Below are 69,445 nucleotides of genomic sequence, written 5' to 3'. Positions count from 1 at the left end.
GAGAGAAGATGTTAGTTGGAAGCGGATGTCATTTTTTTGTTTGCTGTCGGCCTTTATTTTGTCACGTTTCAATATTTTTTTCATTAGCATTATTTGACGTTCTAAGTGGCTTGCTCCCGGCAAGTTATCCTCAAAAAAAGAAACTAGATTTTTATTGTTCGTTTGTTCTTTCTTGCATGCAAATTAGGGCATCAAAGGTTAATCTATTTGCTAAATGTTGGACCATGGTATAAATTATCTGCTGTCCATCCGGTAATCTGATGGCTGGAGATCACAAATTTGATTTTAATCTATTATTCTTTTTTTTGGTTTTTAATATGTTACTTTATTTTTTATTTTAAAAAATTGATGGTTGATACTTTAACAATGTGGTTTACTCATATCTTGCTTCTCATGTATTCTGTGCAATTGTGAAGGTATCCGCCGGGTCATGGAGATGTGTTCCCATCCTTGATGAATAGCGGCAAGCTTGATGCATTACTTTCTCGGGTTTGCATCAACAAGCTCATGTTTATAACATGCTCTTGGTTTCCAGTGTTCACTAGTTCTATGTTTATAATAACATTCATCAGTTTCATGTTTAACTGAACAAATTTTCTGTTTATAACAATTATTCTTTAATCATTCCCTCTCTAACTTCTTACAGGGCAAGGAGTATGTTTTCATTGCAAACTCGGACAACTTGGGTGCTGTTGTTGACTTAAGTATCCTTTTGTAGCCTCCGTAGTTTAGCCCTTCTGTCCTCTTCTGCTTTAAATTTGTTTTCAACAAACTTGTTAGAGACAAGTTATATAACCTTGACCAACAAAAATAGAGATACTAAACCATCTAATCAACCACCAAAATGAATACTGTATGGAGGTATTGCACATACTTTATTTATTTTTCTTAGAAAAGAAAATGATCGCTTGAATCACCTAATGCTCATAGATATTCTGCTCAGGTGACCCCAAAAACTTTGGCTGATGTTAAAGGTGGTACACTGATCTCATATGAAGGAAGAGTTCAGGTACATGGTATTAAATATTTTTCAATAAATATGACTTCTTTATACCGCTTTCCGCATTGATTTCATGATGATGTCATGTTTCATGTAAGTGAACGATAAGAAGCACATTTACAACTGTTAAAGTTTATAATAGTATTTGGTAGCCATTTCTTGTTATCCATGTGTATGATTCTCTTGATAGCATCAATTAATTGCTGTTTTTTTCTGTGAGAGAGAGAGAGAGAGAGAGAGAGCCAGTATTATATTGACCCTGGTTTAGGTACTTGAGAATGCATCACTTAGGAATTTTACCTGGGACCTCTGGTTGTTAGATGGAGGGGTGTGACTGCTGGGGCAACACACAGTTCACTGTTGGTTAATGCACTCTTATTATTTGCATGAGCCATTCAACCCTGATTGTTTATTTAAAATAAAATAATGAAGTGATTCATGTTCTATGTCCTGTTGAAATAAGCTGCGGTAGCTACGAATAGTGAATAACTAATAATTAAACTTCATGTTTATATATTAGCTTCAATAGTGTCAAATGAATATATGACTTAACTATGGTGCAAATGAATATATAACTTAACTATGGTGCATGCTTAATTACATGTTGATTTATACTATAAAATATATGTCCATAGAAATTAAAACCTTGTTTTCTTCTATGTTTTCTTCCTGGTGCTTTTACTCCTTTATCTCCAAATATTCTTATCTTGGCAAAGCTCATATGTGAACCATGCCTAGTTTATTTAGCCATTCCATTCCCACATCGTCTTATTTCATGGATCTCCTCAGATACAGAAAATTATGGTTTTAAGCTGACTCAAGTCTCTATAAGAATAGTTTGACTTCACTACTTATGGTCTCTTAATAATTTTTATTTTTCTTTTGTTGGCTTATCTTCTTCCATCCGATTTTGTGGGCATTCTTTTTTTTTTTTCCACGTCAGTAAATATAACTTATTTGCACTTTGTTCATCAATTGAATGACTAAGAATTTTGCATTGTTGATCGACCTCAATGCTAAATGTCATGAGTTTTTGAAACTCTTCCTGATCTTTGCAATCTTTGTTCAATTACTCTATCTATAGCTACATAATATAAGCTAGGGTTTGGAACTCTGCATGAATAGCTGCATTTTTTACAAATCCTTTGTTGTTACAAATGTTTGCATTTATTTTATCTGTTCATTTGTTATTCTCCTGATTTCTGAAGTTTTTCCACTAGCTTCATAACATGTCCAATGTTAGATAACTTACAAGATATTGTTGTTTCATTTTCATGCATATTCTTAAAGTAGTCAATGTCATAAAAGTATTGTGTATGCAATGAAATATCTTTAAATCAATTCAAAATAAACAATATTAATCTCCTGCTCTTTGTATGTTGCTGAGTAATATGGTTGTCTTGGTGCCTTTTAGGACCTTCTATATGGATCTAACATACTCCTTGTGCCATTTTTCTCTTGCTCAGTGTTTTTAATCTTTTTCAATCCATCATGATTTGCAGCTTCTGGAGATTGCACAAGTTCCTGATGCGCATGTAAGCTTTAATATGAGATGCTACCATTCAACTATGTCAATTTTAATATAAGGCCAAAAGATTACTTCCCCTCCATCAAATGCATCAATTGCCTTGAAGTCTAATAGGGATCGTGTATGAGAGATTATTCTTTCTTTCTTCTTTGATCTAGGTGAACGAATTCAAATCAATTGAAAAATTCAAGATTTTCAATACAAATAACCTGTAAGTGAAAATTGTGTATATTATATTAAAATGAATGGTGAACTTTATTTCTAATAGCGCTACATGTCAGATGGGTGAACTTGAAGGCCATTAAGCGGCTTGTTGAAGATGATGCACTTAAAATGGAGATAATTCCAAACCCTAAGGTAACCACCCTTCTTAATTTAACCTATGATTCCCATGCCGCCTCTATATAATTTTTCTGGAACATTATATACATGGTATAATGATGCTAATGAAGTTATTATTTTCAGGAAGTGGATGGTGTGAAAGTTCTGCAACTGGAAACAGCTGCTGGAGCGGCAATTCGAGTAACAATCATGCACCAATATATTTAACATTTTTTTCTCTGTTATGATATCCTTACGTTTTGAACACCTTGCCTCTTTTTCTTAACCAGTTCTTTGATAATGCCATTGGAATTAATGTTCCCCGGTCACGGTTTCTTCCAGTGAAGGCAACATCAGATTTGCTGCTAGTGCAGGTTTATATGAAGTCCTCTATGATCATGATGAATATTTCGATGTTAACAATTCGTTAAGCTTACCTTATGTGGCTATTGTTTTGCAGTCTGATCTTTATACCTTGGTTGATGGCTTTGTCATTCGTAACAAGGCTAGAACAAACCCAGCAAATCCCTCGATCGAACTAGGGCCTGAATTTAAAAAGGTGAATTCATATGTGAGAATGGCCTCGAGTGATAACTAAACAGTGAATAACAATTGTTTCAATACCTGCAGGTGGGCAATTTCCTTAGCCGCTTCAAGTCTATTCCTAGCATAGTTGAGCTTGACAGCTTGAAGGTTTCTGGTGATGTATGGTTTGGTTCAGGCATAGTTCTCAAGGTATTTTTTTTGAGCCATCGCACATCATCTAATGTTATTCGATATCTTTATATATATATATATATATGGTTTATTGCACTTTGAGTTTCATGCTAATGGTGACCCCCTTTTGATTGCAAAGAGAATTTCCTAGCAATTTTACATTTGATGTGTCATTTAATGTTACTATTTGTTGTTACCCAGTTGCATATATGTTATTGTAAGCACATGCACATACTTATGTGTATTTAGGTGATGTGGTATAGTTGATACTTTATGAACAGATGTCAGATGCATAGAAACTTTAGTATGATACTATTTTAGTTCTATTGAATGATGTGGATACGAGGTGAATGATATTACCATGTTAGTTGAGTACCAGACCTGTCAGTATTTCATCTGTGTTGTTTTGGCTTTGTTTCTTTTTGTATTGCCTATGCTCTCTCTCTCTCTGTCTCTCTCTCTCTCTCTCTCACTCTCACACATGCACGCATGCATGCATGCTCAAACTCATGCTTGTATGCATTTGGCTTGCAATAGTTGGAAATTCTGGCATTTCCTTTCACATTTTTTTTTTTTCAAAAAAAAGGTTAAGATGTATGAGGAGTATGAAACATAAAGTGGTAGCCAAGTATAATATAATTTGGAAATTTAGAAAGCCATATCCTATTTTGCTTGGAGTTGGGACTATTGGGAGTGGGTGCATGTACGCATGTTTAAGAATTTCTTTAGGTAGACCAATGCTGAAGTTGCATACCCATACCCTTGTCCAAGTGTTGCATGTGCATTCTCTGCTGGCAAATCAAAGGTCAGGTAACAAAGTTTCTACATGTCTTCTTACATTCTTAATATCTTAAGGAGACAAGGAATGGATATATTTCTAAAAGTCCTTTTCTTTTGTATTCATTATGCAAGCTTAATTCTTTGAAAGCTGACAAACTGTTTAAGAAGTTAATTTGCTATATTGAGGCTCGTCTTTAAATTTACCAATTTGCAGAAGTTCTTACAAATTTAATTGGATTTTTAATTTTAAATTGTTTGGATTATATTATCTTCTTCTTGAAAAAGATGTTTCAAGCGGACCAGGAATAGTAGAATACTATAGATTTCCAATTTTTAAATGTTCACTTAAGCCCCCTTTGGGCTTGAAGCTTCCTTAATTTGGATTGGGGAATTCATATTGTTACGGGACCATTGATGTTATGCTCGTTCTTGGTAGAAATCTTTAACCCTCAGCATGTAGTTTCTTTCTCTAATATTCTTGTACTTCTCTGTAGTAGACTTTGATTAAGGTCTATTAGGGAAATTTGCATTAGACAAAATGGAATTAGAGGCTTGCCGCTCTTTATTTGAATAAAAGACTGAAGTAGAGATAGCTTCTTAAAGGATACAGAAGTCTAAGGCATTAGAGCCAGATATTGTAATAATTTAACCACAGTAGATATTGGATCAACTTATGGGTTTTCTTTGGATTTTGGAACTAAAAAATTATAGATGATTGAAAGAGATACTTTGATGACCATTTTCAAGAATAAAGATGCACAAAATTTGTGCTAATTATGGAGCAAAGCTCATGAGCATTCTATTTGTTTGTTCTTATCGTGGAACAAAGTTACGTGAAAGAATGATAGAACAAATATTAAAAAAATGACAACAATCTCAGTGAACCAAATTTATTTGGTTTTATGTTAGAAGGATCAAAACGGAATCTGTCTTTTAAGCCAATTGATAGAAAATTACACAAGTTTTATCAATATGGAAAAAGCTTATGAAAGGATACCAAGAGAAAATTGATGGGATTTAAGAAGGAAAGGTGCACAAAGAAAGTGGTATATTGAATTTGTCAAGGACTTGTATGCTAGAATAGTGACAGGCATTAGGAATAGTTGTGGCAGTAAATTGTTTTTTCAGTTGAAATGGGCATACATCAGGGTTGACCGTAAGTCCATATTTTTTAAATGCTAATCACAGATCACCATAGTGCATATATTCATGAGGGTATACAATAATGTATGTTATATGCATATATGATTTAATGTTGATTGATTAGAAGAGATGAACAAATGCTCAATTGGATTTGACAAAGAAGTAGAACCAAAACAGAGTATGTGGAATATAATTTCTTTTTTTTTTTTTTTGGCAATAGTGGAATATAATTTCAACAACAATAAAGATGAAGATCAGGCAACTGTCAAGATTGATGGAGAATATTGTTTGAGATATCATGGAGTGATTGATCTTGTTAGCTTAAGCTTATAACCCGAAGGAATGGAAGAGTCCCTATATTTAGTGTTTGGCACATGTGAGGTACACGTGATGCACATGCAAGGAAGTACAAATGTCTGATTTCTCCAGCAGGCCACATGAAGCGGGGCGCAAAGCTTTGATGTGGGGTCTGCAAGTCCATAAAAAAGTGCCTGTTTATTTTATTTTATTTTTTTTAAAAATCGAAACACCTTATATATTATGTTAAGCAATAACTCTTAGTTTGGCACTTTAGTTGTGGGGGGCCCATAAGAGTCTTATTATCTCATATCCTTACACATAAGGTCACAGAATCCAACCTAGGATGCTATGCTTGGGGCCTTTCTTATGGCATATGATAGGTCTGAAAATGGATTGGATATTGGTCTTTCCATATATTGGTATTTTTTCAGTGAATAAAAATGGGGATACAGATATTAAATAGACATCTAGTTTTCAGTCCTAAGATATTGTCAATGCATATGTGGCCGGCTTACAGGAGAAAAGATGTCAGGAAATAAAGAAGGTCCAAGAAAATAAATTATATATAATAGAAATAAAAATCTTAAGGTGGATGTAGCTGACTCTAGGAAAGATATAAATTTATCTTTTGATAAATGTAATTGTTTGGGTTGCTAACTTGCTTATTTCAAAAAAGAAAAAAAGAAAAAAATTGGTGTACGCTGAAGCACTAGACTTACTGCCTCTGCTTTCTCACCTCTTTTCAATTCTGAAGGGCAATTTGAGTATCACGGCTAAACCTGGGATCACGCTGGAAATTCCTGATGGGGCTGTGCTCGGAAACAAGGTAAAGAGACCTGTACTACCGGTTATTTTTCCTCTGTTCACGTCCGGTCAGCTTTTATTGTCGCAATAATGGTCCGGCTTTTGCTTTGTTTTTCAGGTTATCAATGGTCCTGAGGGCATCTGAGTTACTTCTTTCCATCCTGAAGTTTTGGCTGTGTTGTTTAATAAGTTACAGGTCCTTTTTTTGTCAGTCACATGCAGCAACTTGGATCCATGCGCATACTTTATTTTTAAAAAAAATGTAAATGTGCTACCTTGCAGTCGTTTTTGATTCTCGTTTTGGTACTCCAAGGCGGGCACAAAATATTTTCGTGTAAGTGAAACCTGGTGCGGTACTGGGATTGCAACTATCGTGTGCACGTTTATTGCTCTCGTTGTCCTTGTGAACAATGAATAAAATGACAGACGATCTTTTCACCTCGCTGTGATTCTCCTAGTGAAACAACTTGTTCTCTTCCAAATATTGTACGTCTGTAGGGTTTGCCGGTCGTTGGTTTGATCAAGGGTAGTGCATGTCTGGCCCATTAAATTTGAAATTTAGTGAAATTTTTATTGCACCGCATCCGGTGCAGAATTAGCTGCACTGCACATGGTGATTGGCGCGCACGAAGTTCCCCCTTTCCTTTCGGTACGTGATTCAATCACCACACGTGGTGTATAAAAAATTATTTTTGAAATTTAACATGCTGCCTTGGAGAACTTATGGTGGAGGGGAGTGCATCTTTTAAGTGATTTATTTAAAAAAAAATGTATACATATTTTTTTAATTTTAATCTAGTTTTATTAAAATTTTTTATATTTTTAAAAATATTAAATTAATTTTTTAATCATCAATATATTTTAATATTATTGTTTATTTATTTATTAATAAATAATATATTTTTTTTAATGGATAGAAATGTCTTTCGCTCATGGGTAGTTTTGGAAGAGGAGATTGTTGTATAGAAAGATGGTTTATAGATGATTTAAAAGAGAAGGATGATAAGGAAAGAGAGGTAGTAGAGAAATGAATGGAGGTGGAGAGAGCAATTATGGAGGAGAACTGATGAGGAAAGAGAGGAGGAAGAGGAAAAAAGGAGGAGAATGGATAAAGAGGAAAAAAAAGGGATACTGACGATGGAGGATAAGGAGATCAATCGAAGAGGAGGGAGTGAGGAGGAATAAAGAGAGAGGAAGAAAGAGGAGAGAAAAAGAGATGTCGATGACTGAAGGGGAGATCAATTAAAAAGGAGGAAGAGGAGATGGTAGAAAAATGGGTGAAGGTGGAGTCGTCGTTGAGGAGAGAGGATAGAAGGGAGGAGAGAGAAGAAGGAATGCCAACACGAAAGAGAGGATCAATCAAAGAGGAGAAAAGAGAGAGAGAGATGGAATAAAAATATTTTTATTATTTTTATAAAATAATAATATCATGGGATAGTTACATAACTTGTTAACAAAAATAGACGATTGGACTATATTAAAATATATCAATAATTAAAAAGATTAGTTTGATATTTTAAAATATAAAAGACGTAAGTAAAATTAGATTAAAATTATAAAGATATTTTTATAATTTTTTAATATAAATTAAAATAAATCTATCGGAAGAAGAAGTACGTGGCTGAGCTCAAAATTTACCCTACTCAAGGACTTGGCAGGAGCTGGGAACGATGGATTGGTAACAATAGGTGCAGCATATTTTTTTTAAAAAAAAAAAATGGGAAACAGAAAAATTGAGGAAATAACAAAATGGGTCGCAGCAACATGACCAGCCTATAGGGCAGGCGGTAAGAGCAAGTAATGGATGCGGTTCATGCACCAAGCTTTTCTCAACGTGGGTCGGCAAGAACCGGATCGGCAAGAACCCAAGCATCTCGCCAGCAAATAGGTATAATTCTTAGATGGATCGGTCAAATGGTCACTCGTCATACTACCCTCCTTCCATCTAAACAATTCAACATCAAATAAAGGGTGCTTGTTATCCCCCATATGCTCCGTGATTTAGATTGGTCCACTGGACCTGGTCCGTATAATAATTTCTCAGCAAATAGAGGCTTGCATGGCTGATAATCCTCTAGACACAGTTTGGACACGGCCACTGGCCAGAATCACTGCTTTCTTCGGATGGTACGTACAGTGCCATCTTTTTCTAATAAAGATTCTTTTGCCTGAGGTTCTGCCCAAAGTTAACATTCATCAGACCATTAATAGGTGAAAAAGAGAAACATCGAACACTTGGGCCTTCAAGGAAAAGTTTTATCATTGTTACAATTTGGTTAACAGAATGAGATTATTGGAAAATGTCTATACTACTTGCAGCTAATCATCGCCTTCATTGTATTTTGACTGTATTGAAATAAATAATAGAATTCAATCTTGTCATATTAGTTGCTAACAGTTGATGAGTTAAAATAGACTAAAAAGGGGATGTAAAAAATATTTTCCTGTTGTATCGTCAAAACTGGAAACACTACGAAATACTCAATTTGAGAGTTCAAGCCTTACGTATACTCCATCTGAACTGTCAAGTCCTGTACGCCCAAGTCATGATACAATCCATGCACGTAGTGAAGAATCGGGCCGTCATTTGCTCCCCTCTTTACCTGTTCAGAGCATGGAAAGCATAAAAATTATGAATTGTTACGACTTAAAAAAGTGTTCACAGTGCATATCACATCTAATTAAGATAAGGAATGCCAACATTATGGATGGCCCTAACAGAAAAGTCTATGTAGGCAGCTGATGTAGTGATGTGCCCAGACCTAAATAACTATCTTGTGTAGGTAAGAATAAAGATTGAAACATAAGAAAAAGAAGAAAAAAAAAAAACCTTTAAAATCTGATTGATAAAAAAATCGCCACAATCAGATCACAAAGAGATAGAACGCCACACTCAAGAAAAGAAGAATGTGAGTGATAAGTTCTAGGGTTTATAACTCGCCAGTAACATACAGGGGTTAGATAAGAGAAATCAGTAACACTCATTTTCATTCATTGAAATCTGAATTGAATACATAGGTCGCCTCCCTTTATATAGATAAGAGAGGGAACATAAGACATTCAGTAAATGAAAGGAAATAACAGAATTTGACTATCATAGAAATGATGATGGCTATATCTTGCTACAAAGAAAATAATAGTGGCCGTATCTTGCTACTATGGAAATGATGGTGGCTGGAGATCATAGTGAATTAGGAAGAACAAAATAACTTTGGCTGCATCTTGCTACTATGGAAATGATGGTGGCTGGAGATCATGGTGAATTAGGAAGAATAAAACAACCTTGATTGCGTCTTGCTATTATGGAAATGATGGTGGCTGGAGATCATGATGAATTAGGAAGAACAAAATAAGCTTCTAAACTCGGCTCTTTTTTCAAGCAATAATTTTTTTCAAATTCCTGTCAAATCTGATTCGCACCATATCATGCTTCTACGCACGTGAGCAAAATCATCAATTTGGCTCTTGGATCCATATATGGCATGTGATCATCTCTTTCTTCATGATGGTGCACATCATTTCTCCCTTGTTGAGTAGGATTTGCCCTCAAATCCAAGTCTTCCTCGTCATCCAAACTATCCTCAAGTAAGGAGAAAGATCTCGAACATTGAATGTAGCGGACACATTGTAGTCACCAGGCAATTCAATCTTGTAAGCATTGTCATTCACTTTCTCAACAACTCGGAATGGACCATCAGCACGCGGCATGAGCTTAGATTTTCTTTGGTTTGGAAATCGTTCTTTGCGAAGATGTATCCAAACAATATCACCTGGAGCCAAGCGAACTTGTTTTCTTCCTCTGTTGGCTGCCTTCTCACAAGCCGCATTCTTCCTCTCAATCTGCTCCTTGATGCTCTTATGCATGGACTTAACCAACTCAGCTTTCTTCTTCCCATCCATACAAACTCTTTCGCTGATTGGAAGTGTGCCAAATCAAGTGGGGTGATAGGATTAAATCCATAAACCACTTCAAAAGGAGAATGCTTAGTAGTGCTATGAATACTATGATTGTAAGCAAACTCAACATAAGCCAAACACTCATCCCAATTCTTCATATTCTTGTTAACAACAGTGCGAAGCAAAGAAGAGAGGGTACGATTTACCACTTCGATCTGACCATCGGTTTGTGGGTGACAAGTCGTGCTGAAGAGCAATCTAGTACCAAATTTCTTCCACAAGGTCTTCCAAAAGTAACTCAAGAACTTGACATCTCGATCAGACACAATGCTCTTTGGTACACCATGCAGACGTACTATCTCTTTGAAAAATAATTCTGCAACATGTGAAGCATCATCGGTTCTGTGGCATGGCACGAAATGAGACATTTTTGAGAATCGATCCACAACCACCAAAATCGAATCCTTCCCCCTTTGTGTTCTTGGCAGCCCAAGCACAAAATCCATACTCAAATCTACCCATGGTTGATCTGGTACAGGTAGCGGCATATACAATCCTTGTGAAGTCTCTTTGCTCTTCGCCTTTTTACAGGTAACGCACCTCTCAATGACGTGATGCACATCACGAATCATAGCTGGCCAATAAAAGTGCTCTTTCACCATCTCTAATGTTTTCTTCTCTCCAAAATGACTCGCCAATCCGCCACCATGAGCTTCTCTCACCAAAAGCTCTCGAATAGAACTGTTAGGAATGCACAGCCGACCTGACTTAAACAAGTATCCGTCATGCCTGTAATAGCCATTTACAGCTCCTTTCTCGCACTCTTCATAAATATTTGCAAATTTTGGATCGTCCTTGTATCGATCTATAATCAACTCAAATCCCATTAGTTAGCATTAAGCAATGAAATCAAAGCATACCTCCTGGAAAGTGCATCAGCCACGATATTGACATTTCCTTTTTTGTATTCGATCACATAAGGAAAGGTTTCCAAGAATTCCATCCACTTGGCATGTCTATGATTCAGCTTGCTTTGTCCTTTCAAGTGCTTCAAAGACTCATGATCAGTATGGATGACGAACTCCTTTGGCAATAAATAATGTTGCCAAGTCTCCAAAGTCCGAATCAGAGCGTAGAACTCCTTGTCATAGACAGAGTAGCTCAAGCTTGCACCATTCAACTTCTCACTGAAATATGCTATGGGACGCCCTTCTTGCATCAGAACAGCTCCAATGCCCACACCGAAGGCATCACATTCTACCTCAAAAGTCTTGAAAAAATCGGGTAGAGCTAGAATGGATGCTGAACTCAACTTCTCCTTGATCAACTCGAAGCTCCTTTGGGCTGCTTCAGTCCATTTGAATTCTCCTCCTTTCTTGATGCATTCAGTGATAGGAGCAAGAATAGTGCTGAAGTTCCTCACAAACCTCCGATAAAAGGATGCTAGACCATGAAAACTCCTCACTTCAGATACATTAGTAGGAACAGGCCACTCCTTGATCGCTTTCACCTTTTCCTCATCAACTTCCACTCCATATTGTGACACAGCATAGCCAAGAAAGACTATGCGATCCTGACAAAAATGACACTTTTTGAGGTTGCCATATAACTTCTCTTGTCGCAGAACCTCAAAAACACCCCTGAGGTGCTCCATATGCTCTTCCTGATTTCTGCTAAAAATTAGAATATCATCAAAATATACATCACAAAATCACCAATAAACTTACGCAGCACATGATTCATTAATCTCATGAATGTGCTAGGTACGTTGGACAAGCCAAATAGCATGACCGTCCACTCATACAATCCAAACTTGGTCTTGAATGCGGTCTTCCATTCATCACCTTCCTTCATGCGAATCTGATGGTATCCGCTCCTAAGGTCTATTTTTGAGAAGACCTTAGCTCCATGCAACTCATCAAGCATATCATCCAGTCGCGGGATTGGATAGCGATATTTTATTGTGATCTTGTTTATCGCCCTACTATCCACGCACATCCGCATAGATCCATCCTTCTTTGGTACCAACAGAGCTGGTACTGAACATGGGCTCATAGACTCCCTCACATAACCCTTCTCCAAAAGATCTGCAACTTGCCGCTGCAACTCCTTGGCCTCCTCGGGATTGCATCTATAGGCTAGTCTATTTGGTAGGGCAAACCCTGGAATGAGATCAATCTGATGTTCGATCCCTCTGATTGGTGGCAATCCTTTTGGTAATTCTTCCGGGAACACATCTATAAATTCCTCCAAGATCTCCTTCATTTGCGGTAGAAGGGAGACTTCTTCACTTGGAACCTGCTTAGCTACAAGAATAAAAATAATTTCATGGTTAGTCAAAACTCGCTTCACTTCCCCCTTGTTGGCAAATAGATTCTCTTTCTTGTCCTTTTCAATCACAAGCTGATCCTTCTGGACCTGTTGCGGGCTAAGTGGTGCCAACACTATGTTCTTCCCATTCTTGGCAAATGAATAGGTATTTTTGAAGCCGTCATGAATAGCCCTCCGATCGTATTGCCAAGGTCTTCCCAAAAGAAGATGGCTGGCTTTCATAGAAACCACATCACAAACAACCTCATCTTTGTAGGACTTGCCAATAGAGAAAGGTACTACAACCTGCTTTGTAACCTTCACATCACCATCGTCAGTAAGCCATTGCAATCTATAGGGACGGGGATGCTTCATAGTCACCAAATTAAGTTTTTCTACCAAAATAGTAGAAGCCACATTGGTACAGCTACCTCCATCAATGATAACACCACATACCTTATCATGGATGGTGCACCTGGTATGGAAGATATTTTCGCGCTGCTCATCATCCACTTTGGCTTGTAGGTTCAAGTTGCGACGAATAACCAACAGCTCTCCTTCATCTGCAAACTCCACATAATCTTCTTTTACTTCTTCCAAAATAGCCTCATCTTCACTTTCAATTTCTTCTTGTGACTCTCGAATGAACATCACCCTCTTGTTTGGACATTCAGAGGCTATATGACCGTAACCAAGACACTTGAAACACTTGATATCTCGACTTCGTCTGGGAGGTTGTGAATTTCCCACCTCTTTTTCTTTGGCCGTATCTGTGACTCGCTTGCTAGAATCACCTTTTTCTACTTATTTTGGCACCGTCTTAGGGACGGACCATGGTGATAAGGAAGATGAGTTGGTAGTCTTACTTGGCTTACTTGCACCACGCTTGCGCTGTCTCTCCACCTTAACAGCAAGTTTGATCACATCGTCAAGGAACACATAAGATTGCAACTCCACCGTATCAGCAATCTCCTTATTCAAGCCTCCTAAAAACCTTGCAATGGTCTGTTCTTGAGGTTCTCGCAAATCGCATCTCATCATCAGCATCTCAAATTCTTTGACATAATCCTCAACACACATCCCCCCTTGTCTCAAGCTTTGTAACTTGATGTACAGCTCCTGCTTATAATATTGAGGGACAAATCGCTTCTCCATGATCCGCTTCATAAGCCTCCAGTTCCGGATCTCCTCTTCTCCATCCCTCCTACGCTGAGCTTTCACATTCTCCCACCAAAGATTAGCATAATCAGTGAATTCAAGGGCAGCAAGTTTATATTTTTTTACCTCAGAATAGTCTTGACATTCAAAGACCTTCTCCACACGTTGCACCCATTCCAAATATTCTTCGGGTGAGCTGGTTCCTTTAAAGGATGGGATCCTCATCTTAATATTGTCTCCCAAACTCCTTTGCTGCCGCCTTTGCCATGGGTGTTCCTCCACACCATCATCATCTCCGGATTCGTCATACTCCTCTTCATCATTGCGATCAACTCGTCGTGGTGCTGGATGGCCATGCCGCTGTGGTGGTGGGGGAAGTGTTGCAAACCGCTCAAACGCTTGTGTTAGGCGATTGAGTTGCTCCATCATCTCTTCTTGACGCCGCTGGAGCTCCATAATCTGAGCTTGTTCCAGACTCATGCCTCTAAGAATGACAGGGGCCTCGTCTCCTCCAGACATGATTTGGATGTCAAACACTCCCTCAGGCTCTGATACCAAACCGATGTGCCCAGACCTAAATAACTATCTTGTGTAGGTAAGAATAAAGATTGGAGCATAAGAAAAAGAGAAAAAAAAAAGAAACCTTTGAAATCTGATAGATAAAAAAATCGCCACAATCAGATCACAAATGGGTAGAACGCCACACTCAAGAAAAGAAGAATGTGAGTGATAAGTTCTAGGATTTATAACTCGCCACTAACACACAGGGGTTAGATAAGAGAAATCAGCAACACTCATTTTCATTCATTGAAATCTGAATTGAATACATAGATCGCCTCCTTTTATATAGATAAGAGAGAGAATATAAGACATTCAGTAAATGGAAGGAAATAACAGAATTTGACTATTATAGAAATGATGATGGCTATATCTTGCTACAAAGAAAATAATAGTGACCGTATCTTGCTACTATGAAAATGATGGTGGCTGGAGATCATAGTGAATTAGGAAGAACAAAATAACTTTGGCTGCATCTTGCTACTATGGAAATGATGGTAGCTGGAGATCATGGTGAATTAGAAAGAATAAAACAACCTTGATTGCGTCTTGCTATTATGAAAATGATGGTGGCTGGAGATCATGGTGAATTAGGAAGAACAAAATAAGCTTCTAAACTCGGCTCTTTTTCCAAGCAATAATTTTTTTCAAATTCCTATCAAATCTGATTCGCACCATATCATGCTTCTACGCACGTGAGCAAAATCATCAATTTGGCTCTTGGATCCATGTATAGCATGTGATCATCTCTTTCTTCATGATGGTGCACATCACGTAGTTTTCACATTGCCCACGAAAAACCATCGTATCCAACTGCATATTGGTGTCACAGCCACATTTACTACAACAGGTGAATATCCAACGCGATAGCAGATCATACAGAAATTTCTACTAGGCCATGTGACCTGAACTCTTTATCTGTATGATCATGTCTGCATGTTCTCATGCAGGGTTGCTCACACGGTAGCTCTGGTATGTAAAAATGACATCATGGAACGAATTTAGAATAGGAAAAACCAGTTAAGATTCCCCTGTATCAAGTCTCTTGGTTAAGCAATTGGGAATGCGATTAAACCTAGTAGGCTTCAATATTGTGACATATGTATTTTTTGTAGCTTTTTTAAATAGTATACCTGTATTAACAAAGACCCAATGGCATGACCAGGCACCAGTTCCCAAAACCGAGCTTGAGAAACTTCAGAAACATCCTCAAGAGCAGTTACCTAATGGATTGAAATCATTAGAAAATATTATATACAGTCGAGCACAAAAAAAGCGGCAGCACATGCAGGTATACCTGTCTCCAGCATTTGCTGAAGGCAGAAGGGGAAACATTGGCAGGAGCCATTTGGAGCAAGATGCCGCCAGTTGCTTTGAACAGTGGCAGGACAACCATGAACACCGCAACTGAAACTAGTCCCAAGCATAGAACTTCTGCATTCTCAACCCTGGATGTGGTAATAGGGGAATTAATTTAACTATCATGCAAGAGGAATATCATTGAAAGAACTAACCCATAAAAAAGGAAAGAAAGAACAAAGACAATTATGTAAGGAATGATTTTTACCCCAAAGTCAGAAACCATGATGCCAGGATCAAACCTGCACTGGTAGAAATTACAAAAACTTGCTTAGAACAGGTCTTCTTTTACAGAGGGGGAAAAAACTAAAAAATAAAGAAAAGGAAATGAAAATTGAAGTATAATTAAGGGAAGACGAGCTTTGGAATAACTAGTATATCCTTGATAGCGAAAGTCTGTACCTCCGGATTGAATCTGAAAGAACATGAAGGCAGACGGAGTGGTAGTTCATATCCTCAGCTTTCCTGTAAACTGCTAATATATGATGAATCAGTGACATATCCATAAATATTTATTTGTTATCATTATTATAATGATTGGAGTAGGTTCTGAATGACAAGGTATCATAGCAAAGAAATGACAAGGATCAAGTGATGGAACCATACCAATATTAACACGAGCATAGGCCCGAAAGAACCAAACACCAAGTAGATTCACCAAAAGATTGGTCACTGCTGAAACGATTAGGTAGTGCCTATGGGGAAAATTGATTAGCTAGAATGTTAGATATCCAAATGAAACAAAAATAGGAAAAGATTCCACATAGAACTTTTTAACAGCAATGACAATTACGATTCACTCAGAGAATAGAAACTTGTTGGGCTCTGAATGATGCAGCACATGGTTTAAATGAGTAAACTTTAAGGCAATTTAGGTTGTTAGACAAGGCATGAGGTTGAATGCCTAAAATGTTGAGACTTGGTTGGTTTCTTTCAGAATGCATGGGGAAAAGATTTTGGATGTACTGCAAGCTACTTTTTTTTTTTTTTTTGATTTTGCAAATTTTTGAAACATGGGAAAAAGTTTAGTTGCAGTGAAATCAAAAAAAGAAAAGAAAAAAAAAAAGAATGCAGACATCTTTGCATCAGGTAGTATCTTCCAAGTTCGTTAGCATTTCATATCACCTTATTGCCATCTATTTAAGAGGAGTCCGAGGTGGACTTACATATGGAGGCAAAAGCATCTTCGTGGTGGAGGTCGCAACACTTACCACTCATGAAAGGGCATACTTAATGATTTCGGTACTGCTGTTAAACTGGGGCAACAAGGATGAGAATGCATTGAAGCAGGTACGTCTTTTCATATTGACTTCTAATTCATATAAAAAAACACAACCCTAATAAAGGTACTCATTTAGAGTTACGTGTGACTTTCTTTTATTATATAATTATTTCTTTGATTATTTAAACTCCACACACTGACAGTACATTTTTCTCCGCAGCAAGGTTTCTATAACACCTTCTAATGAGCATCCAGTGTGTTATTTTTAGCTCCTTGTCAAGATTTTTAGCTCCTTGTCAAGATACAAAATAACAACTTATATAACAGCTTTGGAAGGGACCTATTACATTATCCATGTTTGCATCAGTCTTGATTTTGATCAACAAGTTATGTGGCTAGTTTAAAAGGAAGGAGTGTTTAGTGAATGGCTGAGATCCCATCAACTTGTGATATGTTAGGATTAGATTTTTGACCAGAACTTTCTTTCCATTTATGTGAATAGGTGAATACACTCCAATTTTTCTTGTTTTTCTCTCTTTAGAACATTTTCTGGTCCAGAGATAAGCCAAATGGGTGGCTTAACCAAACATGGGAGCATGGTTTTACAGGCTTCATGAGCAATGATCAGCTATGCCCAATGCTCTCACCAAGGATTGCCATACCGGGTTGAACCACCCGGTCTGGAGCGTGCCGAACCATCCCGGCAGAGAACCGAGACGGTTCCGGCATGCAAAACGGCACATACTGGTGCCGGAGAAGAAAAAGAGAGAGAGAGAGAGAGAGGGAGAGAGGAAGAAAAAGAGGGAGGGGAATCCGTCGGAGGGCAGCAGTGGCCGTCGGGCGGCGAAAAGCGTTCCCGTGGCTCCGCGCGGGGAACAGGGACGATCCGCCCCTGTTTCTCGGGGCTTTTTTTTAAAAAAGCCTTTTCAAAGTGAAGTCGGCATGGGTTTTGCCGGCTTCACTTAAGTGAAGCCGGCATGGATTTTGCCGACTTCACTTTGAAAAGGATTTTTTAAAAAAAAGCCCCGAGAAACAGGGGCGGATCGCCCCTGTTCCCTACGCGGAGCCGCAGGAGCGCTTTCCGCCGCCCGACGGCCACGGCTGCCCTCCGGCGGATTTTCCTCCCTCTTTTTCTTCCTCCCTCCCTCTCTCTCTTTATTTCTCTCTTTTTCTTCCCCGATTCGTCCGTATTTTCCTTCGTCGGTTCGCCTCGGTTCGGAACGGAACAGAGACATGCCGTACCGTACCGTCGGCCGATCCGGCCACCGGTACCGATTCCGCCAACCTTGGCTCTCACATTATATTCAATGGATCACCTTGATATGTTGTACAAAACATTTAGAAGAGAAGCAGAATAGTTTGAGGCATCATGAATGTAAAAAGGGAAGTTTCAAACCCACAGAAGGTGGGTTTGGTTCTGTACTATTTTTCGGTTGTCTAACAACTATGGAACAAAAATTGCTATACATTATACCAATCTAACATCCTAGTACCAATATTGCTTATACTACTTAGGACCTGTTTGGGAAAATCCTGCATAATTTCATGAGGACTGGGCACCATGACCGCCCTGCATATACATTATACCAATCTAACATCCTAGCACCAATATTGCTTATACTACTTAGGACCTGTTTGGGAAAATCCTGCATAATTTCATGAGGACTGGGCACCATGACCGCCCTGCACAATCCCTCCCCCTCTCCTCTCCTCTCCCTCCCTTCTCTCTCTGGCCTATCCTGCTGGATCCTGCCTGATCTGGCAAGATTTTCCCAAACAGGTCCTTAATAGGATGCAAGTCGACTCAACCTCCAAGAGAAAAAAAGGAAGACAGTATATATTTGCAAAATTAACATGATATCGAACATGAGCATTAAGTTGCAGCTTAATGATACAATGCAGGGCAGATAACCAAAATGTTTTCTCCATTATTTAAAAACTTACCATCATAGACCAGATACAATGGTTAGTTAACTTAGTTCTTATGTTTTACTGTGCGGGTATATTAAAAAATTCTAATGTACGTAAGACATTTAGTATGCAATAAGCATCAATAGAAAGTCCACAATTATTAGGGACAGAAACTGATATTAACCATCAAAGCAAAAACAAAGTAGATAATGCTTATCTCAAATACAATCTTACTTGTGCTCAGATTCATCTTGGATGAATGCATGTAGTGCTTCCACTGCTAATGAAAATGACATAAAAAGAAGAAACAGCTGTCTACAAAGACAATCACAGCAGCATCGTCATGTGTTAGCCCTGATGGAGCAGATGCATATAAAAAGAAGTATCTAAGAGCATATGCCATAACAGCAAAGGTATGAGAAAAAAAACTAGTTTCCACTAATAACAAATGGAAGTTATAAGTTTTTCATGTTTTGACCAGTTCTGCACAAAATGAATTGGTTGAACATAAAGAGGGATTTTACACACTTCAGACTTTAACATTCAAAAAAAAAAAGCAAAATTGTATGAGATTTGACACTAAATCAAAATCATAATAACACTGATGACAGATCTGCAGAGTAAGAGAAGAAAATGAGGAAAAATGCAAAAAGTTCAAAAGCAGATACATAAAAAGTTATCAAAATGATGACATGCAATTAAACTTCAAGAGAAATGCAACTTCATCTAAAGAATTAAGAGGCACCTAACTGTGTTCCGATGTTTTCCTATATGAATTTTTCCTCCCCTCTTGGAAGCTGAAGTAGAGGAAAAATATAGAAAGCAAGCCGGGGGGTGGGGGGTAAGGGGAGGTGGCTGTTGTGTGTTGTGGAGGGTTGGATGGGATCAACTAACAAAGTCCTCATGGACATCACCAGCAAATTATTATTTCTTCTTAACCAAAATATTTTTTCTTTGCACAAGGAAAAGAACATGCTTGAACACTTCTTTCTTTAGTGGGATGGATCCCAGTGAACTAAAAATAAATTATAGATGAATGTCGACAAAAAGTACTAAGAACATGTAGATCTTTCAATCAATTGTTATTGTGAAAATAATGCTTCAAAAAATTTCGAGCACTATGCTTATTAACTCATACCACTAGATCTTTTTTGGTGTTGATCCTTCTTAGATGTTCATTTCCTTTTTACACTTCACATTTATTTAATCTTGCATATAATATGTGTAGTGTAAACCTTTTTAGGGGGTGAAAATTATGGGATCTCATTCTCTCTTACCTCACTGTATTTAAGTTGTTTTGTGAGCCAAGCTGATGATGGTATAATTTTAGCCACATCAGCTGTCCCATAGCTTTCCCATACCTTGATTCATCTAAGCAGAACTTGTGTCTAATAACAACCACATATAACAAGATGTTTCACTTTTTTTATCAGATGAAATCCCTGATAGGCATAGTGCGATCTGACTGTTGGGCAACAAAAATTTAACTACAGCCAAAGATACCTTTTCATCATAATTAAAAGCGCTAAGCCAAGCCTAAGAATCTGCCCTAAATAAATTAGCAAGCATAGCAGGATTTGCAAGTTCAAAGAATAAAACAGCAATTATATTTAGATATCCACTGTTGAAGTGATCTTGAGATCTATGATTGCAAAATAGAAAAGCCAATGCATTAAATAACATGCTGTTGCATGATCAGTTATATAATCCAAATGTTAGCTATCACCATACAGCAAAGTAGAGGATACTTACAGCATTTGTAAAAGCGGACAATACTTCTAACCTTTTGTACCTGAAAACATAAGAGGAAAAAATCATGAACATCAGATTGTTGGATTCTACAAAATATGACAATGAATGAAGTTATATTTTTTAGGAAGGAAAAAACAATTATGGGCACAACTGGACTCGAAGGGGAAGTAAGTTGTATGCTAGCACAGGAAAGACCAGCTTCAGTTACAGAAAGCAATATTGCTATCAAGGTCTCCTACATTCTTGCCAAAAGTTTTAGGGCAGAAGGTCGATATGCTGGAGATAAATCCAAGCATTTGCCAGAGCCCAAATTGCCAAAATCTACTAATCCAAGGATGGCCAAGTTATCATCTATGACAAGCTGGATGTATCATTGCCAAGTACAAATTTACTCAAGGGCATGGTCTGAGCAAAAATGGAACTCAATTGTCTTTTACTAACTTGGCTATTACCATGAGCCATAGAACAAACAAGTTAGTCGTCAGATAGTGGGCCAGTTGGCACGTCAGAGGTGCAGAAGGGGACTATTAGCAGGAGGCATTATGATAACACTAGCATCAAGAGACAAGAGCTAAAGATTATACACCATAAGCAGTGGGGGCAAAATCTCCACTTCCAACATATAGGCAACCATCTAGAAGATGGAAGCTTTAGTTTGGCACATTAGCAAAAATCAAATCATTTCACAATGGAATCAAATAGTGCCAGATTTTCCATAAAAAGAGTCATCACTTATCAGATTCTAATGCATTGCAGAAGATGGACGATATCGAGCATATATTTAATAAAATATTATAATTTCCTAAATTTTCACTTTTATTTCTCTTTTATTTTTTATTTTTTGATGGGTCTTAATGAGCCTGTCTAAGATTGAAACATCTTTGGGCTGTTTTGATTGTTAGACGGGCTTAACTTACATTATTAAGCAGTATCAGCCCCTTTATTGTGTTGTTGCATGAATTAGCATAGGCATCGCTATTCAGCGTTCATAGTTACTATATCAAAAAGGTAATATGAGCAGTAACCAGGGCTAATGGCAGTTTTATGAAAGTGGACAATAGATGTTTTAGGGTTTTACAAAGAGGGGCTTATATAGCACATATTATTATTTTTTGGACATTTGAAATAAGATAAAAGCTTCTTCTTCCTTGGCAAGGTTCATCATCTCGGTACCAAACCCTGTACCTGTACTATCCTATTATAGCGTCAGTACGCAATACAGTACGAGATGGTGAGATGTACCAAGTGTTGGTAAGGTGCAAGATTGTGTACCGGTTCGATACATTACCAATCAATATGACAAACCTTGTTTCTTGAGCTTCCAGATGCTTTCTTCTCTCTCCTGCTTCTCACTTTTCTCTCTCTCTCTCTTTTGTTTCCACTTACTTTACACTCTTTGCTTGTTTATTATGCCATTTTGCTTTAATTTTGCTGGATTTTTTCACCATGAGTGCTGTACATATTTAACTAATTTCCAGATTTTGTGCAAACACTGTTTGAACATCAATCAATATTTTATCTATCGGTCGATTCGACATTATTGAGCATCTATTTCATGTTTATTGCTTCCTACTGCTGAAATTCTGCATGCAGATAATTCCAGGACAGCAATTAAAACTCTAATCCTTCTTCAGTTCTTCTTACTGTGCTTAGGACCCTGGGAAACCCTAATCTAGTATTTTTGGTGCTCAATTGGATTATATTTCCAGCTGAAATTCATGAATAGCACCCAGAGATCTGCATGAAACCCCAATAATCCATTCTCAAGAACCTACAGATTGACTTTTCTGCAGACCTAAACCTGCAGCTGCATCAGATTCCCATCATGCTGGGAGTGGTTGGCAAACTATGGCACACATAAAACAGCTTGTACAAATACTGATAGAGTTTCTGCATGGAGAGCTTGTGTATAACTATCACCATCAGTGATAATCTAGTTCTTGAGGGGAAAAAAAGAAAAAAAGAAAGAAAAAAGGGACAAGAACCATCATTTTCTGCTAATGTTACAGAGAATAGAAGCCTTAGCTACCTTGAGATCATACATCTCTCCAGGACCTAAAACTAAGTAGAGGTCCAAAATCTTGATCACTATGGTATAGAGACGAGATCAAGACTATCAATGAGGAGCACGGCATAAGTTTCATCAATTTTCCTTTTAATAAACACAAAAATCAAATAAATAGTGAGAAAATGCAAGACATAGGATTTACATGTTTTATTTGGACTTCTTCATTGTACAGATTAATGGTAACTAAAATCTCAGGCTGCATGTTGCAAATGTGCACAAGTGGAGGAGAAAACATACCAAAGCAACTTTGTTCATCTCATTATTACCATATACCATGTTTGCATATAGTCTAAGGTGTATGACGGTGTAATTTACTATTGCCAAGCTTTGCATTTGACTCCTACCAAAAAGCATGCTTAATTAAGTTCACATCCATCCATTCCCTTTCATCAATTCTGGAGATAATCAAAGTTCAATTACTGCAACTCCTATAAATAATAAGATCCATAATGTAAGGTGCAGAGCATGCTTTTCTTATACATTGTCTCTACAAATCATATGCCTTAGGGCTAGCTTCACCCATAAGATTTAAGGGAATTCTCTTCCAGCCTAGAGGCATAAGGTAATGCAAGCCTCAAGCAAACCATTCCAAATGGTCATTTTGAAATTAGAAGAGAAACCATTATTTATTCTGTAAACATCCTAAACTTTCTGCAAATAGTATGGCACTACCGAATAAACAAGAATTTGCACCATGAAAGCATCTCCAGATTTAAAAGCTATTAACATTACTTAAAGAAATCGACCTGTTGAAAAACATGATTGCACTTAGCAAGTTCCACGTCCATGCACAATGTTCCTTTAACATATAGCCCAAGGATTTGGCCACCTTAGATGAAACAATGATTATCATCTGTCACTGTGAATTCCTTTGTCAAACTTTGGTTAGGTGCCTTAGCATTTTCTGAGTTATTACCCAATTCTTACTCAGTTTTGCTCACCCTAGGTTATAATGATCCTCTCCTTTTCTTCAATTTTCATGGGTCCTGTCTTGATAGTTTAATTTGCATTGAACTCAATCTTAAAACTTCCATAAAAATTACATTTGCTAACCAAACTCAACAAATCATAGGGTTTGCTATCTGGACTATTTAGCCAAATTGTTGCTTATCCATGCCATCTGAAAGTATTCACAGCTGTAAAAGTTAATCATGTACAATCATCTTATTCTTGCATAAACCAATCCAGATTTTGGGAAAATATCTTCGAACTTTCTAACTCCAATGTACTAGTTGTCTCATAACATATTGATAAATTGGATGATTAGTAGCTTGAATTTTGCTTATTGTGAACTTTGCACCGCATTGATCCAATGTAGATTGCAATTCAAAAAATTACATCATTTCAATCTGATAATTTGTGAGATATGAACAGGCGAAAAATCACAATTTTAAAAAAGTAATTTTAAACTGCTCTGCAAGAGCTAAAATTGCACAAGTGTTCAACAATTACCGGAGTTCTACGTCAACATATGAAATTAATCATTGTAATAATAAATAATTAAGAAGGCCAAACTTTAAATATTACAACATTTAATAAAATAATGTGATCTTAATTAAGGGATTAAAAACTAACCCATATGTATAGACCTCATCAGGTTTCCTACGAGACGCAGCCATGGAAAATAACGAAAATGTTAAAAGGCCACAACCAAATGTCAAATGGAAGGCATCAGATACCAAACCTGCAAACAAAGTAATCAAATTCTAGAGCCATAACATGAGAATATATAAAATGTGAATCAAAATCAACTATTCACGAGAATAATGAACAGTTGATTTTAAGACTTCACTGAATTATATGCTTAAGCAACATACTGACCTACACGCCCCGTAAGAACGCCAATCAACAACTCTGCTGTCGAATACGCAACATTGAGCGATATCATCAAAGCCAGCCGCTTCATCGGCCGATTCCCCGACCTTATCGCCCCAACCAAAGATAACATCAATTGAAGCACTGTGAGCTTCTGATGTCCCTCTCCATCCCCTTTCAAAGAGAATTTGGAGTAGCCTACACCATAGCCATCGATCTCCCATGGCGGAATACTGATACTGGAATCACTCCGGGAGAGATACGGCCGGAACGAGTGGTTCCCCTGGGACGAAACCGGCGTCTGAGGGTCGGATTGACTCCGGTGGAACGATTGGCGGAAGGAGGACTGGCGAGAGAAGGCGAACCTCCGATCCCCGGCGCTGAGGCCGTAGTCCCCACTCCACTGGCGCTGAGCCGGCTCTCCTTCGGGGATCCGGTGGCCGGAGGACGAGCTCCTCGGAGGAGGAAACTTGGAGGCGGATTCAACGCCGAGGGATTCGCGGGAAGCCGCCTGGTCCTCCATCTGGATCCAGAAACCTCACAAACCCTAGCTCTTGATCGAACCCAATCTAATAGCGATCGGCATCAAGGGAGAATCAAAGAAGATTGATCGAGAATTCTCACGTGGGAGAGAACGAAGAATATCGAGATTGGGAGCGAAGATCTAGAACTGTTGCGAGAGAAAAAATGGCGAGGGGAGAGAAGGTCTAGTAATTAGTCGAATCATGTTCAACTGATCACTGTGCCTGTTGTTCATCTTGGCAACTGGTCAATAGATCACGGCCTTTGATTTTTTTTCCCCATCTATTCCAGTCGCCGAGAGTCACAGCACCGTTGGATCTGGTGATCCTCGCGGGAATGGTGATCCAAGAGTTGGGGTCGACAGTTTTTTATTTTGAAGGCAAAACCCCGAATCCACCCTTCTTTCGTAAGCGGCCACCGTATTTGGTTATATCGACTAGGTTCAACCACCTGATCTTGATCGAGTGGCGAAGAGACACCCACGCAGGGGCCGTCATGTTCACAGATCCACAAATTTCTCTGGAGTCTGGTGAAAAGCGCACGATTTTTGTCGCAAAAGAAGTGCCTTTACACAAAGTAATCTGCGGACGTACGCATAGAATTATTATGCGACATATAAAAAATCCCTGTACGGACATAACAACTAAGATCCTTCAGCGGGGCGATGCATCCCATGTACGAACGAGCGCAAAGTAGATCTATATGGAAGCAAAGCCGCACATAAAGCTATCTATATATGCGGAGTTCTGCACACGGGAGATTCATCTGCCGAAAAGCAATTTGATGCCCTGAGCCAATGTACGGGCGTCTCCATAGAAGTTCTAAAGGGGGGGGGGGGGATCCGCATAGAATTACATATGCGGACACACGCACTTTAGATATTCATCGGGAAATAGAGGCTTCCACGAGGGGAGGGAACCGGCAGGTGAGATGGTCCGTATCCACGCATACGGCCAGCAACCTGCGCTCATGCGTCGCCGTCCGCTTCCCATCTTTATATTCCGGCGAACTCTCCCGCCTCGCCACTGTCCTCCTCGCGTTCCAAGGGCTGGAGAGCAGAAGCCGGGCAGCAAAGCACGGCATACGCTCGACGAAATGCCCGAGAGAACGATATTGCTTCCTGAGTCCGATAGTGTCCCGCAATCTGTCCGTCTCTTGAAAGTGGCATTCTATGATGAGGATGAGAATGAACTTGAGATGAAGGACGACAGAAGAAGAGCAAAAATTAGCACGCCTTGGAAGGCATAGTTGGACACTTTCGTTCCATTCTTTTTTTTCCCTCTCTCTTCGTTCTTCTTATAGGAGAACTGTTGAGGCATCGTTTGATGCTTATATGAGGAGATTGCACCCACCTTGTCCTCTCTGGAGCTAGCTATAATGTCCCTACTGATTCTTATGCCGGTATCCTGATATTTTACAATGGCTTGGTCTATCCGAGAGCCCGCTGAAGAGTAGGCGTAGGATGGTGGAGATTAGCCCTTACAGTATCTGTTCCGAAAAATCCCATTGCTGAGTCCGGAAATAAAGCAGTCGTTGTTAATGTTGCTTTGGAAATATGAAATTTGTTATGGTTTGCTGACATAGAAACATAGGCTCAATGGTATTTGTGATGTGGTCATTGGGATCGTGTAAGAACGAGCAAGTAGTGGATTTGAAGACGCTGACGGGAGGTGGGTCAGTGATGGGTAACTCCATGTTCGAGACCTAGCAAAACCTTTCAGATATCCAAGAGTCACAGGGTGCCAGGTCACCTGCAACATTTCCTGGGTGGAGAATTCAATCAGTCATAATACTGTCTATGCATGTTAAGGCAACCGTTTGGCAAATCTTGGGTTTGTCATAATAATATTTGTTGTTGTCGAAGCTTGCTGGCCCATGCTAGACTTCATGTCATCAAGCCTTAGCAAAGATTTCCATGGAGACAAAGTACAATACGTAAGACTGCATAGAGCATTGTCAAAGCAAAGCCTACAATTTCAGACTTCACCATCAACAGGATTCGAAGGCCATAACAGCATTATTCAGCAGCAAGGTTGCTCCTTCCGGGCAATCAGCGAGCACGTTCAAAGATCAAATCCAAAACTACCTCTCCGAGGATTCAAGAACATCGGAGCAGGACATGTTGTGAGCTAGAGAGGAATCACTGCCTTCCCCCATTGCAGGGGTGAATTTTCTGGCTTATTTCAAGCAAGACTAGATGGACAATCTTCCAAATGTGATGAAGTATGCAAGGTAATGATTAAAGATGCGTCAGGTATTGTCATAGATATAAAAATTAGCATAAATGATAAAGATAACCTACCGAAAATAATCCAGCGGCATAACTAAAAACTATCTCCCACAAGGACTTAGCTTAACATCTTCATATTTAACACCAAAGATTCACAAAATGAAAATAATGATGTAAGTTAAAATGTTTTGAACAGGTTAAAAAGAGAGTACCATCCCTCACTACACACGAGAAAAACATTTCAGAAGACCTCATCCAAAAGAAAACATGTGCTTCCATTCGGTACCAAGTACCTGGCAATATTCAGATGGCCATGATGACAGAAGCTTCAGCCCAGCTATCTCAATCTTGATTGAGAAGCAATTATGATATTTTCCGCTGAGCAAATCATCAGCACCAATCTTTCGTCATTATCCCAATAACTGACTATGATTCAAAAGGAATACACCATGTTCATGAATGCAAATGGTGGTCCACATCAAAACCAAGGGGGTCAGATGGGCTCGCTCCTGGTCTGTCAAGCAAAAAATCTGTCAGAAATTTAATTGATTGATTGTAAGGATAGGAAGAGCGTTGAGGTTACATGTACTAAATAAGCATCATGATTTTATTAATAATTAAGCAAGCATTAGCATTTGCAGGGTAAGATAAAATGAGGCTATAATAACATGGAAGGCTCTGACAAATGCAAAAATGTGATGAAATTCCTTGTAATAAGATGCAAACCACAGTGCTACTTCTGCAGATGTTACAAGCATTTCTGGCATTATTTCTCTGAATTCAGCACCTCATAATTTTTTACCTAAAACTTCTTTTGCAGAAGTTCTTTGGGAGTTAATATGTGTCAGGATATGTACTTGAGTTTGTGTCTAACCAGCTCTTTCCTTTTATGATCATTTATAGTCCATCAGACTTCTAAGAAGTACAAAACTGAGGTCAAAAAAAATAAATAAATAAAGAACGTGAAGTAAGAACGAAGGCTGACCTTTTATTTATGGTGCAATAATGAAACTTGAGTTTTCCAGCTTTTTTATCTTGAATGTACTGCCACCACAGAATACAGGAATCAAAAGTGAGCAATAATATTAATTGATGGCGATACATGGTAGCATCAAAAACTAGCCAGTGTTAACAATCTCCTCCCAAGTACAGGCTTGCAGTTGCATAAAAATTATAGAAATCTAGCCAACCCTGCAATTCTACCAGAAGCATAAAAGACATAAAAACAGAAAAGGAAAGAAACATGGATGACTGGCCAAGAAAGAGGAGGGGAATACCATTTTTAAGGTGACAATGATTGATGAAAATGCTAGGGAATCAAATGGTATGTCATCCAATGCAAAAAGTGCACATTCTAGTGACTCAGGGCCTGGTGAAAAATGGGGTAGCCTTAGTCTTGCTCGGAATATGACGTAACTCTGTACTGCATATGACAGTGAAAAACACATTACAAGCTTGCCAAAGCCCATAGTGACTATAAATATGCAAAACAGGTTTCCAGTAAAATCACGATATCTCACTTGGCCAATGCGAGGAATATCTAACTGAGCAAATGGTGAAAGTATTTCCACTTCAGCACATGCTTCTTCCAAGGTTTCCCTGCATGCTCCGTCTGCAGCTGACTCCCCAATTTCCAAATAACCAGCAGGAAGAGTCCTGCAGATAGGTGATTATATATAGCAGCTCAAAGATGTATTTCAAAGACTTTAACATGATGAAATTGATAGGCATAACTATTACACAGAATCAATGTTGATATCTAAAAGGAACATGAGATGCTAGGAATAGTAACTTGGTTATCATAAGAAGTTTGTTGTTATCTGACACAGTCCTATCAAATAGATAGACTGAAAAATTCAATGGATTGTTCAAGCCTGCTTAGATTATTACACAGAGAAGACATTCAAACACATATAGAACTTCCAAAAGGCACAATAATGATTCTTCAAGGAACTGAAAAAACAAACAACCTGACTGAAGTTAAATAAAATGAAGGCATTAACTTCAGAACTAAAGTTTCATGTATTGATGATATTCTGTGCATGGGATAAAGAAGAGTATGTTTTTTGAGACATAAATTGCAATTGCCATATTGAGAATCATTGTTTTCCCAGACTTGTTAAAACAACAGCTAAGAGATATAGATCAAGATGTAGGCTACATCTTTTCATCAAATCTGCACTACAAAATTAGATTGCTAACCCAATGAACACCTGACAATTAGGCTATGGATACCAAAAAGCACTGAAACATGATAGACTATATCTCTACAAACTCTTACAGGAATAGCTCGCTAGATCATAGTCATCAAAATCTTCCAGTCCATACTCCCTAGACCATCATTATGATACCTGACTTTTCAGCACCATAGGCCTACCTTACACTCTTGCGCAACCTGCACACATAAGGTTCAATGCTATCTTTAGAGATCCAAGCAACATGCAGGTTGTTTCTCAAAGTATGTCAAGTAATTCAACTATCGAAGGGCACCTAGTACTCGTTGATGTCCGAGGCAAGAGGAACCATAACTGGAGTAAAAGCAATAATAGGGCACTAAGGTCCATAGGGGTGGAAGCATGAAAATTATCTGGACTGACAGAACAGGCTGCGTCCATATACAAGAGGATTAACAAGGGGATGGGAATCTACTTATGTCTGCTGCCCTCAGAGGCTGCTAAAGAGAATTAATCCCTTACAAGGGTTTACCTTTGGTGAAATGAACCCTTCAGTCATGTTCTTTTGTTCTTAATCAAGATGCAAAATAACATGCAGAAATGATCCTTCAGGAACTCTGTTTCTCATCAGATCTATGTATATGGAGCCAAAGTTAACAATTTTAGCTTTATACCGAAGACACCAACTAGCTAATTCTATTGACACAAGTATAAAAGTAGACAGCTCTCTTAATCATCTTGTTAAGCACAGACAGACCAATGTTTTTGATGTGTTTTGTTGGGCCATGAAAGGAGGGAGTTCATACAAACTCCAGTTGTATTTTTTTAAAAAAAATTGTCCATTCTCATCTCCAGTAGCATGGACCACAGAAGTGCCCTGTATCAGCATTGGTTCTACAGACACACTAATTCTTGCTTTTAAAAGCCACAAGGAAAATAGTGTTCAATTGACAGACCTCCAATGTATGATAGAGAGACTACCTAATGGAGATATTTGCCTTCCATATAATCTCCTATGCTGGTTTCTTTTTATCGTACCTTAATCTGCTAGTTTTACAGCATCTGCATCATCCCAATTTTCAAATTCCGATAATCTATTGGTTTATATCTCTTAAAGTTTAAACAATATATGCACATAAATTCAAGTGCGATGAATAAGTTTAGGTGAAACCAACAAGCAGAACTTATAACCACATAAAGAGAACAAGATCAGGCAAAATCAGCCACTTGCCTTATCATATTTTTATCATCATCGTCAATCACAAAAGAAGAGAAAAGGAACCAAGTATTCAAATAACTAAGATGAAAGGAAAGGATCAGATAAGCACCATAGACCATACGACGGCTCAATTTTGCGTTTGCATAGCAAAACCTTGTCATCATGCTCCACTAAGCAACCAACAACCTGCAATATTGAAGCTCACAATAAATATATAAGTAATCCAAAAAACTACAACTTTTCATTATGATTAATATTAACTCTACTTTTTAACCCACATTTTTGAGACAGGCTTTGATGGTCACACTGATTACTAATAACCCTACATTCTCAAAACACAGAACCTAGGTTGGATGATCATATTGACTTCATCCTGAACTTCAATCTTACTGAATTTGATAAGGATCCATGTACATAGAATCAGCTTGGACATGGAGCTGTAGATATCTCTTCCAATCATCCAGGGTATGAAGTAGTATCATAGGCAAAACATGGGTTTTACTATCATGTATGAGAAGCATGCTATAGCAGTATAATAGGTGCACATAAGAGAGATGAATAGCAACCTGATGATTATCAAGCAAGATCCAGCTATCTGAGCATTATGTTGTTCTGGATGGAAGCATTACACATTTCTGGATGAGACTGCATTAGCTTATGTTCAGAATAAGATCAAAGAGGTCCAAGATGAATGTAACATAAGATAAGATGTTTACTTTAAAGCAGATCTTTTGATTTAGTGCTTAGCTTCTATCCATCTATGTACTAATTAAGCTGCAAAACTCAGCTATTTGAACCTTACATGCATGGAATTGATTTTCCGAGGTTCTGGACAGCCCAAAACCATATGATTTATCAAAAAACTAAAGCTGGTGCAGTAGGGACCTGCTAGATCCCATCAGACTCCCACCCGAAACAACAGAATGTGAAACCCTCCACTACATATGTAATAACTTCAACTTGTCCCTTGTTTCTAGTGCATAGAATTATAATATGTTATCATTGAGGTCCAACATGAGAAATTTTAAAGAAGGCATACTAATGAATTATATTATATAATATCACCAGAGACAAATGCTTATATGAAGATGTAGTTCTATGCACTTTTTCTAACTTTATCGCTTAAGACAGAACAATAAGAGTTATACATAAGAATCAGGATGTGATAATGATTGGTACAATGACCTAACTTGAAGACCCATATGAAATAACAGATAAAGTACATAGCAATCAATGGGACATTTTACTTTATTTCAGATCTGCCTGAACATTAAATTGCCGGGCTGGACTTAGACCACTAAAGCCATATACCACACTCCCTTGAAATGGTCATTATCATATCATAATTACACAAAAGATCAAGGAAAAAAGAACGAGGAAACCTAGGAAATTGTGAACTAAATCCAGCAAACCAATCAAAAAAATATTCAGCCAACTGATAAATTGCAGCTGTCAAAAATATGATCTTAACAAGCACGCCACAGAAAAATGACCAGCATTACAGCTCCACTGGCACTTAAAACACCAAGTATAAGCATAATATAATAAAACCTTTTGTTACTGAGGCTCATACAAGAAATAGCATCAGCATATACGAAAAGCTTAAAGTTAACAAGTCATACCATTTTTGGGTTTTCATAGTGGATTCTCCCACAGACCGTGCAAACTGCTCTGATCTTTTCTTCCCCATCCGGTATAACTTGCTTAGTTGGGCTCCCACAAGCCTGACAGAAGCGGACTTTGGGCTTATGTACCTACAGTGATTGCATATATAAAGATCGCAAATCTGGCCAAGAACCAAAATTCAAAAAACACAGCCCAAATATTTTAAAATTCAGAATTGAGCAGACACCACAAACAAACTTCTCCACTAAATTTGACTAAAACCTAATCCATTTTCTCCTTGTTCCTTCATAAATATCAAATCAGCAATAAATTCAAAACTTAAGCAACGATTCCACGCAAAATTAAGTACTATGACAACCACAAACCAGCAACGCCCAAAACATCACATACTCCGATTGATTAGCAGGTAAACTTGGCATGCGAGCACCAAAATCCATTCATCCGATTATTTAACTTACCAATTCTTCATAAACCATTTTCACTTATTTCCATATGAAAAATCAATAATCGAAGAATCCAAATTCGCAATAAACAAGACAAGATCCCACCAATTCGTACTCCCCAAATTCCTCGAAGTAGAAACCCGACATCGATCCATAAGAGAAGAAGAAATCAAGAAAGCACAATAAAAAGACCAAACATCAAACTCTTTCCACACACTAGGACGGGGAAAGTCCACAGAACTCACCACGGGCAGCGCCACCGCCTGCCCGGAGCCCACATCAGCGGCGGGGCTCGTCTCCGAATCACCGGAAGAACCGGAAGACATCCGAAAGGCCCTGAAACAGGCACCGTAGCGAGAGCGAGCGATGGGGAGAGTGGAGGAGAGTCCTCGAGGATTGGAGAGGGCCGCGGTCGAGGGGAAGGCGGCGAGGCTACGAGGCTTGCCTTGGAGGAGGAACGGAGCGACGACCCCAAATCCGAGAAGAAGGTGGAGGGATCTGAGCATGATTCGGGAGGAGAAGAGGATTATAACTCGGAGGCTTGGATGTACGAGTAGTTCGAGGAGGGAGTGGGGCGGCGGTGGTTGAGGTCGCGCTTCGGACACATCGCCATCCGGATTGGTGGCTGGGAGGAGCCTCGGGAGCCAGAGACGGGCTGACGGATGGATCGGAAAATCCTGGCCGTCTCGTTGATGGATTCGATTCGCTGTCGGTGTTTTCGCCGAATGGAAGGGAGAGATTGGGTGTACCGCGTAGTTTAAAGGAACGGATAGGGGGTAAACTAGGTTCGTGTTTGGGTTGGTGAGACCCGGTCCTTTTAGAGGTTGTTTAGTTATCAAAATAAGAATCAAAATAATTTAAAATCAGAATTGAAATGATAAAATCACTTAACATATTTGAGAGATATTTAGTTAGGAAAGTGGAGATCTGAAATCAAAATCAGAATGAGCAACTCTCATTCCCACTATTTAGTTGGGAGAAATCTCATTTCTATTTCGATTGTGAGGTGGAATAGAAATGGCTCAATCTATATAGAACTCAATCCCTACTCTCCTCTATGGATTCAAATTTTCATTTTAATTCTGATTTCGATTTCGATCATGAACCAAACGCTTTGGAGGATTTGGCCATTCCGATTTCGATTTCAAGCCATTTCGATTTCCATTCCCATTTTGATTTCGGTTGCGAACCAAACACCTCCTTGATTCATGATCGGAATCGAAATTGAAATAAAAAATTGAATCTATAAAGGAGGTACTTGATTGGGGAGGTGGGAGTCTGAAATCAAAAACATAATGTGTGACTTCTATTCTAACCGTTTGATTGGGAGGAATCTCATTCTGATTCTGATTCTGATTCTGGAGTAGAATAAGAATGGCTCAATCTATAAAAAACTTAGGGGATGCTTGGTTGGGGAGAGTGGGGATCTAGAATCAAAATGAAAATATGTGACTCCCATTCCAATTGTTTAATTAGAAGGAGTCCCATTCTATTTCGATTTCGGGGTGGAATAGGAATAGTCCAATCTACATAAAACTCAATCTCTACTCTTCTCTATGGATTCAAATTTTCATTCCAATCCCAATTTCGATTCCGATCACGAACTAAGTGCGTTGGGGGATTTAGCCGTTCCGATTCTAATTTCAAGCCATTCCGATTCTCATTCTGATTTCGATTCCGATTGTGAACCAAACACTCTTTCAATCCCTACTCTCCTCTATGAATTCAAATTTTCATTATGTTTTCGATCACGAATCAAGCGCTTCGGGGGATTGGCCATTCTGATTTCGATTTCAGGCCATTTCGATTCTCATTCTAATTTTGATCGCGAACCAAAAACTCCCAGAGAAGAGTATGGATTGAGTTCTATATAGATTGGACCATTCTCATTCCACCTCGAAATTAGAATGGAACTCTTTCCAACCAAATAGCTGGAATGGGAGTCATCCATTCCCATTTCGATTCCAGACCCCCACTCCTTCCAACTAAGCACCCCTTCAATAACTAGCATGAATTAAATAAACTAGCATGAATTAAACAAAAATTAGAGGGTGTTTTGTTGGAGGGAGTACGGGTCTGGAATCGAAATCAGAATGGGTGACTCCATTCCAACCGATTGGTTAGGAGGAGTCTCATTCCGATTTCGAGATGGAATGAGAATGGTTCAATCTATATAGAACTCAATCCCTATTTTCCTCTATGGATTCAAATTTTCATTTCAATTCCGATTGTGGTCACGGACCAAGTGCTTTAGGAGATTTAGCCCTTTCAATTCCGATTCCAAACTATTCTGATTCTCATTTTGATTTCGATTCTGATCGCAAATCAAGCACTCTTTGTATATTTTCTTTCAATAATTTTAATTAAATTCTCTCAATAATTTTAAGTTTGTTTCTGATTTGCTTGATAATAAAAATTACTAAATATATTTTTTTTCTTTTCTTATTGAACTAGATTGGTTGGAAGTCTAACCAAAATTATGTGAGGCAGAATATGAACTCGAGTCTGATATTGACACCTGATATCTTTACCACCTGAAATAATTGTAATCTCAAGGCAAGTTATACTTTAAATGCTTGTTTGGAAGCCCACGCAAGCTCTTGAGAATAAACTCATGTTTATCAGTGGAAGTTGAGGGGCAAAAAAATAAAGCTATTGGAAGAGCTCCCTTGATTGATTAACTAATATTTAGCAGAAGTTGAGGGAAATAGAGAAATTTTAATCCCCACGATTTTGCAAATCCAAAACTAAATGAATTTGCATTGCTCTAGAAGGCTAAGGCTATCTATATTATCTTCCATTTTGTTAAAATTCATATTTTCTTCTCAAAATCTCAGATATTTAGTAATATGGTTTATTCCATGAATAAATTGCTCAAGAATTCAAATAGGTTGCTTAGATGCCAAAATAAGCTATACTTTTTTTTTGGTTGAAGAAGAATCTGATTTCTTTGTTGAAGCCAAAGTAAGCTATCCTTGAAATATATAATTCATGCTAGAAATCTTTTTGTGGAAAAAGAAGAATGAGGGGTCTCATTAGATTGGGGAAACATTTGAACATCATATCTTGATTTTTCTCCCATAAGATAGATTATCTTAGGAATAGCTCATATTACTCCCAAAATTTGGATAAAACCTTTTATAGGATAATTAATTTGTTTCACTTCTCTCTCTCTCTCTCTCTCTCTCTCTCTCTCTCTCTCTCTCTTCTTTCAGCTTCAAAAATTTTTCCAACATAATATATGTTTTTGGATGAAAGCTCTTATTGGACCAATGGAAATTTTTATTTTTTTCTTAATGGAACAAATATTGCATATGGTGCAACCTAACAAAAGAATATGCTTACTCCAACCTCTAGCTCAATTTCTATCTTCAACCAAGTGAGTTTATTAAAAATATGAGCGAGTTCATCCGCCATCAACTTTAGTGATTTGATTGAACCTATTACTAGCCTGTGTCATCCTAGTCGAGTGTCCTGCACTCATTCAACTAATATTCTCTGATTTTTAAGATTTCCACTTTTTCTTCCTTCAATTTTTAGATCTTTATTTCATACTTTGGGGTGTTGTACTTGAATATTTTAGTGATGTGTCATATAGATTTTGTATCCATACTCATGTCATATGGTGACAATATAGGTATCTTAAGGGCATTTGCCAAGTTTAGACATCACAGATTTAAATAAAAGGAACCAATGGACCACGAATAGTGTAAACAATAGCAAGTGGGTAGCTTCAAATCGGGAGAACACATGATCAATCAAAAGTTTGTGATACTTATACATGTAATTTTTTGAAAAAAGTATTGTTTGCAATTCCAAATAATAGTTCAAACAAGTGGCTCTTATTTTTCTTACAATTTATTGTTGTTTGGTCTTGTAGTTGGGGCTGCAAAGTAGCCATGTTGTCCATGAATAAATAGGTCAAGAATGGGCCAATATAGGCTCTATTGAACCCATACAATTATGAAATAAACTCAGTTCAACATCATTTAAATTTTACCACATGAATAAGCTGACTCGAACCATATTGAATTTGCAAAAAGAATAAAATTAAAAGCTCATGTGCCTGAAAACTGCTATACTACATGGGGGTGAGACTGAGCAGCTCAGTACTCTCGCTCATCCGTGACCAAATAGAACTCGAAAAAATAATCACCATAAAATAATTATTACTTTTATTGCTAAATATTTTCCGTCTAAAATAACAGTCGTTATTTCCATTGTAACGGTAAGATAACGGCAAGAGAGCATATCCGTTACGCGGCATAACGGCGGAAACTTTTTCCGCGGCCCTAGGCTAGATGGGCGTCCCCGGCGTCCAAGAGCCGCGATAGCGCGAGAGCAGAAAACCGGAGGTCATGTCCGGGATTTCGACCTCCTCCCCTCCTCTCTTTCGTTCTCTCGCTCCCAAAATCTCCACCTCCTTCCCTTCCCCACCTTCTCCTCCTCTTCCATCTCTTCCTTTATCGCTACCCAAAACCCACTCTCGTAGAATCGTGGCGATGGCCATGTCGGGGACTAGAATCCCGACCGCGTCGCTCGAATACATGGTCGTGAAGCCGCCATCACACCCCACGTACGATCTGAAATCCGTCATCGGCCTCGCTCTCTCCGAAGACGCCGGTGATCGAGGTCTGCTGACCTTTCTCTTTTTCCCTTTACTTTTTTTGATGGAGAGGTGATTCCGGAAGTAGATCTTAGTTGTCAAATTCTGAAGTAATTCGTGAGTTTTTTGTTTGGATTAACTTAGGTCCGTTCCGTATTTATCTGCATGTGAGCTCTAGAGTTGTGGATCAATATGGTTTTTATTTTCATGGCTTGTGCTTTGGTCGCTTGAACTCTTCTTCCTTTTCTAGAATTAAAATGCTCAAAGTTTAGATTTTGAAGGATTAGATACTGGATAAATGCTATATATTTCGATATTTAGGATTAACTTTAGATGGTGTAATGGTGCTTGGTGTTGTGCACACGTGTTAAGGTTACGGACACCTTTTCCTCTCCATCGTCGCAAGGTATTGTCCGCTTTCCCCGACGGCGCCGCCCTACGGGCCGCACGCGATCGACAGGTCACGGTTTTGTCCCATCTACCCCTCTGGGCAAAAGGCGCCTCACGAGGTAAGAGGCGGGCCGCACTACTTAAGCACATGCACACACCAGAGTTGCCCGATGTGGGACTATTAAGGGAGGTCCCCCCACAGCCTGCCCACAACAGATGCCCCCCCACTCTGGAGGGTGCAGGTGTTGAGCGACAGGGGGCGGGTTACACCTACCTGGCGCGCCACTGTTGTGCACATGTGTTAAGGTTACGGACACTTTTTCCTCTCCACCGTCGCAAGATATTGTCCGCTTTCCCCGACGGCGCCGCCCTACGGGCCGCACGCGATCGACAGGTCACAGTTTTGTCCCATCTACCCCTCTGGGCAAAAGGCGCCTCACGAGGTAAGAGGCGGGCCGCACTACTTAAGCACATGTACACACCAGAGTTGCCCGATGTGGGACTATTAAGGGAGGTCACTGTTGCGGCCAATCGTCTCGTCAATCGATCGCCGGGGAACGTGCACCTGCAAAAACGAGAAGTCCACACTGATCGGAGGCGGCTCCGGCGGGGACCCTCCGACGGTCAAATCAGAGAGGTGACTGGGCAACAGTGAAATGTAGACAGAGAGCTCGATCGAGAGGGGGAGAGAGGGAGAGGAGCGAGCCTGTGTTTTTGGAGTCGAGAAGTGGGGGAGCGGACCGGATCCCTTGCACTGTTGCCTTCCCCGGTTTATATAGTGGAGCACGGCATGGCGCCGTCATTAATGGCGCAGACAAGTGAGGAATTGTCAACTCACTGTAGATTGTCAGAGTCGCCGTGAAAGTGTCATGTCGCCGTGGGGCTGTCAAATCACCAGGGTTGACAATGCCCTCGGCGGGACAATGCCCTTAGATAGCCGTGCCGCATGCTGCTGTCAGAACTGACAAGGTCTGGCGGCTGTACGGCGATTGGAGGAGTCGACCGACCCTAAGTCGGTGGCCAGCTGAGTGGCGTCGGGCCCCTCCGCTGGTCGGAGAGTCTTACATGAGTCGGCCATCAGACCTCTGGGTTCAGTCGGTCGGAAAAGGTGCGTCCGACATATCCTCAGTCGGTCGTGAGCCGATAATTAGCCGGTGATGGCGTCCGATTGACGGCCCGACCGACATATCTTTTAGTCGGTGGAAGTCCTCCCGGTCGTCCGCTTCCACCCGACTGTTGTCATTGGCTTCGGTTCGGGGCACGCCCCAGTGAGAAGGAAAGCCCCAAGAAGACGGAGAAGAAACAAAGAAGAATTGGTTCTTCCACCCATGAATGGACGATGGAAGACCGGTGATGAAGGAATGGCCCTTCCGGGGGTTGAAGAGCCACCACCCTCGGGCTTTAGGGTGGGGTCGGAGTACAAAGAAGGCCCGGAAGAGAGAAATGCGAGGGTTGGTCGGCAAAAGCTGACACAACAAAGCAAAACTGATTATGAGACGGACTGAGTTCGGCGCTAGTTGCGCCGGACAGAGTCCGTAATAGTTCAGAAGATTCCGGACGAACTCCGGAATCGGGAGCCGAAGACCTACGCGGAGGTCCTCGACATACAGCGCCAGCTGACCAGACGGAGGGCTGTTAACCCGACCGCCGGCCCCTGGGGCGGACAGTTGAAACTGCTCCGGGATGCAATATTGCTTCCGAAGCCGATCAACATTCGGCCCCGAAAGCGAGGAAGCCTCATCTTCCGGAGTCGATCGGGAGTCGTCGGTCGGGTTCCCCGACCGAGCTCCCTGAGTCGGATTCGTGGCCATTGTACCGGAACCGAATGGGAAAGAAACAGAGAAGAGGAAGAAGGTGAGGAAGACGGAAGATGGACCACGAACCGGAGAAACTCCTCTGGAAGCAAGAAAGCTCTGCCCGCGACGACTGAGAAATCGCCCGGACAGAGTTTCGGCAGCAAAATGACAATGGTGGGGTCTTGGGTCCGAGAGGTCCTATATATATAGGCCCGTCCGACGGCCAAGATGACTCCGCGCCGACCGAAGCTCCACGGATGCGCGACACGTGGCGGCCTCCGGGTGGCTGAGGATTCGGCGCGCCCCGTCCCGGGACGGCCGCACCGCCCATATTAAATGCGGGGGGCGCCGGCCAACCACCTTCGACACGCGGCACGCGCGGACGCGGTTCCGCATTTATGCGCCCGCGCCGATTCGCGTTCCCGATGGGACGCCTGACAGCGCCCCACACTCCCACGATCGGCGTCGGATATCCGGTCGTCTGACGCCGTATCGTCCGGCGCCCGATCTCCTGACACCGACGTAACGTCTGACGACGACAAGACGCGACGTCTGACACCTGACGCCGACGTGACATCTGACACCGACTAGACATCCAGATCGCTTGGCATTTATGAGACGTCTGACATCGGATCAGCCGGCGGTACGGTCGGATCTGTGCATACGACAACCCCACTCCTAGTCGCCCAGGATTGCTGCCCGAGTAAGAGCATCGGCCAGCTCACCATCCGACTTAGGAGTGGAGGGGGGCAACTGTTAGGGAATACCCACCGACCGACCGACCGATGGTCGGAGGAACCGACCGACTGCCGGAAGGACCGACCGACCGACGGCCGGACCGACCGATTGGCGGTCGGAGCGACCGACTGACGGACGCCATCACCGGCTAATTATCGGCTCACGATCGACTGAGGATATGTCGGACGCACCTTTTCCGACCGACTGAACCCAAAGGTCTGATGGCCGACTCATGTAAGACTCCCCGACCAGCGGAGGGGCCCGACGCCACTCAACTGGCCACCGACTTAGGATCGGTCGACTCCTCCAATCGCCATACAGCCGCCAGACCTTGTCAGTTCTGACAGCAGCATGCGGCACGGCTATCTAGGGGCATTGTCCCGCCGAGGGCATTGTCAACCCTGATGATTTGACAGCCCCACGGCGACATGACACTTTCACGGCAACTCTGACAATCTACAGTGAGTTGACAATTCCTCACTTATCTGCGCCATTAATGACGGCGCCATGCCGTGCTCCACTATATAAACCGGGGAAGGCAACAGTGCAAGGGATCCGGTCCGCTCCCCCACTTCTCGACTCCAAAAACACAGGCTCGCTCCTCTCCCTCTCTCCCCCTCTCGATCGAGCTCTCTGTCTACATTTCACTGTTGCCCAGTCACCTCTCTGACTTGACCGTCGGAGGGTCCCTGCCGGAGCCGCCTCCGGTCAGTGTGGACTTCTCGTTTTTGCAGGTGCACGTTCCCCGGCGATCGATCGACGAGGCGATTGGCCGCAACACTTGGGAATTATATTGTTTTTTCCCTCTATAAGCTATATTCATTATCATATCTTGTGGCTATGTAACAAAGTTTGGCGGCAAATTTCTGTTTTTTAATATATAATTGAGCAATCGTGAAGCACTGATTATAAATTCATTCATCCTTTTAATGAGCGTCTTTCGCAAACCGTTTTATGCGATCTCCTCTGCATGCTGCAGCAAAGTAGTTTTCGTGTAATCATTTTCTGAAGGCCTTGTTTTACTATAGTGGACAAATATTATACATTTTTGTTGCGTTATTCAATCCCTCTCTTCCCATACTGTTGTCTAGGATATTTGATTCAACTTGCAGATATGGATTCCGATACCCATTCTCCAGGGTGACCATAAGGTGCTTGACTGAATAACAACATCTTCAACCTCGCTTCCTTCTTCAACACATTATATTGTGCAAATTCACCACAAAACTTCATGGTTATCTATGATTGAAATATTTGTAATTACACTCAAAATGCTTGTCCTATGATTGAAATATTTGTAATTACACTCAAAATGCTTGTCCTAAAATAGTCAGAGCTCTATCTTGAAGTTCCTCATGGGAGTCTGCCCCACCCATGAAACTGTCGGAAAGCAGGTATGTTCTTATGTTTAATACCTAGTTGCACTAAATGGGAGATGGAACAATGCGAACTCTTAGCTGCAAGAGCAGGGATCTGGTTGCTCTTAAAGAACAAAAGCAATAAGGAACTGCTGCACAAAAACTATCTAACTTAAAACTGTCCTTGATGCATTGGCATCTTGGAAGTGGGGGAAGATAAATTATTCTCTAGAATAGTAAGTCAAGCAATCTTGGCTTGATTTATGTTAAATGATAATAGTTTTTGTTACAAAAGAAGTCAGCAGCTGAAGATCCCAGACCAGACAGAACACTTGCTTCTTCGATCTCAAATGTTTCTGTGCAATAAGAGGTCCTTCGGATATGCTTTCTTCTGAAGAAGCAGGGAATAGATGATCTGGGTCCTGTATAAATAGGACACATCTCCATAAAATCTATTGTACATGGGATCTGCATAACAATACTGAACACTAACACAATACTGAACACTAACACTTGTGTTCTTGTTACAAACATCTTCAGTTGTTTCTCAGATATTTTGATGCTACATAGACCAGAAATATTTATACCATATTTTGCTGTGGGAAGTCCTGTGGAACCTGTATGACTGTTATCTAGCTTCTTGTTTTCTTTGTATTGAGACAGGGGATGTAACTTGTTTAGCCACTGTTCCGGTGGACATGAAAGCAGAAGCCCACTTCATTGCAAAGGAGGATGGGATCATTGCAGGAATTTCTCTTGCAGAGATGATTTTTAATGAGGTTGATCTGTCATTAAAGGTATAACTCGCCATAAATTCTCCAAGATTTAATATAATGCTCTCTAAATTCATTCAGCAGAATTTTTCTGGATAATTTGATAGGTTGAATGGTCTCAGAAAGATGGAAACTATGTTCACAAAGGCATGCAGTTTGGCAAAGTATATGGTAAAAATTTAGAATTATAACATCAGTTGATCTTTTGAGCATACTCATGAGAATGCTTGTTTATTTTTCATTTTTGTTTGTTATGTTAAGGTTATGCACGCAGCATTATTGTGGCAGAAAGGGTTGCCCTCAATTTTATGCAAAGAATGAGTGGAATAGCAACACTAACGAAGGTAGCTTTCCATGTATCAACTAATATTCCATGATCTTTTTTCCAGCCTCAATCAGAATAGCCGTTTTTGCATGGTTCGTTATGCAGACAATCATTGTGTTGTGTTGGGTTTGCTAGGGTCGTAGTGGTGAAGATAGTTGAATTTATGCTGCCTTTTTATGTAAAGTCCATCTTGAATTTGTGTTACATCGACGCATTCTTCTGTTAGCTTAGTGTGAGATGATGCAAATATGCACTTTGTCAAACCTCTTAGCCATCAGCTTAGACTTTGGTCTCTCACCTTTGGTTACCGCATTCCACATACTTGATTCAACTTTTAGACTATTATTATCCAAATATTCCTTTATAATCCCAATTTAGAAACGCTCTTATTCTTGTCTGGTTAATTATGATTACAACATGCATAATGTGTGCTTTATCCAGTAAATCATGAACAACTTCATGTTCTGAAATAAATTGGCTATATTTTAAAAAATTATTCCTTTCATGAGATAAAATGAAGGTTTTAAAGTTTTTTAGGATTTTTTTCTTTTATGTTTTTCATTGTTACTTGTTACTTTTGTTAAGATTATTTTATTCACCTGTAATTTCTGCAGGCTATGGCAGATGCTGCACATCCTGCATGCATCTTGGAGACGAGGAAAACTGCTCCAGGCCTACGTTTGGTGGATAAGTGGGCGGTCCTTATCATATCACTTGCTTGTGCTGCCATTTTTTATTTATATGTCCTACTTATTATACTGACTGCTGTCTCGATATTTAAATAATTAGGTACTTATTGGTGGAGGAAAAAACCACAGGATGGGTCTATTTGATATGGTAATGATAAAAGATAACCATATATCAATAGCTGGAGGTGTGACAAATGCTATGAAATCAGTAGATCAGTTCTTGGAGGAAAAGAATCTTCAAATGCCTGTCGAGGTACAGCCTATATGTCTCCCCAAATAAACAATTTGCCTGTAATCATGAATATGCATGTATTACCATTCTGTTTTCTATAAAGTTTAACAGCCACCAACAGCTTCAGCCATTTCTTGCCTCAACTATCCTATTAAGACATATTACATAGCATTAAAATTAAGCATCAGTCTGGGTAATCATAAGCATTTAGACTTATGGGCATTTAAGATCTCTCACTCATATGCCTGTAATTCTCTTTTTTGGGTTTGCTCTAATTTTTACTTTGGAATAGCGGCCTTTGTATCTGTTGGCAATGATAAAGTGTTTCTGTCAGTTGGAAATTAATGTAACACCGTGAATCAGGTTGAGACAAGGACATTAGAAGAAGTAAAGGAAGTATTGCAATATGCAGCTCAAAATAAGACTTCTTTGACCCGGATAATGTTGGACAATATGGTTGTTCCTCTTCCAAATGGGGATGTGGATGTTACAATGCTTAAGGATGCAGTTACACTGATAAATGGTAGATTTGAAACTGAGGTAACTGTCCTTCTCCACCTCCCCTCCCCTTTTTTTAAAGTCATGCATCTCCATATAGCTAGAAAAGTATTAATTGTTGATATGGTTATTATAGAACAGTTAAATTTACATTTGTCCTTGTCAACTTCCATCAACCAACTGCTCAATATAGATTCTGTTTTTTGCTGACATTTTCTATGGAACTCTCTGTTAAGAAAAGGAAAATGTAAAAGACAAAAAAAATTACTTCTCAAGCAGCCTTTCTTTGTAATTAGTCTTTGCAACATACTGGCATTGTTTTGTTCCCTTTGATTCTTTTCATTTTATGCATATACTGTTGCCCCACCTCTCTGTCTGAAAAGTGGAATGTATAGTTAAGGATTCCATCCATCATTGCCGATTATTTTTTTTCTGAATTCGAATACACTTGTAAAAACTGTTAAATTGGCATGATGCCATGCCTTTTCTCAAACTTGCTTCTCTGTGGTAAATGCTTGATGACAATTCAATTGGTCCTGTTGTATGAGTAAATCCATACCTTTGACTGTTGTTGGTAACTTGGTATCAACTGTACCGTCTTGGGGATACATGCCAGAGTATGTGCTTTCATGTGCATATATGGTTGTTAACTTGGTATGTATGTACTGCTAGGATTTGCTGCCTGCCCACATGTAAACATTGGGTGAACTTTCAAAAGCTTTTATTTATCAATTATTCTGCTCATAAATTTTTGTCTTTAGTACTGACCCTTGTGGTATTCTTAAAAGACAATAATATGTGATAGTTGATGGATGCTAAATGTGGCTGAAAGTATGGTCCTGAATATCTGGGGCCATTTTTTGATCATAGCCAAAGTGCCGATCCATGAAGGCCTGTAGGTATTAACTACTTATGTGCTTTCTGCCCTCTAATGCCTCTTGTATTTCTACACTTAATTGGAAAAGGATGGTAATACAGTCTTGATTGATGTTGATTCCATTTATGTGCGCATGATACGAGATGCTATAGAAATTATAAGGACAAAAGAGAAACAGCCTAAATTCCTAGAGCTTATTCTGTTGATCATTAAAAAAAAGCATAATTTGATAATAAGAGCCTGACTTGAGCAATTTTTATCATTGGCTGGATGTGCTTGTAATTCAACTTCCATTTAAGGTGCCTGAAATTGCTTAAACTGTTTATGATGACAGGCATCTGGAAATGTCACCCTTGAAACGGTGAATAAAATTGGACAAACTGGAGTAACATACATTTCCAGGTAACAAAATATCTCTGTTTTTATTCTCTGCAGAAATTGAATTTAAATTTGATAATCTCTATTTGTTTAAAAAAAATCATTGCTATTATGGATTTTACAAGTTCTAGGCCTGCTTCTATATCAGACTTCATTGTATAGTCAATAAATCTTTTTAATTGCAACCTTCTTGAAAAGTATTTTGTGGAAAATATTATAAATGCCTGTATGACCACCTTGTCACCCAAATATACATTCATAGATACATACATGTATCCATACCATACATATTGTTTTGAAACTATCAATCTACCTTGATTTTATATATTTTCTTGCTCCTGGTTACTTCATATAACATTTATACTCGCTTAATTATATTTTTATGACATTACCAGTTGGTGAAATTGAGAATCAAAAATGAAGATTGTTTGTGCATTTGTTAACAAAGTAAAGAGTTTGGGCTATAATTTAGGTATTATGGAAGTTTGGAAAGAGTGGACAATGTTGAACTTCTTGGTTGTACTTGACTTTACATTATGCTGAGTGACAAGACTTTTTGAGCGATCTAGGGTGTAACATGCTTGGAAATATACCAGCTGGTCAGCATGGCTCGTTGAGATAATCTGGAGAAGATTTGTGATCTCAATCTAGTAATTAGAGGGTCAAGTAGGTAGAGTTCTTTCTTGATTGAGTAATTTTGAGGAAAGGTGGCCGCATGAAAAGAATGTTTTGCTCCAATTTTATGATGGTGCAGGTGGATCTTTTTTTGGCTAGACCCTTCTCACTCATGATGAAAGCAGAATAGTTTTGCACTAAAAGATCTGGAGTGTAAGTTCCTCTTATCATGCAAAAGTTTTGTTCTTGTCTGTTTGAGATCTTTCGGTCCAAAACTGTTGGTTTTAAATTCTAACGTTTTGTCTAGGTTCAAAATTTTCAGGGTAGGAGAAAATGTTCTATCATCATTCTTTGCCTTTGTAGAGTTTGGCCAACTTTCGTTTTCTCGTTTCATTTCAAATCTCCCCTATTTTGACTACGGAGAAGACATGGTGGGAAGTCGGTTTGTTCCACGTGTCACTGAAACTTGCCTTTTGAGAACAGACATATTACTGAAACTTGACCTCAATGAGATGCTTGTTTGCTACCCTTTGGCAGTGAATTTAGCAATAAAATCTCAACAACTAATGAGGTGAAGATGGTGATCAGAAATATGATCAGCGGTCACGCTTTCATGCTAATTTTATGCAGTTAATGCATTTTCATGGTTTGCCTCCATTTGCTAATGATTTTAGACGTGGTAAACCATATAGTTTACTGTTACTGGAATTATCATTTCAATGCGTAAAAGTTAAACTGTTAGACCTCATCTAGATTTCAAGACTAAAGAGTTTGCACTGGAACTTTCCTAATTCTTATAATAAGCAAGCTAGTTCTCAATCTAAGATTCCTTTTCCTTCATTCTGAAAAAGCAGTTTCCTTTGACAATCTAAATTTCTTCCAAACATATTTGCAGGGCGGTCAGAATTTTTTCAATGTGAATTTTGTTTCTAGTTTTGTTTGAATTCTTTTTGTGTAACCATAACCAACCTCTACATCCAATCGACCTGTTTGATTTTAACTTGTGGAAGAAAATGGATTTTTTGGTTGATTGGTCTGTCGATGAACAAATTACTGTCAGTGACACAACTGTTATTTAAAATGACTATAATGATGCTGGTTTTGCAGCGGAGCATTGACACACTCTGTGAAAGCGCTTGATATCTCCCTCAAAATAGACACAGAGCTTGCCCTCCAGGTTGGAAGGCGTACAAACCGAGCCTAATAACATCGAAAGTTAGTTGTTAAACCCTCCTACTCGGTCTGCATCTTTTCTGCTATCAAGTTCTTTCCTGACTGGAGATTCATATATCATCTCTATTTTTTTCTGAGTTTCCGACCAATTATCAAGTGACGTAAATTTTGTTACAGATTGTAGTCAGCTGCTCCTTTTTAATCAAACCACTTCAATATCTATAGACTGTTGTCGGGCATATATCATAAATTTGAGATCCCAGGACAACCTAGGGCTGTACCTTTTCAGCAGTGCATTGAAGAAGGAAGCTAAATTAAAAGGAAAGAAGTTCTGCTCTGACTGGAATCAACGAATAAAGTTGCTCGAAGATGAACTATCCTGATAAGGCCTTGAGTAGTATGGTTTTTTTCATGTCATCTGACATTTGGCACATTATAACTGGATGACTCCATAAATTACATCTTCTTTTTGCTTAGCAAAATTTCATATTTCCAAAATTTAATATAATCAGGGAATGTTTTCTACTTTTTTCAAACTTGTGTGTACTTTTCGAGAAGGCTTCCTGTATGAGGAGTTACAGTCAAGTTTGTTTGCTAAGAAACTACCTACCATGCAGATGTCTTCCAAATAGCATGATCCTCTCACCGAAGCTTCCCCGTGTGCTTGCGGTCGACCAGAGACTGCGGAGCTGTGGATGGCATATGACATGCGCGTTTTGCATCATCACCTCTATATTGCACTTCATAGACCAAACAGTCAAAATCTGGTTCTTAGAATTTGGTGGTTTGCTGGACCTTCGATGTTGGATCTGTTGCATACCATGGCTGGTGTTGGCTCTCTTCCTACCCCTCTTAAATAAATGTGGCTTGACTGTCCAATTTTTCTCCAAATTCAATCGTATCTTTTTTTTTTTTTTGTCCTTTTTTGGAAGCCAATTCGATAGTATCTTTACGTCAAAGGAAAATGCATTATACTCGCTGTTTGGATTCAATGATCGTAGCAAAGATTAGAGAAACATCATATTAACACCAAATCAATTGAGTGAAGCACACCCCAAGGATGACAAAGTCTAAATCCACAAAGGGACAAGATGGCGGAAAAACCTTCTTGTTTTTAAAACTATTGTATAAAAAATTAAGGCCTAAGCGGTCGTTTTCCTGAATGCATAGAGGCCAACATGTAGCTGCCTTGGTCATCGCACATATGCTGATCTCAGTACCTTTGAATTCTCTAAATTCTGTATCTAAGGAAAGCTGGACCGGCATCACAATTCATCTTTATGCCTTGGTTGGAAGAGAAGAATGGGGGAGAAAAGCTAATGATGGAAGAGAAAATTATTACTGAATTTTTTTTATAAAAGAAATAAAAAGAAAAGAAAAGAAGAGAAATGGAAGAAATAAATTTTTTTTCAAATCTATAATCTTTTTTTCTCTGAATCAAACAGAATTGGAGGGAAAAGAATTGAGAATAAGTAAATTTTTTATAATTTTTATCTTATCTCTTTAATAATAAAAAATAAAATTAATATTACATTTCAATTTTAAGGCTTATTTGATGCATCCCATCTAAATTTTCTATCTTATTGAAACTCCCGTGAATGGAAAAAATCAATGAAAAAAAAATAAAATTTTTTTTTGATTCATTTCTTGGATTCCTTCCAAAAATATAATAGTAAAAAATATTATAATATTTTTTTTCTTTTCTTCTTTATTTTCAATCAAGAAAAGAAAAGAAATATACTTACTTTTTTTTTTTCCCTTTTTCTCCTTATTAATATTTTTTTTTCTTTTCTCTTCTTCCCTAAACTCCCAATTTTTTTCTCTTTATTAATATTTTTTTTCCCTTCTTTCCTAAACTTCCAACCAAAGCATCCCTCTCTAAACTCCCAATTTTTTTTTTCTCTTTATTAATATTTTTTTTTTCCTTCTTTCCTAAACTTCCAACCAAAGCGTCAAGGCAAAGATACCAAATATCCACCCGTTCAAAAATCTTGAATATATACTGTCAAAAGGATTTTTTTTCCCCATCTGTTTAGAGATGAAGCATTGCATCCTATAATCCTGTCCCTCTTTTTTTTTTTTTTTGGGTAAAGAATCCTATCCCTTCGTCGGAAGCAATTCTCCTAACATGAAACCTAAAGGATGCCCTTAATATAGGACACCTTCTCTTTTCACCTGATAACTTTTATATTCCTGAAATATCTTTCTCCGTGCTAATCTGCTATTAGCAGTGGAAGGGTAAAAACAATCAGTCAAACGAAAGTTCAACTTGACCACGATTTTCTATTTTTTTTTAAAAAAAGAAAAAGAAAAGAAAAAGTGCAGGATCTCAAAAATAATACAATAATTTATTTGCTCAAACATTCGTCCTGCGTTAATTCCAGCCATCCAACAAGCATCAAACTCACAAGAGCCCTAAAGCATAGTAACAACAAAGAAAGAATATAGAAGTAACCAAACGAAAGAAGAAAAAAAGGGCAGATGGAAGAGGCAAAAGGCCATCCCCTGTCATGCTGAGAGAATCCTTCTTTAACATCTACCCACCAACCAATTCCCACCAGAAGAACTTTCTGGTAGCCTCAACCCCTTCCCAGTCCATGGGGTCCCTCCCACAGTTCCCAGGGGATTCATCTCTCATTAACTCTCTCCATTTACAAAAATGATCCATTATCTCCCATCATTTCTCAATCATACGCATCCTCAAAGAACATCACAAGAAACCAAACAAAAATGAAAACGGATAGCAAAAACATTCAAAACGTCACAGCCTATTGTTCAGATTTCGTCTTCAAATCCTTTCCATACGATCCAAAGGAAGGATGCTACAACTTTCTACCCATCATAAGAAACAAAAAAAAACAAATTTTTAATAAGAAAGATAAGCCCTCCACATGAGATGAAAGGTAATATTTACACAAGAGAACCGATCCAGACTTCCCTTCCATCCGCGTCTTCCTCACTCCCTAATCGGAGTCCCTTCCCCGCCACCGCGGCTCTCTTCCCGGTCACCGGCGCTTTTCTCCGAGCACACATCCCCGCCTCGCTCGTTCTCCGACGCCTCCTCGTTCGCAATGTTCTCCGATGCCGACGCTGCCTCCTCGCTAGGGATGTTCTCATTGTTATTGCTCCCGTCGATATTGTTGTCATTGCTGCCATTGTTGTTGTTGTTACTGCTTTTGTTGTTCTCCTCCCTCTCCCCGCACTGGGCTTCCAGCAGCTGAAGCCTCTTCCTCATGTCCACCATCTCCCTCTCCATCAAGAAAAGCCTCTCCTTTAGCGTCAGATTCTCCTCCTCCAGCCGTGCTATGTGGGTGTCCTGGTTGTCGACCCGGTTCTCGAGCGAATAAGCCGCCGGACCGCTGTGCTCCTCGCCGGGGTACACCATCTCGAACCGGCTGAGGTCGTGGTCCAGCCTCCGCTCCACCTCCAGGTGCTCCTCCACGTCACTCTCGCTCGACCCGTCGTCCATGTCCTCCTCATCGTCGCCCGCACCGGCGGGACGGGTCTCGTGGCCGCTCGGCGAGCGGAGGCGGATGAGGCCCTTCATGGACCCGTACCCGTCGACACCCCACTCCTCCTGGGCCATGTCCACGAGGCCCTCCCGAGTCGGCGAGAACTTGGGCGTCGGAAGGATCGCCGGCGTCACCGGGCACGGCGACACCAGCGACGCGATCCCGCCGGCCTTCTTGGCACGGATGATGAAGGAGGTGGTATTCCGAGGAGCAAAAGGTGCGAAACGGGTGAACTTCTTCTTCGGGTAGAATCTCCGGGCCTTGACGCGGTTCTGGAACTGGAGCTCCTTCAGCGCGGGGGGCTTGTAGCCAGATCCGCCGGCGCCGGCTCCACCACCGCCGGATACAACACCACCCGGGGCACCGGCGGCCGCGGCCTTCTTCCACTTATCGGCGGCCTTCTTGCTCTTCCAATTCATCCTCCCGGGCTTGGCTCCCCCAGCAACGCCAGCGGCGAAGACGGGGCGTGGATTCTGGAAGCCCATCGGATCGTCCAACGCCGTGGGCGGCGGCGGCGGCAGCGATGGCTGCCAGACACCGAAGCTCCGGTTCATCATCTGCGACGGATCATTCATCGATTCCTCTCTAAGAAATCCAAATCAAGATCAGGTATCAAAGAAACCCTAACCCTACTTCCAATTAGATCCAGGGATAGCCGTTGACGAAACCCTAACCCTAAGCCTCGATCGAGATCAGAGATTTCGGTATGGGGAAGGGAGATCCCGTTAGAGCCCTTCTTTTCCACTCTCTTTTGTTTAATTTTATTATTATTTCTTCGTTTCCTTCGAAGAGAGAGAGAGAGAGTTGGGGGCAGAAGGGAAGGGAAAACAGTGCACGACGCTGGGGGGCGGGGGTGGATATTTATAGAGGGAACGAGAGAACGGACGGCTGGAATTAGTCGGTGGGAGATGGAAGGCTGGGATTGTTGGAGAGGGGTGGGGTTGGGGGATGGCGAGCGTGCGGTTATTCGCGTGCGGATTTGTTCGAGTTTTTTGAGTCAGATTAGAACTCGGATCTGTCTAATCGGTTTGAAGAAATGGAAGTATGGCGTTATGTTCCAGAAAATTACGAATATTACCATCTATCCGAGTTACCAAAATACCCTTGGTAGAAAGACGTGCCAAATCGACCACATCCTAGCGTATCTTTTTGATACTTGGCTGAATTCATTTCCCATTCATCGAATGAGCTGATAAGAATTCGTCAATGACGCTTATGAATGATCCAAAAAATAATAGAAACGATGCCGTATCAAAGTTTTTGTTCCAAACATTCCCTTTCTTTTTCTATAAGTTACCTGAACAACTTGGGTTTCAGCATTGATTTGGACTGTATCTTCGGCATGAAAGAATGATTCCCCGTCTTCTGCGGCATCATCTACTGAATTACATAATGTCCATTTTGATGAAGAGAAAAAAAATCAAATTAATTTAAAATTCATGTAAAAGATAATCTAATAATTATTATCAAAAAAAAAAATCAACCATTCTCTCGCACAGAAGATACAACACCAAACAATCTTTATCTAATGCATGGTTAAAACATGATTACTCTTAATTTTAGAAACTTTAATTGTAATCGAGTCTTTTTTTTTGGCAAAATTTTCTCAAATAATTGAGAATTTGACATCCATCCAGTGCTGACATGTACTTTTGCTTAGGCTCCATTTCTGTATTAACTGACTATTGATTTTTCATTAAATTTAGTCAAATACTTATGAATACGGAATAAAAGATATTTAAGCAACAGGAAATTAAAAAAAAAAATTCAAAGAAGAACTAGCATAGTTCCTACCCGAGTTAAAATATTGACAACTGAAAACCAAAACAAAATTTTGAGGAAAAAATATGCTGACGGAAAAAGGAAATAAATATCAGTAGATTTCAAATGTTTAGATTAGCCATTACAGACTTTTCCTCATTAACAGCATGACAAGAAATACTAATTAGTCTGCAGAACTTTTGACATTGTCCACATCAGTCACTCATCCACTTTTGCCCAGCGCAATATCTACCTTTTCGATTTCAGAAATCTAAAAGGCCTAACTGATATACCATCCCAACATAGATGAGTTAAACCATCCATACATTCTTTTTTTCCCATCCCACTACACATGAACACCTATTTGAGGGGTTGCTTCTTGATGCAGAGTTTGGTAGAGGTCTCCTTTTTTGGTAGGAAGATTTGGGAGAGTTCATGCATCATCACAGCCTCTTTCCCAACCCTTTTTTAGTCTAGCAGTCACCTTCTCTTTTCTTGCCCCCATGTCCTCTTTTAGGATAATCCACTGGCTTCACAATCTGCCCAAAATATCTGATAACATAAATAAGTAGGAATTATACATCAGACGGTTTCTCTTCTATCTGAAATGGCATAAAACAGAAAAGTGTAAAAGAAAGAATAGATATGGAAGATATGCACAAAAAGAAAATTCTTAACAGCAGCTAAACACTTTAAGCCCGTTGGACATCAACACAGATCAGACAATATGCTCGGTCACAATTACAGAACAACCTCTTAGGCTACTAATTGAGAAAAAAAGAAATCATCTTGTTGACAATAAGCAACACTTAAAAATCTATAGTTAAAGAAAAGAGAAACTTCTGCAATGTTGAAAGCATGTCCCCTTTTTTAACTTCACTAAAATCATCAGCCTCAAGCAATGTAAAAACCCAATGTTTTATGTACCAATAAAATTTAGCGTTTGAGATTCCTTCCATCAAGTTCTCATAATCTTTAGCTCTTCCTTGCATCACATATGTATATCAGCGTGAAAGATCACTATGATAGTTAATTTGCAAGTTAATTTAGAATAATAATAATCATGAAGGCTTCATCTGGCCTTTCCAAGAATATCTTATTACTGGCAAGTGCCAAAAGGCAATGATCTAGCATCCGAACATCCATATGTGCAGTCAAAATTAGTTTGCTAGGCTGCATATAGATCAAAGAGGTCTACAAGGATTTTCGTTTTAAAGACATCAATGTGAACATTTTGAATCCTACCAAAGGCAGTAGACCACCATCTTGCCTGAAATATTTTACCCAAAAATCTGATAAGCCCTTTGGTTTGTCCTCCATTTGTTTTCATGAGATGTAAAACATACAAAACACATGCGCATACAAGCAACAGAAACCTGTGTGTGTCAAGATTTCAATTTAATGACATTAATCTGATCATCTAGAATATTAGCAAGGACAGGGAACCAAATCCTGCTGACATATTTGCAATTCTTAATGCTGTTGAGCCCTTTTCTTTGTCCTTCATTTAATTTCATATGATTATTAAGAGAGATTTTCCTCATGCAAACAGATGGAACACTGCTCAGATAGTCATAACCCAGAAAATTCTGAAATTCAAACTAGGAGTTCCAGACATTAGTGAATCTCAATTTGCAAGTAGCATGCAAAGAAGAATAGTAATTATATCTGCACACAAATGCCAGATTTACATGAAATTGGAAGATCCTGTACTTTGCTGTCAATTTGATTCAGTTTTCAACTTACGAACGGAAGAACATAAGCCTCACTTTCATTCTGAAAATCAATTTTAGCACCCTTTTGTGTTTTCAAATTTGCTTCCTTTGGAAGCATGATCTGCTTCATGCATATAAGCAGTCACCTAGTGAATGCAACCATCACCTCAACTTTATGAATATTAAATTAAATCCAAGAGAATAGCCATCAATCTGTTGCAATCATGATTTTTGCTGATCTATTGTGTTGACGGTGCATACTTCAATAAATGCACATTTTTGATGATTCTTACCAACTTGGATTTTATGTACATCTTGGGCAGAACTGACATGGCGCATTTCACATCATGAAATGTAATGTTGTTTCAGCAGCAAGTTTGCAAATATAAAAGGTGGAAACTTGGAACTAGTAATTTGATAAGAAGAGCAAGGGGATTTTTTCACCGAGGTAAAAATGCATTTTTGAGAGGGTAAATATGCTCATCATAAATTTGTAGGGGGTTATATGCAAAAAACACCTTTTTGTTTGATACTGAAGCATCAAAGTCCTTCAACTTATTGACACAGTTAACAGGATCAAGCATACAATGAAATGCTCAAAGGCTACAGGACTGCAAACAACTCATAAACCTATTGTCACTAATTGGATGAAAGCTTATAAGGGTTTGTGTTAATTGTACATAGTAGCAGCTGCTATCTCAACTTAACCACCCTCTTGGAGCATATGTAAATTGATTATCCATAATTAGGTGCATATCATAGGAAAGCTCATGAATGGAAAGTTTTTTAATAATACTAAGTTAGCAAGGCAACCATTAGTGAGTGAAAAAACTTGCACTTCAGTAGAATAACAAGAAAGTGTAGTCCATCAAGAATAAATCATACCTATAAAATCATAGATGAAGCATAGATTGGGCTAAAAAATATCAGCATGTCCCACTGCCCAACCAGGAGAAAGTGGAGGCCTCTCAGCAGCCTATGATCCTTCAACTTATATTGAATTTCTTTATGCCCAACTGCAACTTAAGAGCATTGAAATTCTACCTGCAAGATGAAAAACAAGTGGAGTTTGAATAGAAGATCCACAGACAGTGAGTAATGATGTTGAAAAATAATATTCAACAAGCTACAAAATATGCAATGCCTTGAAGATGTGTCAGATAGATTTTATGTTAGGCCTTTCAAAAAGTATGGTTATATTGTTGGGATCATCATGCTACTAATACTGATACCTTTTAGGCCAGGTGGTTAATGATACCTTTTGCTGCTGACATGCCTCGGATACCGTGGATACATATGATCATTATGGAAATCATTATGATGACAATAAATTTTATCAGAAAAACTTAGAATTTGCTTTAATTGGGATTTACCATGCTTTATAGACTGCAAAAGTCCAACAAGGTGGCATGAATGGATCAAGAGTTTCCTTGAGACAGCTTCCTTTTCTATTCTGGCATGGGAATCTCAACAAGGTTGCTCTCGAAAGCCAAATATATCAATACAAGGATCTAATATCATGGTTTTTACAATCTCTACTATGTTCTCCTTTGCATTTCATTTGTTAAAAAATTTTGGTCCTATGATGTTTTCTCTACATTCGTTTGAACCTTCATAAAGTTTCAAGATGTCATTAATCAAATTAAATAATTGACATATCTGATTTCGTACATCAATCAGGTTTCAATCTGGTCCAAAAGCCTTTGCCCCTCCAAAATCTTTGTCTTCTTTTGTTTATCTAATTGGTTAAGTCCCCACCCTCCCATCATTCCCATGTGTGGAATCCTACAACACTATGCTCATAAATCCTCATCTAACTTTGAAAATATTCATCATCTTATCATCTTTCACAAGTATCTTTAATCTCCATTTTACAGACTTCCAATATTAAAAAGACATAAAAAAGGAAAAGTCAATATTTTCATCCTTAGAGGTGATATCATGGACGGAGATGCTTTACATTATGCTTGTTCTATGAACAGCTACCACTTTTGCAATGGAAAACCTTCTCAACTGAATTAAGAGATAAAACAAAATGTGATAGCAGATGTGCAAGAGAACATTACAAACACAAAAAGCTGAAAGCACGAAGCTTGTAAAAGTTAGCAAGGTCACGCATTAATTTGAAAACATTTCTTCCCCACCCCCTCCCCTCATCACCACCACTCAAAAGAAGGGGAGGGAGAGGACTGGAAAATTTTTAGTAGCAAACCATGACAATCACTAGATAATTGAGCACTTGAGAAGATCAACATATATAGTCATCTCCAGAGCCATCCAGATTTACATATGGAATGAATTATTAATTCAGAGTAATTAGTCGAACATCAAGCATGAGGTAAAGATCTCTGGAAAGAAACTAATCTTCACCAAAGTCTACCCAAGCTCAATCAGACACCAAGTTTTCTAAGACAGGAATTTTTCTGCACTGCAAGTCTGCAACTAATGTCATACCTTTAACTTATGAAGCTTTTGCATATAAAGCACAATGTAACATGTAATTCTCCATCTTTGGCCTGAAAAAGCCAGTGGGCACAGTGATGCATTAGAAAACAGAACTGAAGATGCCATAATCATTACTTGGAGTCTCCGACCTTTGAAGAAGCATAAAACGATAATCAAAACTGGAGATGCTAGACTTTGTACTCCATAAATATAGATATGGATGAAAAAGTACCTGTACATGTCACAACAATGTCAGCCAAAATAGTCGATCAGCTTGAAGAGTACCCTCTCCTCTCTGATGGATCTGCAACCCTAGACAATACATTCCATATCAGAAAACCATTTGCAAATTCATATATACATCTAACAACATATATCTAGTAAATATACCTTGTTAAATCATCAGGCTTACAATATTGCCTTCATGCAGCAGAAGGTTCAGTATTGTATAACTGAAATCTGATCCTACTAATGCCATCCAGAGGGATATGTTAGATTTACAGAAATTCAATATGACACTCTTGGCATGGAACCAAGATATATAATCATTGGAGACATAATTATGGTCATATATGTACAGTCTTCTAAATGAATGTATTTCAAAAGTTCAGTTAACCTAAAAGAAATCAATGCCCCACCTTAAAAATATTTTATATAGTTGGAGGAAAACTATATCTGGAGGCAATACTTTGTTGTGCCTGAAAGGCAGAATTCTCAAAGAACACCTTAAAGGAAAACCCAACTGAGCCAATAAGGATTCACACCAACTAGGCATGGAACGGATTATTATTACATGTGCTCCTCGAGAAGATCTCCAACTCCCACTTTGTAAAGAGAGGAAAGAATGATTGCGCCCAGTTCAATTGATATACATTATCAGAAAGATTTTTGTTAACAACTGAACAGAATATCTGCATGTCCGCTCACTAGAGGGTGAGGCTAGGGACAAGTTGCGTATGTGTTGGAAAAATTTGAAACCAATTTGCTTAGATATGCAACTAGTCAGCTTTACCAATGCCAATTGGTAATCACATGCACCTGAAAAGGAGGCAAAAGTGACAAATTCAATGTTGAAATGCATCATCCCCATAGAATCCTAGGCTGCAAAACTAACAAAGCCACCTTGGTCCTAATTTCACATCGACAATAATAAAATTAAATTAATGATCTGCACATGTTAATATTGGACACAGCTTTCCTGCAAAAGAAACTTCAGAATTATCTGAAGGTTTGCTGGCATATTCTGTTATACATCTCTGTAACACAAATTAATATAAGAATTTTTAAAAAGAATAATTCATCAGATCATGAAAGCAGCTCCTTATCAACAACTTTACTCAATTCCTAACCAAGCTAAATAAAAAAATAATACATCATTTTCAAGAGGAGAAAAGTTGAAAAATTTTTCCTCCATATTGCAATATTTTCTTGATAGTTTAATGAAGCCTAACTCAAAAACCAGCTGTATATAAATTAACCAAGGATTGCTATTGAAGCTGCAAACTTCTGGCCCTAGAGCTCCCCTCATACAAGACCAAGAAGGTAAGAGTATCAGGTTCTATTCCTTTATGTAGCATTTCCTCTACCAAGTTTTCAGCCTTAACAACTTCCCCTTGGCTACAATAACCCCATACAAGAGCAGTATATGTAAAGGCATCAGGAGACAAACCCTTCTCCTGCATCTCATAAAAGAGTTTAAGAGCATCCTGAAGATAATTCATCTTGCAATGCCCATCAATCAATACTGTATAGCACACCACATCAGGTTCAATCTCCATAGCCTTCATACCCTTCAATAGTTTCGAATACTTGGCCCTAATTTCAACTTTCCTTTTTTCCTCATCAGTGCTCAACCAGCCTTTGCGCAAGGTTTCTTTTAAATGACCATCCAACATTACTGTGTATGCAATCACGTCAGGTTTAATCCCTCTTTCTATCATCTCAACAAACAACTGACAGGCTTCTTCCAAGCGGTTGGCCTTGCAGTAACCATTCATTAGTGTAGTGTACAAAATAACATCAGGATTAAGGCCCTGTTTAACCAGATCCTCAAACCAAAACTGAGCATTTGCCAAATCTCCCACCTGAGAATAAGCTGCAATGAGTCTGTTATAGGAAATCTTATCTGGAGCAACATGCACCTGTAACATCAATTTAAATACCATGGAAGCTCTCTCAACATCCCCCTTGTCACAGAGCTCACTTATAAGTTTACAACGAGCAATCTCATCCACTAGAATTCCTTCCCTAATGGACCTGAGAAATAGCTTGTAAGATTCTTCTATGCAGTCTGATATTAAGTAGCCATAGACCATCGAACTGAAAAGAACTACACACTGAGCAATTCCCTTCTCTTCTAATATTTTAAATAGTATTTCTGCGTCCTTTAGTTTGCCACCTCTACAGAGACCCTCAATTGCCACAGCATAGGTGAGAGGGCTGGGCTTCAAGCCTCTATTCATCATGTAATCCAAAAGGTCAAATGCCTCCTTAACAAAGCCATTCCTACAAAACCCGCCAGCAAGTATATTATAAGTAACAAGATCAGGTTCCACATTGACCTTCACCATATCAGCAAAGACCTTCTGAGCATTATACATTTCTCCCTTGCGGCAATACCCGCTGATCAAATTTGTATAGTGAATTTTGTCAGGAGCCAACCCCTTGCTCTTCATTTCTTGAAACAATTCCACTGCATCTCTCATGTTGCCAAGCTTACAATGTGCATGTATTGCAATATCAAAAAGAACCTCGTCAAGGCAAAGCCCCGAGTCCTTAAATCTCTGGAAGTACTCCCCTGCTTCAAAAGCCATGCCTAACTTGCATAAGCATTGAAGGACAAAACTCACAATGATGGAATTTGTTCCGATACCCTTTGACACCATCTCTTCATAAAGATATAATGCTTTTACAAGGTTGCCAGTTCCACAGTATCCCTGGATAAGACAGCCATAACTACATGCATCTGGAAGCACATTTTGCCTTGCCATATCCTCTAATAGCTTTTCAGCCTCCTGTAGTCTCATTTCTTTACACAACCCATTAATCACCTTATTATAAGCAATAGCATCCACATGGACACCCTCTCTCGCAATTTCTTTAAGTATTGCATAGCCTAAATCTGATTTCCCACGGGCACACATGCCTTCTATAAATGTGGTATAAGTGATCACATCAGGCTTTATTCCCGTTTCCTTCATTTCCCTCAGAACATCGAGAGCTTGGTCTAATTCCCCTGATCGGCAGAGAGCTTTTATCACTATAGTGAACGTATATGCATCCGGTCTCATTCCAAGTCTCTTCATCTGACTATAAACTGCCATCACCATCTCCAAGTCGCCATCTTTAGCTACAAAATTCATAAGGAAATGGCAAGATCTCACCTTTGGGACAAAACTCAGCTTACTGAGCTCAAAGAATGCATCAATGGCCTCTTGGGGCTTCCCACAGTTTGAGTAGGCCTTGATCAGCGCATCAAACACACAAACCAAGGAATCCGAGCCATTTGATCCCCGAGCAAGGGCGGCGAAGAGTGCTGAAACTTCAATTCCCAGGTCTCCGTTCAACAAGATCAATTCAGAGAACAGAGAAATCAACGTCTTCTTGCGACCCAACTTGCATAGAATGCGGACGATCGCCGAGTAGGTGGATATGTCGTGGCGGAACCCGTGCACCTTGCTGTCGTTGAAGTAGGTGAGCGCGATGTCAGGCTTCCGTGCCATTCTTTGTAAAGTCTCTGCCACCTCAAGAGAAGTCAAGCCACCAGAATTGGAGCTGGGTTTTGCTTCGATACTGGAAGGGCTTCCTCGAATTAGTGCAGCAGTGGCAGAGGAGAAGAAGAGAGGGGCATTGGGAGTGATAGGTGGGTTCTCCTCAAAGAAAGATGCGATCTTTGGGATCCCTAATGGCCATTTGAGGAGCGATTTGGATCGGTGGTAACTCAGCATCCGCGGAAGGAGAGGCTGGGAGCGGCTATGGTTTCATCATGGAGGAGGAGAAGGTTGGCATTTGGAGATCAAACTGGAGAACAGAAACGAGACGACTGGCGAGAGAGATTGAGAGCTCTCGTAGGAAGGGTTTCAATAGAGAGAGGCTTCGGCGGGCTAAAACCCTACTGCCAGGCCGCAAAACTCGTGTGGAGACCCGGGAATAGATTTAGGGCAGAAAAGATTTTGCGGTGGTTGTGAAAGAGTGCTTTACCTGATTAATTTTAAAAAAAAAATTATTTATTTAAATTATTTAATTTTTAATTTATTTATCAAAATAATACAAACAGCCTAAAACATCATTCAAAACGATGTTTTATGATTGCCGCATCACCATTCTATTCCATCCAATTTTTCACGTGGATAAAAAAAATAAAATAAAATCATCAAATCAAATAATATTTTTTAAAAAATATTATTTGAAATGATGTTTTAAAAAATATCATTTCAAATAATATTTTTTAAAAAATACTATTTGATTTGACGATTTTATTTTTTTCAACAAAAAAATAAAAAATAAAAATTATAAAAATTATAATTTTAAATTTATAAAAAAATAAAAATTTAAATTTTGATTAAAATAAAAATCATCATTTCAAATTAGTGTCTCTATTTCAAATTATCTTTTTAAAAAAATAACCTAAAAAAACTAGTATAAAAAAAAATAAAAAATATCATAAAAAATTAAAAAAATAAAAATTTTAAATTTTAATTTAAAAAAAATAAAAATTTTAATTCAAATAAAAATCATCATTTTAAATTACAATCCTCTTTTCAAATTAATTTTTTTAAAAAAATATCATAAAAGAAGGAAAAATGAGAAAAAAATAAAAATTATAATTTTAAATTTTAAGAAATAAAAATTTTAATTTTAATTCAAATAAAAAATATTATTTTAAATTATTTTTTTCATTTAAAATTAAATTTTTTAAAAAAATATTCAAAAAAACTTAAAAAATTAAAAAAATTAAAAATACCATAAAAAATAATAAATGAGAAAGAAATGAGAAAAAAAATAAAAATTATAATTTTAAATGAATTTAAAAAAATAAAAATTTTAATTCTAATTCAAATAAAAAACATCATTTCAAATTATTTTTTTCGTTTAAAATTAAAATTTTTTAAAAAATATCCAAAAAAATATGAAAAAATTAAAAAATTTAAAAATACAATAAAATAGAATAAATGAAAAAAAATAAAAATTATAATTTTAAATTTAAAAAAATAAAAATTTTAATTTTAATTCAAATAAAAAACATCATTTCAAATTACTTTCCCCATTTCAAATTAATTAATTTTGAAATTAATTTTTTTAAAAAATATCTTTAAAAAATATATCTTAAAAAAATAAAAAAATAAAAAATATCATAAAAATAAAAAAATAAAAAAAATAAAAATTATAATTTTAAATTTAAAAAAATAAAAATTTTAATTTTAATTTAAATAAAAAATATCATTGCAAATTACTTTCTCCATTTCAAATTAATTTTTTTAAAAAATATTCCAAACAAAGAAAAAAACTACCTAAAAAAAATACCATAAAAATAGAAAAAAATGATAAAAATGAGAAAAAATTATAATTATAATTTTAAATTATAAAAAAAATTAAAATTTTAATGTAAATTTAAAAAAAATAAAAAAATGCTATAAGAAAATTGAAAAAATACAAAAAAAATGAGAAAAAATTATTAATTAAAATTTTAAAAAAGATAAAAATTTTAACTTTAATTCAAATAAAAAATATCATTTCAAATTACTATTTGCAGTTCAAATTATTAATATCCAAAAAAATACTTTAAAAAATTAAAAAAGTAAAACATAAAATTAAAAAAAATGAGAAAAAATGAGAAAAAAATAAAAATTTTAATTTTAATTTTTTTAAAAAAATTAATTTTAATTCAAATAAAAATTATCATTTCAAATTATAATCTCCTTTTAAAATTATTTTTTTAAAAAAATATCTCAAAAAAAAATATCTTAAAAAATTTTAAAAATAAAAAATACCATAAAAAAAAAATAAAAAAAATGAGAAAAAAATAAAAATTATAATTTTGAATTTAAAATTATTTCGAAACCTTACCATCCTATACCGGCCCATACCGCACCGTATGTAACTGTTCGTGCCCGTATCAGATCGAGATATATCAATGCGATCCGATTCATCTCATATATCGAAAAATCAGCTTGAACTTTGATGGTTCCCCACCGACTTGTTTGATTTAGCTTATTTTTAGATATTTTAAAAAATATAATTAAATTATCTGATATATTATTATTATTTACGTTATAATTTTTATAGCCCTTTTAGCATAACTTTTTTTCTCCTAATATTCTGAGACACATTAGAGTATGTGTATCTATATCCACAAAGCATAATATTCGATTACTTAAAATTAAATAATATAAAATAAAATTAATAATTAATAATATTAAATAGAATAAAAATATCAAGTGTATAAAAAAATAGTACAATAAAAATTTTAAAAATACTAAGTACAAATCTAAAAAAGATTAAGTCTCACAAGGACGTCGTGGTGCCCATGATCGCTTGGACCTTCTCAGGAAGGTCCTCAACGGCTGCTCCTGCACTTGCTGTGATGGCTCCTCCCCTATATCAGTGGAGATCTGCTGGTCATGCTGCTCAAGAATAAGTGATGCTGTCGGATCATTTACGGACTGAGCGATCCCCTCAACCTTCTCATCTAGATACACGGATGGGCCTGAAAAGAAAGTGTCATACTCATATGGCCAACTAGTATCCGGTGATGTCATCCGGAGAATGTAGGAAGAAGAAGGCGCTGCCATATGTGGATCAAAAGATGGTGGCATCTGTGCAGGATTTAGTGATGACATCTGGAAATATGTGGTGATGGCATATGTGGAACATATGGTGACGGCATATATCTCATATCTGGCGCATCGGCTGCTCCATACCAAGGCGCACGGCTATATGGGTCAACACCAATCGCCACCAATGTTCTGAAACTTGTTCTCTCTATCTCACGCAATATCGAAATTCGTTCGTCCTCATCAGTCGTAGATAAAGCACGACGAGCATCCAACACAAGACCCGATATAGAATCAGTCTACATAATAAAAATAAAACAGTCAATATACTGTAAAATATAAAATAAAAATATAACACAAACAATATAAACTAATTTTTGTAGTCTTACCAAAAGACGTACAGCAGAACTCTCGTCTTCATATCCGGAAACTGCATATCGAGGCTGTCCAATGACTCACACTGTAATACTAAAAAATCAAGCCATGTAGTCCTCGATATATTAACGACCTCTCAAAATGGGATCACCATGAACAATATGATCTCGACGTACATCCCAAATATTGATGTACTCTGCATGTCTGATACGTCAGTTAATACGAGCTCTCCCTCGTCGATCAATACGATGAAGTCTCTGGCTGGTATCAAACTGCTCTGAGATGCCCTGAATCTGACCAAACTACTGCAAAACACGATCGAAAAGATGCCACTCTACCACATCAAAATAAATAAGTAGCACCCTAGTAGTCCATATGTCATGTCCAACTGTACACATCTGCGGCAATATAGCCAATATCTCATCTGTATATGGCTCCCACAAAAATTGATAGAGTTTAAATAAAAAAAATTAGTAAGCTAAAATTTTAATAGATTATGAATACTGTAAAATGATATTTGTAAAAAAATTAAATTTATCTGTCTATATGTATCAACTAATGTATCCAACTGGCACCTATAAATCCGTGCCACTCTCGTCGATACGTGATGAATGTTGAATGCAACGTTCCATCTGTCTCACAATTTACTCATGTTAAATAAATTTTATCGGATTTAAAACAGTAAATTTCAAGTAAAAAAAATAATATTTTTTTACCTATATCCCAATGGTCCGTCTAGTTTGAATGGAATATCAGGATCATGCTGCTCTGATAGCATCTCGAGCAACTGTCGTCGTAATAGACTGATAGTCGGCATACGCTCCCATACCCAAATCTGTAAATTTAAAAAAAATCATAAATGATATACCCAATGTGAACTATAATTGAATATTAAAAATAAAAATTTTTAATTCACATATCTGTAATAATACAAGATAACCATCAATCTCGCTCTGATCAGTATAAGAATCCCGACACATAGCTCTGTACAGATAAGCTAGTACTGCACTGCCCTAACTGAGTCTACGAGCGAAATCTAAATCCTCTAATAATGACAAAAATATTAACTTCATCTTATTCGATGAAGTATCAAGTAACAGGACACCACCTAACAACTGCAGCACCTGATCCCTAACATATTGCTGCACCATTTTCTCTAGTGCATCATCTGCAATATGAAAATATCGATAACGATCATCCAAACACTCAATCCTGAGTCGTGAATGATCGAAAAACTGGGCATCGGGCTCAAACCCTAGCAATCGCAAGCACAAAGCCTGCCACTCCGGAATGATAAGCGTGGGATCAACTCCGGTAACTGGATCACCATCAACTGATAGTCCAGTAAGGATGCTGATATCCTGTAAAGTGATGGTCGTCTCATCAAATGGAAGATGAAATGTGTGTGTCTCTGGACGCCATCTCTCAAGCAAAGCAGTAATAAGACCAACGTCCATCTGTATACGACCAATCTGATATACTCCATAGAATCCAAGATATCGTAAATAATCCAACACTCTATGTGGGATGTCTTCTGTCCTCCAGAAGTCAGCATCGGATCGTCGTAGACGAAGGTGTCTGGGCTGCTGCAATAAGATATAATAATTATATATGTATATGACTTTTCAAAAAAAAATTTAAATAGTAAAAATAGGATTGGAATGCTTACGCTGCCATCTAAAATAGTCTGTGATCGATGGTGCTCCTGCAATATAAGAATACTGCTGTCTCGAGGATCGAGATATCGCAGATCGTAAATCATAATACGCTAATGAATCTAAAATAATGATATTATCATAAATATATTAAAAAATAAAAAATATGATAGCCATTTATTTTATGAGAAATATATTTTAAACATAATATTATCACACAATACAACTTAAACACATAGTTCAGTTTATCTTTGGATATTAAACATGTATATTCAAATACAATCTCATAGAAATACATAAAACAATGATGAAAATATATCTTCGGAGCCTTTAATTTCTTTCATTGCTTGAAGTTGAAGTATGTTGAAGTATCCTAGGACAGTGGCGGCGGTCATGACCCTGTTCTTTACAAATGCTACAGTAGTTCTTACTTCTTATTTGCCTATCATCCATCTCATTTCGTAGTCTTATTGACTTTGGTCTACCTTTCTGCTTGGGTCTCAAACGATGATGATCAGGAATACATTTGAATATACGTGTATGCATCCAATAATTTTTATATGGTAATGGATTAAAATTACCGCTCCAAGCATTCATATATGCTGTAATTGTATATGCATCATCTACAAAATCACTAAAATATACAGCAATTTCTTGACAGACAGCTAAAACGTGTGAACATGGATATTTGTACATGCTCCACTTTTCACAAGAATATTTTCTTTCAGCTAAAGTAACAGTATGAAAATTTTTTCCACCTCGTAACTCTACGCTTGCTCTCCTCGTAAGCACTTTATATATGCCTCTTTGAAGGTTGAATGCTATTACTCAGTATTGGTTAGCTTTAATCTGATCTTCAGCAATCTTAATTGCAATATGAGGAGTAAAAAGATTATTTGAATTCTCCTCTACATATCTCAAGGCTTGGGTATGCCTCGTATTGAAGTATTTCACAAGACGATAAAATATCATTTGAACACAAGCTGTAATTGGCACATTTCTAACTCCTCGTAAAATACTGTGAAAAATCTTCGATAAATTTGTAGTTAAGACACTATAGCGCAGGCCATCATCATGTGCCAACGTCCACTTCTTCTTTTCTATCTCAGAAAACCAGCTCCAAGCCTCTTCATTCACTGTTATGATCCTATTAATGATAAAGTTGAACTTGAGAACTTGATGAGTGCTTCCTGCTTGCCATACTGCTCTTTTCAACTGTATATTTTTAAAATGAGTGTTGAAATTACTACAGATATGTCTTAAGTAGTATCGATGATAGGCACGTGGTGGACTCCATCCAATAGACTCATCTGCGATAGCATTTAATATACCTGCGATGGCATCCAATAGACTCAGAAATTAAGCATATTCTATTTCTATCTTTGACGATATGTGTTCTGAGCTGGAAAAGAAACCAACTCCAACTTGCAGTCATCTCCTCATCCTCAATTGCATATGCTAATGAAATATCCCATTCTCTGTATTAATTCCTGTTGTAATTAACATCTTACCTTTAAAATTTTCATACAAGTACGTGCCATCAATACTGATTATAGGACGGCAGTGTGTAAAATCCTGGATGGATGGTTTGAAAGTCTAAAAAATATAATTTAAAACTCGGACATTGAAATTCAAAGTTTGAAAAAAATTTCATGAAACAACTGTATCGGAATTTGCATGTTGAAGTGCAGCCATATAATAGAAAAATTTAGCATAAGACGGCTCCCATTCTCCATAAATATCAACCAATGCCTTCTGCTTTCCACACCATGCTTTCCTGTATGATACTGTATATTGAAATTGATCATTAACGGTTGCCACAATAGCTTCAACTTTAACATCGAGATCTTTCTCAATAATATATCGGACTAGTGTGTCAATCATCCTTCCACTGACATGTTTGTAGTCTCGACTCAACCCCGTAAACAAACAAGTGTAAGGACCCTCATATTTTGTGATTTGAAAATATCCATATTTTTTCAACAATGCAGCACGAAGCCTTCATTTATAATTTTGAACATTATCTGATGATGCGCATCGTACGGACCATAATTTTGAATGTGACTGAACTACATTGTATGTCCGATGCTTCATAATGTGATAATGATCAACAGCTCTCCTTACATAATCTTTACTCTTAAACATTAGACCTTTAAAAAATTCAATCATCGAGGAGTCTCAAAATTGATAGTCAGAGTTCAATCTTCGACCAGCACTAACACAACCACCATCATCTAAATTTATATCGTTAAAAAATTATGGAGGTTCATGCAAACGAGGTTGAGGTTCTTCCACATTAATATTAGGCTGAACATCTTCATCATCATTCTCATCTTCACCATCATCATCATTACTGCTACTGTCCTCATCCATCCAATAGTCTTCATCTTCGATTTCATCGAACTCAAAGCCTAGATTATCAGAATTTATTCCACCGACTACCCAGTCATTGTTCCCTATATGAGTGTCGTCTCCCGCACTTACCATTACTTCTAGCAAAGGAGAAGTCACCATAACAGAAGACACAGGATAAGTCACCATAGGACTCTAAATAATTGGACAACTAGGACTGACAGTAGTAAAATATTGTTCTGCAAAAATGGCCTCAACACTGTCGATTTGCACCATAGGAGTTACGAAAGGTGAGGAAGGCCCAACATTATTGTCCACTTGAGTTAAAAGCCGACTATAGTATCCAAAGCTCGATACATCTTCTTTTTCAATATATAATTCTAAAAATTGACATTCTGAATATTTCAAAGAAAAGGTCAGCATTTCTTTGATATCTTCATCGTTATCAATTGGAACTAAGATATACTTGCTCTGCATTAACTGTCCCAACAGATTAGGAGATTTTTATTTTAATTTTATTTCATATTTTTCTTTGTCTACAGGAATACTGCTGTATAAATGGCCTAATAATTTTTGATGTGATAATGATGAAGATACTCTATTCATCTGGTTTGCAGGGTGACTATACTGCACATCGATTTCGTCATTTTATATCATGCCATCATAATACAATAGTACACGAACTCGAATACCGATCATTTTCTCAGAGAAACCTATGACAAAATCAAAATAAAAAATTTAGTATTACTAATTATTTTATTGTTTCAAAAAATTTACATGATAAATGTATCATATCATCAACAAATAGGTACAGATAGATCCTATCTCATTCAAAAATTATATTAATTCTATAAGTTAATTATATTAATCAAACGATACGTAACAAAGATCGAAAAAAATTTTAGCAGTATTTTCTCTTAGTTCTCCCCACATGACTGAAAATGTGTGAGGAGACCTAAAAAAAAATACTGTCCGAAATTTTTTTCGAACCCTCCTATATCGTTCGAATAATGTAATTACCTATAAAATTAAATATAATTCTCAAACTGTCCAAACTGGACAATCAATTGATCAATGATATATTTTACGGTACCCGTATAAAAAATATATAATCAAATATATATTTTATACGGATATCATAGAATAACCTACATTGATCAACTAATCGGTCTATATTTTTATGAAATATAATATATTTTAAAATTTTTAAATTAAGATCGAATCGAATTTTAAAATAAATCTGAATCTAACGAGATAAAAATAAAAAATAAAAAATAATGAGATAAAAATAAAAAATAAAAAGATCGAAATAGAAGGGTGCTGTAACATCCCGATCCATTTGGATCCTGGATCACGCCCAAAAACCTAAAGCCCATACAAAAAAAAAACAGAACGAGAAGAAGACTCCCGATGGGAGTCTTCTTCTCTGATGAATCCCAAACGGAGAAGAGTTCTGGGATCCTTAAAACTCTAGGACCTTCTATAAATAAGACTCTCCTCTCCCTCACGAGCCTCCACCGACGATCGTTGAGCCCGATTCCTCCCCTTTTCT

At 38.2% G+C, this 69,445-nt stretch overlaps 6 protein-coding genes across 21 annotated transcripts in view; 2 read left to right on the top strand and 4 right to left on the bottom strand.

Annotated features, from left to right (window-relative positions):
- The window catches only part of LOC105055260 (UTP--glucose-1-phosphate uridylyltransferase), a 10,698-nt gene extending 3,667 nt beyond the window's left edge, over positions 1-7,031 (top strand). Inside the window, exons 9-21 of the mRNA XM_010937033.2 lie at positions 417-489; positions 647-704; positions 815-861; positions 944-1,009; positions 2,503-2,535; positions 2,687-2,739; positions 2,810-2,885; positions 2,994-3,050; positions 3,140-3,223; positions 3,310-3,408; positions 3,480-3,584; positions 6,544-6,615; positions 6,712-7,031. Coding sequence (XP_010935335.1) covers positions 417-489; positions 647-704; positions 815-861; positions 944-1,009; positions 2,503-2,535; positions 2,687-2,739; positions 2,810-2,885; positions 2,994-3,050; positions 3,140-3,223; positions 3,310-3,408; positions 3,480-3,584; positions 6,544-6,615; positions 6,712-6,738 — 850 coding nt within the window. The 3' untranslated portion in view covers positions 6,739-7,031. The remainder of the gene's footprint in view (positions 1-416; positions 490-646; positions 705-814; positions 862-943; positions 1,010-2,502; positions 2,536-2,686; positions 2,740-2,809; positions 2,886-2,993; positions 3,051-3,139; positions 3,224-3,309; positions 3,409-3,479; positions 3,585-6,543; positions 6,616-6,711) is intronic.
- Positions 7,032-8,835: 1,804 nt separating this feature from the next.
- On the bottom strand, positions 8,836-27,368 carry LOC105055261 (metal tolerance protein C2). Its single transcript, XM_073247123.1, has 10 exons — positions 24,650-27,368; positions 24,404-24,512; positions 20,761-20,800; positions 19,243-19,319; positions 16,482-16,570; positions 16,278-16,347; positions 16,084-16,122; positions 15,814-15,964; positions 15,650-15,739; positions 8,836-9,196 (listed from the first exon to the last, which is right to left on the bottom strand). Exons 1-10 carry the CDS (start codon positions 25,164-25,166, stop codon positions 9,095-9,097), a joined length of 1,284 nt encoding a protein of 427 aa, XP_073103224.1. The 5' UTR covers positions 25,167-27,368; the 3' UTR covers positions 8,836-9,094.
- A 145-nt stretch (positions 27,369-27,513) lies between these two features.
- On the bottom strand, positions 27,514-33,580 carry LOC105055262 (nudix hydrolase 23, chloroplastic). The gene is made up of 7 exons (XM_010937035.4): positions 33,103-33,580; positions 32,411-32,542; positions 30,898-30,974; positions 28,916-29,051; positions 28,673-28,813; positions 28,381-28,439; positions 27,514-27,909 (listed from the first exon to the last, which is right to left on the bottom strand). The coding sequence occupies exons 1-7, from the start codon at positions 33,361-33,363 to the stop codon at positions 27,849-27,851; spliced, it is 867 nt and encodes a 288-aa protein (XP_010935337.1). The 5' UTR covers positions 33,364-33,580; the 3' UTR covers positions 27,514-27,848.
- A 3,555-nt stretch (positions 33,581-37,135) lies between these two features.
- On the top strand, positions 37,136-48,331 carry LOC105055263 (quinolinate phosphoribosyltransferase [decarboxylating] 1a). Of its 7 annotated transcripts, XR_003802259.2 has the most exons (11): positions 37,138-37,489; positions 42,409-42,542; positions 42,626-42,689; positions 42,780-42,862; positions 43,458-43,541; positions 43,633-43,785; positions 44,128-44,304; positions 45,474-45,541; positions 46,272-46,345; positions 47,240-47,347; positions 47,483-47,841. XR_003802259.2 is itself a non-coding variant. In XM_010937038.3 (10 exons), the coding sequence occupies exons 1-9, from the start codon at positions 37,216-37,218 to the stop codon at positions 46,306-46,308; spliced, it is 1,074 nt and encodes a 357-aa protein (XP_010935340.1). In that variant the 5' UTR covers positions 37,138-37,215; the 3' UTR covers positions 46,309-46,345; positions 47,240-47,841. The 7 variants fall into 7 exon arrangements, 6 of the variants coding, with proteins under 6 accessions (XP_073102566.1, XP_010935340.1, XP_010935339.1 ...); XM_010937038.3 differs by having other exon boundaries at positions 47,240-47,841; XM_010937037.3 differs by lacking the exons at positions 46,272-46,345; positions 47,483-47,841 and adding an exon at positions 47,923-48,196 and having other exon boundaries at positions 37,139-37,489.
- A 1,726-nt stretch (positions 48,332-50,057) lies between these two features.
- Positions 50,058-51,659, bottom strand: LOC105055264 (uncharacterized). The gene has a single exon (XM_010937039.4). The coding sequence runs from the start codon at positions 51,390-51,392 to the stop codon at positions 50,262-50,264; it is 1,131 nt and encodes a 376-aa protein (XP_010935341.1). The 5' UTR covers positions 51,393-51,659; the 3' UTR covers positions 50,058-50,261.
- A 1,006-nt stretch (positions 51,660-52,665) lies between these two features.
- Positions 52,666-60,898, bottom strand: LOC105055265 (uncharacterized). Of its 10 annotated transcripts, none has more exons than XM_073247153.1 (6): positions 57,377-60,898; positions 57,129-57,206; positions 56,971-57,050; positions 56,748-56,809; positions 55,179-55,337; positions 52,666-53,130 (listed from the first exon to the last, which is right to left on the bottom strand). In XM_073247153.1, exon 1 carries the CDS (start codon positions 60,683-60,685, stop codon positions 58,226-58,228), a length of 2,460 nt encoding a protein of 819 aa, XP_073103254.1. In that variant the 5' UTR covers positions 60,686-60,898; the 3' UTR covers positions 52,666-53,130; positions 55,179-55,337; positions 56,748-56,809; positions 56,971-57,050; positions 57,129-57,206; positions 57,377-58,225. The 10 variants fall into 10 exon arrangements, with proteins under 10 accessions (XP_073103254.1, XP_073103257.1, XP_073103255.1 ...); XM_073247156.1 differs by having other exon boundaries at positions 56,971-57,042; XM_073247154.1 differs by having other exon boundaries at positions 57,129-57,203.
- Between the last annotated feature and the right edge of the window lie 8,547 nt (positions 60,899-69,445).

This window comes from Elaeis guineensis, chromosome 12, assembly GCF_000442705.2.
Source record: "Elaeis guineensis isolate ETL-2024a chromosome 12, EG11, whole genome shotgun sequence".
Lineage (NCBI taxonomy): Eukaryota > Viridiplantae > Streptophyta > Magnoliopsida > Arecales > Arecaceae > Elaeis > Elaeis guineensis.
Note: the sequence above shows the minus strand (reverse complement) of the source record. Positions and strands in the feature narration are given on the sequence as shown.

Bases quoted from the DNA above. Each gene is read 5' to 3' on its own strand.
- LOC105055261 (XM_073247123.1), bottom strand. From the start codon at position 25,166: ATGGAGGACCAGGCGGCTTCCCGCGAATCCCTCGGCGTTGAATCCGCC. The intron at 19,320-20,760 runs GTAAGTATCCTC...CTTTGTAGACAG, and splicing joins TGTCCGCTTTTACAAATGCT to CTGTTTCTTCTTTTTATGTC. The intron at 16,571-19,242 runs GTAAGATTGTAT...TTTTCCCCATAG, and splicing joins CAAGATGAATCTGAGCACAA to GCACTACCTAATCGTTTCAG.
- LOC105055262 (XM_010937035.4), bottom strand. From the start codon at position 33,363: ATGCTCAGATCCCTCCACCTTCTTCTCGGATTTGGGGTCGTCGCTCCG. The intron at 30,975-32,410 runs GTATGACTTGTT...TCAATATTGCAG, and splicing joins ACTATGAAAACCCAAAAATG to GTTGTTGGTTGCTTAGTGGA. The intron at 29,052-30,897 runs GTGCTTATCTGA...ACCTATCTGCAG, and splicing joins GAGCCGTCGTATGGTCTATG to GACTCTTCCTGCTGGTTATT.
- LOC105055263 (XM_073246465.1), top strand. From the start codon at position 37,216: ATGTCCGGGATTTCGACCTCCTCCCCTCCTCTCTTTCGTTCTCTCGCT. The intron at 43,786-44,127 runs GTACAGCCTATA...ACCGTGAATCAG, and splicing joins ATCTTCAAATGCCTGTCGAG to GTTGAGACAAGGACATTAGA. The intron at 45,542-47,922 runs GTAACAAAATAT...CCTACCATGCAG, and splicing joins GGAGTAACATACATTTCCAG to ATGTCTTCCAAATAGCATGA.
- LOC105055264 (XM_010937039.4), bottom strand. From the start codon at position 51,392: ATGAATGATCCGTCGCAGATGATGAACCGGAGCTTCGGTGTCTGGCAG.
- LOC105055265 (XM_073247158.1), bottom strand. From the start codon at position 60,685: ATGCTGAGTTACCACCGATCCAAATCGCTCCTCAAATGGCCATTAGGG.